This window comes from Pocillopora verrucosa, chromosome 7 (assembly GCF_036669915.1).
Source record: "Pocillopora verrucosa isolate sample1 chromosome 7, ASM3666991v2, whole genome shotgun sequence".
Lineage (NCBI taxonomy): Eukaryota > Metazoa > Cnidaria > Anthozoa > Scleractinia > Pocilloporidae > Pocillopora > Pocillopora verrucosa.
Window position 1 is genome coordinate 13,236,211 of NC_089318.1, and position 60,948 is coordinate 13,297,158.

A 60,948-nucleotide genomic window follows, 5' to 3' on the forward strand; every position below is an offset into this window, starting at 1 on the left:
TCTGGAAAAAATTTGCCTGCCATTGAATCATCAATTTACCTTTGTACTTTGTTTTAGGTTTATTGCACAGAAACACCATTCAAGATTTTCTGTGGAAAATTTCATGAAATTATCTTAAATAGTTTTTGAACTGAACATGTTGAGCTACTCGGAGTTCTATCAAAATGCAGTTTGATGGAAAAATGCATTTAAAAGTTGTATTTGGGTTTGAAAACCCTCTGTTCAATCTCTGAGCAAAGGAAGTGTCTTAAAATGCTCCAGCAGCATAAGTAACACCCTCTGCTTGTTGGTTCTTGTCTTCTTTCTTCTTTCTTTGTCCCCTTAGGACCTTTCTCCTCTTTTTCCTTTCCTCGCTGTGTTTGTACTCAGCACCACAAATTCGATCCATGTCAAGGTGCCTACACCCCTCTTCTGTGTATTTTCCTGGGGAAATTTTGAGTGCTTTTAGAAGCAGTAGAACAGTCCTTGCTCCAATATTGAAGTGGCTTATGGCATCAAACAAGCCAAATTCCAGCAAGTCAGCTCCCACGAAAACTTCCTTGGGAATGCGCTCCCACACCATTCCATTTACAGCTTCATTCTGGTTTTGGGTTTTTCCATGGAGGCATTTTTCTAACAAAGAATCTTCACTTAATCTTTGGTATACAGGTTTGACTTTTGCAATCACAGCATCAGGCAAACCAGGAGAATGTTTAAAACTGTTTCTGTCTCGCTTGAAACCACACCAGCTCGAGGGTCCAGTTGGACAGTGGGTGTGAAGATCACGCCGTTCACTTGAGGCACAATGGAAGAAACTTGCATGTATTGCCTTTCTCATTCCATTCAAGTCTCCAACATTAGAACGAATAGCAATTCCATAGTAGTTCTGAAGTTTATCAATCATGGCATCAGTGAGTTTTCCTTTCCCACCGAGAGCAGGAGTTTCTTTCTTTAGTTTTCTGAGTGCTGTGCCAACTCGTTTTTGCACATGTCCTATACATTCTTTCTTAGCAATTTGTATTCCATCTGCAGAGTAAACATCCTTGACTCTATTGTAACTTTTGCTGTCACCATCTGAATACAAGTCAGTATAACGAAGCTTGTGAGTTGCAACAGACCGTCTAAAAATACGATCTGCACCCTCTGATTCCATGGCTGGGGCAGAGCCCTTATAATTAGCTTTCCAGTTATTGTGTTCTGCCCTCCATCTATGGTACTCCTCACTGTCTTTATCTAAATGGGAGTGAAGCTGACATTTTTTACAAACTTTAGTGAGAGGTTCTGCATCCAAAACTTTACCAGTATCAATTGACATGACAATCACGCAACCATTCTGTGAAGAATATCCTCTCTTCTGCCAGGTACCGTCACATGAAACGCCACAATTCACTAAATCATCTTCACGAGCATGCTGGGCATCCCTGATTTCTTTTGCTGCACTGGACATACCATCCTTAGCAATAACTTTCACATGTTTAGCAATCGTTCTTGCATTTTTTTGATATGCCATTGCTGTTGGAGGCGGTGGCATATTCATTAATGAGCAAAATTTCTTCGCTCCACTGTGCCCTCTTCCTATCGATCTCATGGAATACACTAAACGCCTATTCGCCTCAAAACTTAAAGTCTGCTTTTTAGATGTCCAAAACTCATGTTTCCAGCCACAACTCTCGCAAAAGACTCGAAGACTCGAAGCACATCCCTTCCTTTCTAAGTGGTTTTCCGAAAGCACGATGCTGAATTCTCCACAATCAGCACACCTCATGGCAGAAAATGCCATGCCGAGTAGCTCCATGTCGACAAACCTGAAGCCCGTTAATGTTGCCTCCTCTTCGTAAGGTTCTTCAACTTTGCCAGGTTTTGATTCCATGGCATCGGACTTAAGCAAAAGCTTTTCCGAAGACACAGACTTCTTAGTATGTTGACCGAGGGTGTTCGAACCATGTGCTTCTTCTTTCGCTTCTTTCGTCCTCTTGGCATTTTCTTTCGAAGGTTTCGTGAATTGATTTCCCGAAAACTTCCTTTTAGGACGCCTTATTGCACGATGCTTCGGAGGCATGGTTGTTAACGTGAAAAAAGAACGAGAAACAGGATAAAAAACTCAAAACGTCACGCCACTAGTATTGTTGTGAATTTCGCAACGACAATTTTTCGTGTTTCGCAGGCTCATCAACTACGATGGGCTAATCGTTGTTATGTACGGGGTAACAGAGAGTCCCTTGTCACGCAACGATCGTTTTCCGGGCGAAAACAACTATTGGGGGATTGTTTCTTCACTGTAAACAAGATAAAAACAAACCTGTTGCCCCTGGCAACCAAAGACCTGGTCTCAAAAATGAGTAAATACTGGACAACAAATAACATTTTCATGAAAAATTAAACTGTGGCGTTAATACCAAGTGAAATACGGACCTTTTCCAGCAATAAAAATTTTTAGGTAAAACTTCGAAATTTTTGCCCTTTTTAAGGTATCATACCACCTTAACCCTTTTTCGGATAAACTGTATTGGGTGCTGTCTACAAGAAATCTTGAGAAACAGCCTCAAGGTTTTTGTCCCTTTGTCTTACATTTGCCATGATGAAGCGCGGGTCTAATGAATACAGTTTTTTTCATAAGTCCTTTAAGTGTAAGAGCTCGGAGGATGTCTGCCCTCTGGGACAAGAAATTGGGTTGATCCAAATGTTGACTGACACCGGTCAGTAGAATCGGGGTGATAAAACTTCTCACTTTGGTTCCCGTTCATCGAAATCTCTGGTGCACTAAAGTGAAAAATAAGAAGAAAGACGTTGTTAGAAACTCGTGAAAGGATTCCTTAATGTGCTAAATTATCAAACAAATCATCAATTAAGGACCAGGGGTTTTGGTTCCGCAAATATTTATGTCGTTACATGATGAGGGTAGGGGGACAGGGGGGGGGGGGGAAGGGGCAGGCACGGGGGGGGGGGAAGGGAAAGGCACAGGGGGGAAGGGGCAGGCACAGGGGGGAAGGGACAGGCACAGGGGGGAAGGGACAGGCACAGGGGGGAGGGGGAGAAGAATCGAATTTAGTAGCCTACGTTTAAATAACTGACCTACGTCCATGACAAGGACTGCTTTGATTGCTTTTCATATCCGCTGCCCTCTGATAAACGCCGCGTTAAAAACACTAAAAATCCAGAGGACGACACAGCATTTTATTCCATAGATACGGTTGATATCTTTCCTTACCCCATGTTGTAAACAAAAATGGCGGGAACCATTATCGCTAACGCGCCGATACTGAACCAGGTGCTCACGTGACCTGCAGGGTGCCATTTGAATGGTGATTCGTCGAACAACGTCCAAAAAATGAATCCCAGCGGGGTGACGAGTGACTACAGGATATGTAAATAAAATTACGTCATCACCAGTGTTTACTTATGAAACGTTGTTCCTTACTGGCTACTTTTTAGCTTATCCATTATCTATTCACTATCGACTTAACTAATCCCTCCTATCCGCTATGAGAGTCTGCCTCTTGTACCACTCCCTGGAGTAGTGGTGTTGTATTTTATAAAATCAAGATCATAAGAGCAGACTTTTTAACTGAGTATTGTAAGTTATTTGGAAATGCGCTGGGTATGGCCTCATTTAACTCCGTGATAGCTCCGGATAGTCACGTACATCTTCTCAACCCACCATATGTGAAACTCAAACCGGTGACAACATTTTCACCCGCATTAATATTCCGCGCTTCAAAAATGTGCTCGTTTTGACTTTGGGCTCTCACTTGTTCCTGGTAACTTTTATCATCGTTTTGTTTGGCTGTTTGTTTAATTGTTTTTATCTTACGGCACACAATCAAAGTATACTCGTGAATGCACCTGTTCTACAAATGTTGAGCATTTGATTTAATCTGCATGTCTAGCTAGACGAGAAAAATGCCTAGAGCATGAGTATCAAATAGTTCACTTACCGTGACAATAGCCAGCCAAGTGGCTCCCTCGGCGTGTCTCAGTAGATTGGCTCCACCAACATAGGATAAAACGTACATGAGAATAAATATAGTTCCTCTGGTCCCTGAAGTGGAGTCACAACCTGCGGCGCCAAAGAAGCATTGAACTCCAAACCACCAACTAGAAATAACACATAAATTCGGTTGAGTAAAAGGTTTTGCAATCGGTCTCTGGCTAGGTCAGCATTTTGAAGATGTGACAGGTCAAGACTTAACTCCCAAACTGCCACTCTCCACTCGAGAATATTTATTAATGGACACCGACAAACAATCTGAGCGAGTTATCGAGGGGCAACCCGAAAAGCACGAACTTTCCAACCACAAAGAGAGGCAGTTATTTTAGTCGCTTCAGAAACCGGGGTGAATCAGTAGATTTGCAAATAAGCCTAGCATAAAGTTTTATGATGTCAAATCTTGTTTCAGTTAAACAGCTATTAAGAAAAAAGAGAAAATTCAACGAAAACTCACTTTTCCCCAAACTCTTGGATATTGCTAACATTTCCATACCACGGCAGAATGTCCAACCAAAACAAAAGTCCCACACAGAGTAGCTGATAAGAAGACGTCCAAAATAGAAAATACAACAAGTTGATGCCTTTCTTTGAGGATTGACTTTCCATCTTCACTCCCTTTTCTTCGATCACGTTCATAACGGCTGCTGGAACCTAAAGAGTAAAACCAAATATATCAGCGAGACCCACTGACAACCAAGATCGGCCGAGAAATTCTCTTTTCTAGTTGTTACACATTTTCTTGTGAAACAGCCAAGAGAATTTGATGATAAGTTTGTGTATCTTCTTCACCTGGGCTGAATACCGCTTTTTAAAATTCGAGATGGCGTTACATAATTAATTGTGGTCGACAAAGGAGTGAGGGGTATAGCACATACCATTTAAGTCAAATTATGATCTTGTTAAGCTAGCGAGAATCAAACCATTTCGCATTGCTCGCCTAGATAACAGAAAATTGAAATAGAGCTATTGCAATCCGACTTTTTTTTGACGTTGAGTCCCACTTACGAAGCCAAGCATGAAAATTATGGGCCACATTACTCTGGAAACACCCTGAGCATTGTTTTTTCTTTTTTCGGCTTTGGGATCAACTTCGGGAAAAATTGTTGGGATGAGGCAAATGAAAAGACCAACAACCACGATGACACCACAGGACAACTTCAGCAGGGTGGGCTTCTTTCGAACAATCAGCAACCTTCAGGAGAAAAAAAATCAACAGCAGTGTTGATGAGTAATAGGGCGCGGGGGGGGGGGGTGTAGAGGGAGAGGGGGGTGAGGGGGAGGGGGTGGAGGGAGGGCGGAGGTGACATTTTACGCTAGCTGAGCATAAAGATGGAACTGCCAGCCTTATCTGCTCATGGGGGAGATCAGGTAAATTTTATTGTGACACAAGAAAAACTCCGAAACCTCAACCCAGGCTAATAACTGATGAGTGTTTCCTAAAGGGAGAATGATACTTCAGCAACCACATAATAGTTATCTTCTTTTTTGAAGAGAAAAAGAAGGAAGGGGTCATATTCTGATATTGCCAAACCTATTTTTGAAGTCCAAAATTCCCTGTTCAAATTGATTGCCAGGAGATAGTTCAAATAAAAGCTTCACATTAAATTTCTGTGGAAATAAGTCCTTGCGGTAGTTCCCTTCCAGCAAATTGTGCCTTGTTCGAAACAAATCAAACCAGTACCAGTTTTTTCGTGTCATCGCAAGGAATTAACAAAACGAAAAAAGGTCACATAAGCTAATACTGAAATGCAATACAAAGGAAAACTTGTCACTCCTACAACTCGATAATACTTTGATGATGCAACTGAAGATGGTAAATATTTGAAGCCTTCACATATGGACATTCTTATCCTAGAAAAATGCAGTTTGTGACCACAGACCTATAAAGTCTCCTAAAAGTAAGTGGAAGAGCAACCGAAACCCCAATCGAGAGCTCTCGAAGTTTTTTTGTCCGAGTATGCCTGTGTCATTAGCTGGATTGCATCATCTTTCGCTTCAATTATGCTGTTGCACAATAGTGATTATCAGGTGTGCGTTACAGCCAACTGCATAGCGTTCTGTCTCCCTTTAATTTGGACAGGAAGCCATCAAACTCAATTACAGAACATTTACTCACCTGAATAAAATAGTCAAAGGGATCAGGAAGTTTCCAAGAATCGCTTGAAGGTATGGCGGTGTTCTTGACCCTTTACTCGCGAATACAACCAGAGCTCCGTTTAAAGCGTCACACAGGCCAACCAAAAAGAGCAGAAGGTGTGGAAAACGTTTTTCCGTTTCTCCGAGATGTTGAGGCGAAAAGATTTTAACGAACAACGTTCCCAGTCCAAATATTATGACAAACGACAAACTCGCAAAAGACAGCACAAAGTAACTATCGACTGATTTTCCCGAATGATTTCCATTTACGGAGTCGATCCAGAGTGGAAGCGACACATTCTGACCGACTTGGCCGGCTACGGCGACAAAAGCAAATAACAAGTTTGCCCAGAATAGACGAATTTCGCAAAATCCAACCTTAATCTTTTTCGATTTTCCATAAAGGGAGGCAGGGCGAGATGGCACGAAATCTTTGGATATGCTTGACACATCATCGTCTTCATACCCCTGAGGAGAGCTTCTGGTAAAATCCATTTTTGAACAACTGACAGGTGGTTGAAGGCGCAGTATTTACTAGAAAAGCTTTCCCACAGGTTTTAAGAGACGGTTTTATCTCTTGCCTACGAGGTAAGCTTCCATGTCGTCGGCTTTGGGAGAACGTTTGGATGTGAAACTAATTATTGCAGAACCCCTAACATACCAATATATGACGTCATTTTAACGAGCAATTGTGGTAAATAATTGGGGCTTGGGCACTGGTGTTTCATTTCAAATAACTTTACATAACCCATAGCTTGAGGCAATGAAAGTTATTAGGAGAGGATGTCAGCATCCATCGAACAAATTTGAAATATTGTGGCAAGTCGCCCAAAATTCGTTTTCTCTCCTTCTTTCATATTTTGTAGCCCAATGTGTCCTAATAATTGTGGTGTAGTTTTTTTGTGAAAACATATTTTATTTTTCGAGAAATTTTATTTTTCGTTCAGCCGCTCAAATATGCAAATTTTCACCCTGAATATTACCCAAGTTGTGTGACCTCATGTAACGAATTTACTTGACCTCCGGAATTTCTGTCGGCATAATCCTTTGTTTTATCATCTAAACTTAATCCCCTGTCATTATTGAAGCTGGAAAGAAACATTTATCTTTTGGTGAATATTTTTGTCCGACATACTTTTTCTATATCGAAAAGTAGCATCAAAATAAAGACAGTTTTAACAATGACCGATATTACAGAATCTACTGAGCTTCTAGCTTTTAAAAGACAAAAGGATGGTTATAAAGTTACTGTAAAAATTTCCTTATGTATTTGTGTTGTTATATCGATCGTGAGACGAACTTGAAGTCCGGCAAAATTTACTTTCTAGCGACTATGAAATATACATGGTGTGTCTACTTGTCGCCACCGTTTACTGGCATAAATCACTATAGTTTGTGAAGAAATCTAACATAACCTCTAACCTTATTTATTTATGATTTTATTAGCTGTTTCGGTGATCAAGTTATGTTCTACCATATTTTAGCCAGATTTAATTTACAGTTTGTGAACCTTCTCCACATTATTATATTAGTTGCATGACAAGCGTGACACATAAATTCAAAGATGAATCAACCTCCGAATTACCAAGAGATGGGTTTTTTTCCTCTCTTTTCATATCTATAAAAACCTTCCAAGAATTGCTTTATTCTGAAAACTAATATGTCCAGACCCATCAATGATTCCTTTGCCGACGGAAGTCAAAGAATGTTTACAAAAGTCAATTCGATTGACAAGCTACACACCGTTTAACCGACTGATCTGTTGTATAAGCGTCTCATCTTACATGCTAATAAAGAGATTTGTTGTTCATTTAAATCGTTCGCTTTTAGGACTTTTGGGTATAAATATCGAGAAGACCGACGTTGCATATCTCAGGTCGTTCCCTTGCGTAGTTGTAAAAAAGACATTTTAAGTTACCTGCGGAGATCCAAAAACTGAAGTTGACCTTATTTTTGTTTGACCTTATTTTGTCGCGAGCCGCATCTTCGAGAAGCTAAAAGATATCGATGATTTTACAATTTGCCCTACTCATAGATCAAATCTCGGTACCGGTGTTGGGTGGATTCGTGGTTTCATTAGTAGTTGTAGAGTGCCTAAAGAAGTGTACGACCATGGTAAAGGTAGGGTTAAGTCGATTCCAAATGCCTATTAGGGTATTGGCAAGCATGCACCACAGATAGTACGCAAGAGGTCTGGAAAATTCATGTAACCTGGCTACTTACCACCTTGTGCAAAATTACGCGTCCCGTCAGACTTAGGCCTTGATCGGGTGTTGGTAAATAGGCTACCAAAAATCCAGACAGAGGCGGAGTTTTCTATACTAATGTCCGAGCACTTTGTAGGCTTCCCACCGTCTGGCGGGACGTAATTAAGCACACAGTGGAAAAGGTACCTGGCTCATCCGTGTGGGAGTGGCAACAACTGATATTTAAGCACAAAAAAATTGAAAAATCCCAAAAATAAGAACTCCTTTACCGATGTGCTCCAGAGGCTCACGTTAGATCATTAAAATCATCCTAGTAATGCTTATTTCAGGCATTTTATTGAACGAAAAACACCCTAAAAGGTACCAGCTGGGTATCTGGTAGTCCACTAAAGTTTGAGACACCGTAAAAGGTACCAGATCACTGATTTTGACCAATTTCCGATCGCCTCCTCCCCCCTTCCCCACCAACCCTGTCAGCACCTAAAAACAAAAGATGTGATTTGCCAACTACGAGCTGTCAGTCTCACCTCGTAAAATTCACGTGAACTGATTATTTACTTATAAAAACTTTTAGGTCAGATTTTTATGCTGACAAAATCTGTCCTGCTTCGAGGCAGGACGGCTGTACTTTTTTTTGTTTTGTTCGTCTTGACATAATTTGATAGGGATTTAATAACTGTACGTCTGCATTTGTTAAACTGACTATTCAAGTGCATCCAGAACTCGATGCGTGCACTTCTAGTGCATTGAGTATTCTTTTGTAATATAGCCAAAGATCTTGCGATGTCTACTGTTCAAGCCGTTTTTTCTTTTCAAGGAGGCATCGACCGCATCAGAGACCCCCCCCCCCCCCCCCCCCATCAAAAATGTAATGGTCCGTCCCTAAGGTACTTTTTACATTATTTTAAGATGGGTTTCGTTCCGGAACGAAATGAATTTCATACTGCCTTTACATGCAAGATAATTTAGCATGTAAAAACAAGTATTTACGTCCTTTTTATATGCTTCCCTCGCTCCTAAAGAGGATTCATACAGATATGAGCGTCGTACTGCGTTTACTTTATACAGAAGGTCGTCCAGAATAAGTGTTTCGTTCTGGAATGAAAACCTCAATAAACTCTTTCAGAAATGACTCGTTTCGAATAATTTTACTCTGGTATCATGTGGCAACCGGGATGAACTCGTTCTTGAACAAAACTCATCATGTAGACTTCATGTACAAGGCCCCTAAGAGTTTTATTCCCAGAGCATCACGCTCTGCTCTCCTGCCAGAACACTATAAACGCTACGCTGCTACTGAAACAGCTTATTTTTTGCCCTTAAGTAACCCTGTAATACTGGGGTGTCTATGACAACTTATTAGCATCATCGGAATGTCTCTCGCTCGTAATTATATGTCGAAGGATAAAGACGTAAGAAAAAACAAGGATTTTTTGGGTTGATAAAGCCCTCTAATTCACAAGATTCGATTATGGCAAAGCATAAAAATATTTCGATTTCTGCAAAACAGGCAAGTGGCTTATTCGTTACCCTTGAGTAACCTTGCGTGTCTATAACAACTGAGCAGCAACATCATCTAAAAGTGTCTACTGAGCTGTCATTGTGCCAAAACGTGAGCAAAACAACCGCTGGCCTCTCAGAGCCCCTACACCGTAGACTAAATGTAGAACATTTTACCTCTCACCCACAGTACAAACATTCTGGTAGAATGAAATATTTTTAAATCCTATAAACCCTTTTTTTTTTACCCTCATTCTAATAACTCTACTGAAAATGCAACCCCATTGTGGTCGATACAGTTGTGACGCTGCTACTCCATCCGGCAGCACATCAGCAACACCCCCTCAGGGGGGAAAGCTGAGCACACCACACTTACTGGGAATTTCGCCCTGCACAGTTAATCAAAACTGACGATGAACAAAAGCAATTGAAAATCTGCATACATGGACAAGACAACAATGATATCTTTTCAAGGTTGTAGCTTTGCTTGCGCGTCACATGAAGAATCATGTGACACGTCACGCGACACAATAATATTGCGTGACGCTGTCTTCGCCACATCAACAGAGACACTCACGGGGTCACTTACATAAAAAGACCAACCTACAAGAAACGATCAACAAATTCTATAAAGATTCCATGTCAACTTTTGCTTGCTTTAGTCCAAAGAAATAAATGGCTCGAATTTAGCTGGAATTGAGATCATAGTGGTGACTGACCTTTCTACAACCTGAGCAGGGTCATCATCAGAGTCAAGTGAAGAGTTATTGTCCGTCAGGTGATATAAGTCCGGCTCGAGGGAGGGGGGAGGAGATTTGGATCAATTTTTGCTGCATATATGCCTATCAGAAACTCTTCCCCATTATAGTCTATTCGGGTCAGTCAGACCACATCCTAAAGGCAAATTTGGGACAAAAGTTAATTTTCGGGGTCCGAACTTAGTCATTTCTGATCATGCGTCTACAATAAAGAGCCTTTTAGGTAGGTCATCATTGTACGCGAAAATCCTGGAATTAGGGGAGTTTAAAAAACAGGTTCCTATTTTCAAATCCTTACTCACCAGAATTTTCTGACTTCCGAAATCCCGAAAATTCCAATAACTCTGTTGCAAACGAAACCCAAGTTGTCAAAACGCAACCCCGTCCAGCAGAACATCTCCATCAGTAAAAAATTAGGCAGTACCCTCACCCCCCTTCCTCAGACAATGTTTCGCGTGACACAAAAGTACAGCCTTTGAACTTAAAAAGACTTTCTTTCAATCTTATTCATTCATGCAGTTTTTGGATTACTTTTGTTCATTGTTGTTTTTTAACTGTGCAGTAACCTTGGCTTAAGAGCAGAACTACCCGTCGGCGTGGTGTGCTCAGATTTCCCCTCCCCCCCCCCCATCCCTTAGTAATAGCTGTTCAGTTTGTCATTTGGCCACCCTGTGACAGATTTACAAGCGACATACTATCTTCTCGGCAGTCTTGGTTGGTTTTGTCACGCAACAAATTCACACCCACGATGGAAATGGGGCGTTGCGTGGTTTGGCCAGACAAAGGAAAGAAAAAAAAAATAATGCAGGAAATTTCGCTTAAAAAAATGAATGGAAAAATTATGAGCATGAAAATTAGAGTTAAGGATTTCATCAAGCCAACCGAAATCATTTTGCTTTTCTTACGGCTTTATACTTTGACATAAGATTAGCAAGACTCATTTCGATGATGCTGACAAGTCGTTCTAGGCAACCCAGGGTTACTCAAGGGTAAAAAAACTAGTTTCTGGCAAAACATGCCATTCACATTTTTTGCTGTAGCAGGGCAGGTCGGTTATAACGTACCAATTGTGTGCTGAGTCGATTCCGTGAATGGAAATCATTTGGGAAAATCAGTCGACAGTTACTTTGTCCTGTCTTTAGTCGTTTGCGAGGTAATTGATTGTCAAAATATTTGGGCGGGGAACGTTGATCATTAAAACCTTTTCGCCTGTACACAGAAAAACGTTTTCCACACCTACTACTCTTCTTGGTTGGCTTATGTGAATTCTTGAACGGAGCTCTGGTTGTATTCGCGAGTAAAGGTAAAGAACACCTCCATACCTTCCAGCGATTCTTGGAAGGTCGTTCTGTTCGGTTCGTTTGTAATATTAATGTCGTGGATGAGTCGTTTGTATGGTGCCGGTAGTGGTTGACACCTGTTGAGGGGAGTCTGTTCCAAGTTAGTAAACCAGCTTTCCAGAGTCAGTCGTTGAAAGTAGTTGGTGCTGTGGATTAGGCATTACGCAGAGTCCCACTCAATAGTGTGGTTCGTAAGTCGGTGATGTTCAGCAATGTGATTGTTGACATCGCCTTTCCTCGTCGCTCATTTAGTGTTCAGTCAGTCTAGTTGTGAGGTTTCTGCCAGTCTCACCGATGTAGGAGGCATGGCAGTCGGAGCAATCGATCCTAGAAACTGCGCCCTGTCTGTTCCTCTGTTCGTCTTGGTCTTTGACGTTAGTCAGTAATTGACGTGGTGTGGTAATGGGTGTGTGAGCGACGTGGAGTTGAATGGTTGTAAGATGCACGAGATGTTCTCAGATATGCCCTTTATGTACGGTATAGTTGCTGTAGTCGTAGGAGTCGCGTTGTCGTTGGCTTCGGTAACATTAGTAGGTCGGTGAGTGTTTCGTCGGATGAAGTCTTTGTTGTAGTTGTTCTTTGAAAAAACACGGTCAATGTACTTGTTCTCGTCGGATAAACTGTCTGTCGCGTTGCATGCTAGTTGCGCTCGTCGCTTGAGAGTCCTGATAGTTGTGGCTTTGTGTGATGTCGGGTTGTAGGATGACTCGTCCAGTAATCTGTCGGTATGTGTCGGTTTCCTGTAGACTGTTGTCTGTAGTGAGTTGTCGTCACGGCTTACCAAGCAGTCTAGAAAAGGTAGTTTACCATTTTCTTCGACCTTTCTGGTAAACTGTATGTCAGTGTTTTGTCTGTTAAGGTGGTGGTGGAATGCGTCGATTTCGTCGTGTCTTACGGCGGTGAATGTATCGTCAACGCAGCGTAACCAAAGCGGTATCGGTAGATCGTCGGATTTCAGTTTTAGTACATTGTAATGCCAGTTGAAGTTTGTCACCAAGGACCTAAGAACTACTTGAAGCCCAGTGGCAGAGCATCCGAAGTGCTAATCGAAGGGTCGTAATATTGGCAGCACTCTGACTTCTTATATCCGAGTATGCCTGTATTATTAGCTAAATAACATCTTATACTGTTTTGAATCCACTCACCTGAATAGAATAGTCCAAGGAATCAGGAAATTTCCAAGAATAGCTTGAAGGTATGGCGGTGTTCTTGACCCTTTACTAGCGAATACAACCAGAGCTCCACTCAAAGCGTGACAGAAGCCAATGAAGAAGAGCAGAAGGTGTGGAAAACGTTTTTCCGTTTCGCCGAGAACTTGAGGCGAAAAGATTTTAATGAACAACGTTCCCAGTCCAAATATTATGACAAACGACAAACTCGCAAAAGACAGCACAAAGTAACTGTCGACTGATTTGCCCGAATGATTTCCATTTACGGAGTCGATCCAGAGCGGAAGGGAAACGTTTTCTACGACTTTGCCGGCTATGGCGACAAAAGCGAATAACAAGTTTGCCCAGTACAGACGAATTTCGCAGAATCCAATCTTAACCACATCTCGTTTTCGATAAAGTGAGGTTGGGCGAGATGAATCGAAATGTTTGGAAATGCTTGACATATCACTATCTTCATAAATCGGATAAGAAATACTGGAAGAATTCATTTTTGAAGAACCGGCTGGTGATTATTCAAAGCGCATTATTCTCCAGAGAAACCCTCTCACTGATTTTGAGAGAAGGTTTTTTACTCTTCTCTGCCGGATAAGATCTCGGCCTCGGGAAAATACTTGAATATGACATTATACGGTTGCAAGGTCGCAATATGTTAAGTAAATTGTGTCATGATCTTAAAAATCCTGGGCTCTTCATAGAATGTTCAGCAATAATGTGGAACAAATAAAGTTTATCCCTTTTCGGCTTTATCCACGTCGCAAAGATCAATTTGCACAAAATTGTCGCATCACTGTTGAACTCACAAGAAACAAATTTGGCAAAATATAAAAGTACGTCTTATTCTTAAAACAGAGACAAGGCTAGTTTGAGATTTGAGTAACCCTGGGTGTCTATGACAACTTATCATCAACATCTAAATGTCTTTTGCTGGCTGGATTTGTCTAAGGATAAAGCCGTAAGAAACACGAAAGGATATGTTGGGTTGATAAAATCCTGTAATTCACAAGATGCCATTTCGCCGGGCAAAGCTTAAAAATACGTCTATTTTTGTCACAACAGGCACGTAGCTCAACTCAGCAGCAGCATCCAAAGTGTCTAGTGATCTAAAGGACTTGTTCGTTGATGAAGTCCTTAAATGTATTCATGCATAGTCACATTCTTTCAATGCACTTTTCTCCAACGAAATCTCCTGCATCGTTTTTCTATAGATAATCTTGTTGTTTTTCTTAAGGCTTGATCCCAAGATAGATAACTAGAAAGAGACATTTCGTTGATGCTAATAAGTTGTCAAAGAAACACGGGGTTATTCAAGGGTAACAAATCAGCTTTGTCTTTCTTTTAGGAATAAAAACATGTCTTTATGTTTTGCCATAATGGTGTCTATGTGAATTAGAGTAGGGATGAAGGAAATTTGTGGAATCCAGGCTTCATGACGTTGATAAAGCCGAAAAGGAATAAGCCTTTGTTTATTTGTTTGTTCCATAGTATTATTCAACATGTGAAGAACCTGGGATTTTTATACTTCTTTCATTTGCTTCATTTGGCAAATAAATTAGGAACGACGTCTCTGTATCTGGAATATTTTAACTTTCAAGTATATTCAAGTACATCCTGTCTCCTACGATTAATATTTGGTCAACTGTAGCAGTATCGCAGTGCCACACTGGACATGATTGTGCACACAACGGCGCTGATAGAATAAAAAGGCTAACATGTGTGCAACTGCAAATGTCGCCATGTAAGGATTAAGATGACCAAAAATTACTGTAAGTAGGAATGGAATAAATAAAAAAAGAAAAAAAAAGGAAACCGATGATGTGGCATCAATAAAATTGTTCACGCTGGCCTTAAAAGACAAACTGCTTTAATTTCTTTTAATTTTTCAAGAACCACACAAGCATTTACACCAATACTGTTAAATTACACATACAATTTTTTTCAATCGATCGCAAACTCATCCACACCAGTTTTTTTTGTATTTGCTTATGCACTTTATAATCATATTTTTTTGTCAGCGTTTTTTGAAATATACTTTATCTGTCTGTTAAGCTAGCATGGGTCAGCGTTTTTTGAAATATACTTTATCTGTCTGTTAACCTAGCCATACTGCTTTGATATCATGTAGAAGCTAATCTGAAATTAGTGTGGAGAAATCCACACTTTAAGTAACAAATTGTGCTGTGGATCTCTTTCTAAACATGCGATAAAATCAGATCTTGTCCCCTTTTTTCGGACGAACTGTTAGCACTTTGCAAATGAATGCTGTTTACAAGCATCCTTGAAACACAGTTTCTGGTCTAACTGCAACTGCTTTTAAGTCTTTCAAAGTCTGCTTTCCGTGCTGCAGAGAAGAGGTTGCTCTGGTTCTAGCGCTGAGTTATACTCCCCACTTTGATTTTTATTTGTGTCTAGCGAAATCTCTGGTGCCCTGCGATAAAGAGGAGAAGTAAACGCCATCGTGAGAAACCGGTCGGTTTTCGCTCGTCTCATAATATGTTTTGAAGGAGAGGGGCAAGGGGGGAGGGGGGAGGGGGGAGGGGGGGTTGGTGGGCATTGATAACACAACACTAATAATTGAGTAAACGCCGCGGCATTTCAACAGATGAATACGGTTGACATTTTTCCTTACCCCATGTTGTAAACAAAAATGGCGGGAACCATGATGGCTAACGCACCGATACTGAACTAAGTGCTCACGTGACTTGCGGGGTGCCATTTGAATGGTGTTTCGTTGAACAATGTCCAGAAAATGAAGCCCAGTGGCGTGACCAGTGACTACAGGATATGAAGATAAAATGATTTCATCATCAATGGCTACATATCAACAATAGATTTCTTCTCATCACCTTTCATGTTCTCAGTTCCAAGGTTACCCATTTAACTATTTCCTATACGCCTAACTAACTTCACTCCCCGTAGAAGTGGTACCGTACTTCACAAACCACACGTTGATAGAGGAGACTTTGACTGGGTTTAAACATTAAACCAAGATTACACTGGTATGTGTTTTATATCAACCTGTGGACTGGAAAACAGGCGCCACACTCTCAATCAATCAGATATGAAATTTAAACCAAGAGGAAATGTTGGACAGTGTCCCATTACCGACACTGATGGCGACCTTTTCAATTGCATTTTTCTGCACTTCAAACGGTTAGCTTGTTTTTACTTTGGTTCATTTGCTAGTGGTGCATTTATCTTTTCTCTAATATTCTTTAAAGATCGATCAACGATAAATAGTTTAATTGATCCCCCTATAAAGCTTTGTAATATTCTCCCCTCAGTGCAAGTTAATTGCCAGTCAATGTTCTCCCCCCTCTAAACAATGTTGGCGACGACTGATTCCCTTGCGTTCCCACATGGAAACCACGTGAAATAGTCCTCCTACTTACCACCCGGCTAACAATTAAAATGTGCTTGAATACGCCTATTCCACGATTGAGCGCCAAGGTAAAGATAAAAATGATGCCTAGATTATCGGCGTGTCTCGGTAGATTGGCTCCACCAACATAAGTTTAATTTGTCTAATTGTTTTTATCTAACGGCACGCAATCAAAGTATACTCGTATTCGAATGCCACTGTTCCACAATCGTGGAGAATTAAATTTAATCTGAGTGTCTAGCTGAAAGAAAAAAATTCCTAGAGTATGAGTATCAAATCGTTCACTTACCGTGACAATAGCCAGCCAAGTGGCTCCCTCGGCGTGTCTCAGTAGATTGGCTCCACCAACAAAGGATAAAACGTGCATGAGGATACAAATAGTTCCTCTGGTACCTGAAGTGGAGTCACAACCTGCGGCGCCAAAGAAGCATTGAACTCCAAACCACCAACTAGAAATCAGACATAATTCGGTTGAGCAAAAAGTTTTGCAATCGGTCTCTGGCTAGGTCAGCATTCTAAACTCCCAAACTGCCTCTCTCCACCCAAGAATATTTATAAATGAATACCGACAAACAATCTGGGCAAGTTATCGAGGGGCAACCCGAAAAGTACGAGCTTTCCAACCAGAAAAAGATGCAGTTATTATAGTCGCTTTAGAAACCGTGATGAATCAGTAGATTTGCAAATAAGCCTGGCATAGAGTTTTGCGATGTCAAATCTTGTTTCAGTTAAACAGCTATTTAGAAAAAAAAAGAGAGAATTCAACGAAAACTCACTTTTCCCCAAACTCTTGGATATTGCTAACATTTCCATACCACGGCAGAATGTCCAACCAAAACAAAAGTCCGACACAGAGCAGCTGATATGAAGACATCCAAAATAGAAAATACAACAAGTTGATGCCTTTCTTTGAGGATTGACTTTCCATCTTCACTCCCTTTTCTTCGATCACGTTCATAACGGCTGCTGGAACCTAAAGAGTAAAATAAAAAAAAATCAGCAAGACCCATTAACAACAAAGATCGGCCAAGAAATTCTCTTTTCTAGTTTTTACACATTTTCTTGTGTTACAGCTGAGAGAATTGAATGATAAGTTTATGTGTATTCATCACCTGGTTGGAATACCGCTTTTTAAAATTCAAGATAACTTTTCATAATTGTGGCAGACAAAGGAGTGTCGCACATACCATTTAAGTCAAATTATGATCTTGTTAAGCTAGTGAGAATCAAACCATTTCGCATTGCTCACCTAGATAAGAGAAAATTGAAATAGTACTATGACAATTCTGACTATTTTTGACGTTGAGTCCTACTTACGAAGCCAAGCATGAAAATTATGGGCCACATTACTCTGTAAACACCCTGAGCATTGTTTTTCGTTTTCTCGGCTTTGGGATCAACTTTGGGAAAAATTGTTGGGATGAGGCAAATAAAAAGACCAACAACCACGATGACACCACAGGACAACTTCAGCAGGGTGGGCTTCTTTCGAACGATCAGCAACCTTCGGGAGAAAAAAAAACCAACAGCAGTGTTGATGAGTAATCTCGTACCCAGATCTGATTGGGACTAGGAGGGAATAGAATGGTTTTCACGAGGAACGGAGGAGGAGGGGAGAAGGGGGGATGGAGCAAGGGCAGGGGGGGGGGGGGCGGGAGGAGGGTGGAGAGAGGGCGGGGCTGGAGGGAGGGCGTGTGGGTGGAGGGAGGGTGAGAAGGCAGATTTCTGCGCGCAATTCTGAAATGATCGTGAGATGTCACGGTAAGAACTGAAAATTAACGTAATGTGCTAATAGAAATTATTAAAGGAGAGAAGTGCGTAGTTTCGCTGAGTATTTTTACGAGTTGAGACGTATTTTGACGATCCCGCAAGTCAGCATAAGGGAACATGATGACTTATTTCCATGTTGATCTGCTGGCATACAGAAAGAACTTTTTGAAAGAAAGAACTAATGAAAGTGTCATACGAAGTAGTATCCAAACATTCCTATCCTACTGAGCAATATGCAGTTTGTCACCAAGGACCTAAGGACTACTTGAAGCTCAGTGACAGAGCATCCGAAGTGCTAATCGGAGTGTCGTAGTATGAGCAACTCTCCAACTTCTTATATCCGAGTATGCCTGTGTTATTTGCTGAATAACATCTTATGCTGTTTAGAATCCACTCACCTGAATAGAATAGTCCAAGGGATCATAAAGTTTCCAAGAATCGCTTGAAGGTATGGCGGTGTTCTTGACCCTTTGCTTGCGAATACAACCAGAGCTCCACTCAAAGCGTGACAGAAGCCAACTGAGAAGAGCAGAAGGTGTGGAAAACGTTTTTCCGTTTCGCCGAGAGCTTGAGGCGAAAAAATTTTAATAAACAACGTTCCCAGTCCAAATATTATGACAAAAGACAAACTCGTAAAAGACAGCACAAAGTAACTGTCGACTGACTTTCCCGGACGATTTCCATTTACGGAGTCGATCCAGAGCGGAAGGGAAACCTTCTCTACAACTTTGCCGGCTATGGCGACAAAAGCGAATAACAAATTTGTCCAGTACAGACGAATTTCGCAGAATCCAATCTTAACCACATTTCGTTTTCGATAAAGTGAGTTTGGACAAGATGAATCGAAATATTTGGAAATGCTTGACATATCACTATCTTCCAAAATCGGATAAGAAATACTGGAAGAACTCATTTTTGAAGAACTGGCAGGTGATTATTCAAAGCGCATTATTCTCCAGGAAAACTCTCTCACTGATTTTGAGAGAAATGGTTTTTACTCTTCTCTGCCGGATAAGATATCGGCCTCGGGAAAATATTCTACGGTTGCAAGATTGCAATATGTTAAGTAAGTTGCGTCATGATCTTAAAACTCCTGGGCTCTTCATAGAATGTTCAGTAATAAGGTGGAACAAATGAAGTTTATCCCTTTTCGGCTTTATCTACGTCACAAAGATCAACTTGCACAAATTTGTTGCATCACTGTTGAACTCAGAAGATACAATTTCGGTAAAATATAAAAGTACGTCTTATTCCCAAAACAGAGACAAGGCTCATTTGAGATTTGAGTGAGCCTGGGTGTCTATGACAACTTATCAGCAGCATCTAAATGTCTTTTGCTGACCGGATTTGTCTAAGGATGAAGCCGTAAGAAACACAAGATGCCATTTCACCGGGAAAAGCTTAAAAATACGTCTATTTTTGTCAAAACAGGCACCTGGCTCAACTCACCAGCAGCATCCAAAGCGTCTAGTGATCTAAAGGACTTGTTCGTTGATGAAGTCCTTAAATGTATTGATGGTCATATTCTTTCCATGCACTTTTTTTCAACGAAATCTTCTGCATTATTTTTCTAAAGGAAATCCTTTTGTTTTTCTTACGGCTTGATCCTATGTCAGATATAATAATGATAAGACATTTCGATGATGCTGATAAGTTGTCAAAGACACACAGGGTTATTTAAGGGTAACAAATCAGTTTTGTCTTTCTGTTAGGAATAAATCATGTTTTTCTGTTTTGCCATAATGATATGTATATGAATAAGAGCAAAGATGAAGGAAATTTGCGGAATCCAGGCTTCATGACGTTGATAAAGCCAAAAATGGACAAACATTTGTTAATTTGTTTATACTATTGAAAATACTATTAAATTACACATACAATTTTTTTTTCAATCGATCGCAAACTCATCCGCACCAGCTCTTTCAGTCGTATTTGCTTATGCACTTTATAATCATATTTTTTGTTCAGCTTTTTTTTTAATTTACTTTATCTGCTTGTTAACCTAGCCTTACTGCTTTGATGTCATGTAAAACATGCTATAAAATCAGATCTTGTCCTTTTATTTCGGATGAACTGTAATCACTTTGCAAATGGATGCTGTCCACGCGTATCCTTGAAACACAACATCTTAGTTTTGGCCTCTTCCTCTACAAGTGTAATGATAAAACGCAAGTTTAACTGCTACTGCTTTTAAGTCTCTTAAACGTTATAGTTCGGTGGATGTCTGCTTTCTGTACTCGAGAGAAGAGGTTGCCCTGGTCCTAGTGCTGAGTTATACTCCTCACTTTGATTTTTATTCGTGTCCAGCGAAATCTCTGGTGCCCTGCGATGAAGAGGAGAAGTAAACACCATCGTGAGAAACCGGTCGGTTTTCACTCATCTCATAATATGTTTAGAAGGAGAGGGGGAAGGGGGGAGGGGGGAGGGGGGAGGGGAAGAGGGGGGAGGGGGGAGGGGAAGAGGGGGGAGGGGGGAGGGGAAGAGGGGGGAGGGGGGAGGGGAAGAGGGGGGAGGGGGGAGGGGAAGAGGGGGTTGGTGGGTATTGATAACACAACACTAATAATTAAGTAAACGCCGCGGCATTTCAACAGATGAATACGGTTGACATTTTGCCTTACCCCATGTTGTAAACAAAAATGGCGGGAACCATGATGGCTAACGCACCGATACTGAACCAAGTGCTCACGTGACCTGCGGGGTGCCATTTGAATGGTGTTTCGTTGAACAATGTCCAGAAAATGAAGCCCAGTGGCGTGACCAGTGACTACAGGATATGAAGATAAAATGATTTCATCATCAATGTTTACATATCAAAAATATATTTCTATATATCACCTTTCATGCTCTTTCCAAGGTTACCCATTTAACTATCCCCTATACGCCTAACTAAGCCCTCCATCCACTATGCTATTGATGCCCCTAACTTCACTCCCGTCAGAAGTGGTATGGTACGGTACCCACCACCCGGCTAACAACCAAAATGTGCTCGAATACACCTGTTCCACAACTGAGCGCCAAGGTAAAGATAAAAATGATTCTTCAAATTTTTCGCTTACCGATACAATAGCCAGCCAAGTGGCTCCCTCGGCGTGTCTCAGTAGATTGGCCCCTCCAGCATATGATAAAACGTACATGATAATGAAGATAGTTCCTCTGATGCCTGACGTGGAGTCACAACCTGCTGCGCCAAAGAAGCATTGAACTCCAAACCACCAACTAGAAATAACACATAAATTCGGTTGAGTAAAAGGTTTTGCAATCGGAGACCAGTATCTAGTTAGCATGATAACAAAGTAATTTGCATTTGAAAAGCAGCAAGGTTTGTATCATAACAAGGTTACCCTTAGCCTCATTCCTGTTCAAAGGCTTGGCAACCAAGCACCCAACTGCAAAATGGACTATTATAACATGTCAACATAAATGACTCCCGATGGGTTTCTTGAGGCAAAACATCCTGATCCTTCAATTTCAATCGCGTAAATATCTCTTGATTTCGGTTGCATGTGGAGATCTTTGCTATCCGCCTGCGTTTAAAACTAGAATGTGAATGGAGAAAGATAGAAAGGAGAAGAGTCCATGGGTGAAAATAAAAGGAAGCCTGGCTGTCAGCACAAGAAGTAAAGAAATTAGACCCGCAATGGCGCAAAAATCTCACCGAAATGGATAAAGACTCGTGGTTTAGGCAATCTTCGCTGCTCGCATTCGATCGGCAACCATTCAGTTTTGCCGCGTCTTGCTTAAGCCGCTTTTAAGTTGAAAAAAAAGTTGAGATAAAAAATGAAGTTCGGCAGAATAGAAACAAAGGTCTGAAGTTACCCGCGAAATATGTTTTTACTAAGAGTCTCCTGAGACCCAGGACGCTTCTGTGTTTCTATTGGCGGTCGGCATGTGGAGTTTTTCAGAGTGTTGACATCACTTGACATGTGGTCAACTAAAGGCGTGACTTGTTGGTTAAACTTTGGAAGTGGAAAAAACCTACTTCGTTCTTAGGCGAATGTGCCTTATTTGAAGGAAATGATAGGGTATATATACTAAACGGATTGCCTTGAAATTTGGACCGAAGACTTCCAAGATACCAACTTAAACAAGAAAGTGGCGAAATTCCGTTTTTCCAAAATGGATCTTCCGCAATGGCCTCCGACGTAAAGCATATCGGAAAAATTTTGATTTGAAAACTCGACAGATAAATTGCAAATCAACCAAGATGAACATGGCAAATCCCCTCACGGATTTGAAGACCAACCCTTCAGGATTATTGACAATGTGCAGAAGTTTTATTTGTGCGGTCAGATTTGATTTACAACTAATTTGCTCAAAAAAACATTTTTGGTTTACGATTAGATCACGCTAAAAAAGGAAATAATCTTTGCCCAATAGTGCATTTCATAGCCTCTCCGATGATATATAGTTTATGGTGGTTATGCTTCAAATAGCGCGTTTTTTTAAGTTTTTTTTTTATTTTGCGAAGGGCACCCGCGAAGGTCTACCTTATCCCTAAGTTATAGTCAGGAGGTTGTATGCCTCTATCTACTCAATGTTTGGGAAACAGACTGTTATGTCGTGCAGGAGACTAAACCTGGCAGTAATTGACGGTAGGAAATTGAATTTATACGTCAGTAATGATACTTGATTCCTCAACTGATTGAGGAGACGGAATGAATAAATGGCCAGTGCACTGTACTGTGCTGGATGGTTTTACGGGTTATTGTGTAGTTGTGATAGGTCAAGACATTTTACTCTCAAGTGCCTCTTTCCTCTTAGGAATTTAGATGGATACAGGCTCCGGCAGCAACCTGCGCAACTGTGCGAGGGAGTAACCCGAAATAGGCATTAGTCCCTTCAGACTCGGAATGAATCCCTAAAGCTTTGCAAATAGATCTAGCGTTCAGATTTGTGTTACCAAATCTTGTGTTAGCTATGAACCATTTGGAGAAACAAGACACGAAACTCACTTTTCCCCAAACTCTTGGATATTGCCAACATTTCCATACCACGGCAGAATGTCCAACCAAAACAAAAGTCCCACGCACAGCAGCTGATATGAAGACGTCCAAAATAGAAAATACATCAAGTTGATGCATTTCTTTGATGATTTACTTTCCATCTTCACTCCCTTCTCTTCGATCACGTTCATGACGGCTAAAGGAGCCTAAAGAATCAAAGCAAACTAATCGGCCATGTAACAGGGAGATTGGCTCAGTAAGTGACATTGAATAGTTTCTCGCTAAATTCGGTTAGCTTTATGGTTCATTGCTTTTATGAATTGGTGGAGAGATTGGTAGATGACTTTGTTTACATGAACTCCTGCCGTTTGCGAGAAATTAAAAAAGAAAAAAAAACATCAAGACGTAATCCAGCCAAACTACAGTAAGTCAAGTATTTAAAAATTTCGATAATGAGCGGTTGCAGTTTTTAAAAACTAATTAATAGGGAGTTTTAGATCCACGTTTGTTTCTGAACACGTGTGAACCGAAAGCTTCTAGGAGTCACGTGACCAGACTCCAGCGGTCACGTTCGCCGTCCACGTTTGAACTTCGGGCAAGGCAGTTTCTGGCACTTCAACTCCCACGATGCTTGTTTTCTTTCTGTTGAAGAGTTCTCACGTATTTCCCATAAATACATGTGAACAGAAGTCTTTCTTCATAACCAATCTGTTTGGGACGCTAGGAAACCAATCTTTTATTCTCATTTTGTGTTTGAAATGAAGGACCTCCATCCTTTCTGCAATTCAAGATGGCGGCGCACGCTGTATTAACTTTTCTTTTAGGTGAAAGCCGACGTCGATCTAAAAAGCCGAAAGTCTCGAAACTTCTAATTACTTACCGCGGTTTGGCGTTAGCGGTGAACACAACAAACGTGGATCTAGGGCCGGTTTACATGGATGCAGGGGACCTCAGGTAGGTGAAGTAACCCGCCTAGCCTTGGTCGAAAAATAGCCCGCGTTTACATACAATTTTGCAACCCCGGGATGCTGAGGTGAAGTTTCTAACGGTTATTGTCACGCTTGCAATCAGGGAAGTAAGATGCCACTGCGACGACTTGTGGTAAAACGTTGCAAAAAAAGTTAATTTATTTTCTTCTTAGATTTTCACCGTTTCTGACGGTACAACATTTGAATGTAGTGTGAAGTTCGAAGTAAAAACGTAACTTAATCGCTGTCGAGGTTTCATTGCTAAGAGGAAGTAAAAATTGGTGTTTTAACGTTTTAGCTTTGCATTAGACGGCTAGGAATGTACAAAGTTTTGACGCACTCGTCGTCTTTCGCTACTGTTTTGCTCATTTGATCTTATTGTAACATGAACGCCACCCCAGCCAGGCGGGTTATCCCACCTTGAGGCGTTTACATGGCAAATCGTCACCCTGGCTGACAGAGTTACCCTACCCAGCACCTATCATGTAAACGTGATCACGATAAAATAAGAGATTGTATGGACAGGCGGGTAACCCCGCCCAAGCGGGTTACCTTACCCACGTGGGGTCCCCTACCTCGATGTAAACAAGCCCCTAAAACGTTGCCGAAGAAACGTAATTTTTAAACTTGAATACCGGAAACAGCAGCGACAGATGATATATATGAAATCATTAACCGAGTTATCATGGGAGGCATAAATAAGAACAACTTCCCAGTGTGGCTATTCTTCGCTATTCGCCATCCTTCGTCACTATTCGCCTTTATTCGTCACCATTCGCCACTATTCGCCACTATTCGCCACTATTCGTCACTATTCGACACTACTGCCACTATTCGTCACATTTCGTATTCGGTCGTTATTCGCACGGCACAAAAACCTTCGTTTGGGTTTATCACTAGCCCAGAAATACAGTGAAACTTCTATTAAGCAGACAACAGGTAGGCCAAGCTCTAGTTATCCATTTTTCGGTTTCCTATTCCACAGGGGGACAACCTGCTAAAATGGCCTCGTTGCAGCAAAGTAAGAGGTCACAAAACAAGCGATGCACTGTGGAAGTAAGGTGAGGTATTTTTATTGAGAATTTGACTGCATTTTAACATCCTAAGAACGGTCGTAAATATTCACATACAAACTCTTACATTTTCGTCATGACTCTTTTTTCACAAGATTATCAACTCACAGCTGGAGCTTGGATTACCTGTGAGCCAGGTTCCGAAATTAACGTCTTATGTTTCCCTTTATTACAAACCTCAATTTAACGGACGTCTCTATCAAGTATTTGGCTAGGTAATTTCTAATGTAAAAAACCTTAATTAAGCAGATACCGGACTGACAATTGACAATGTAGTGTATGGGATTACGTCCTTGTAATTTGAACAGACACGCTGAAAGAGTCTATGTACCGCGCGTATGATCTTTGCTCTTTTGCTCTTGTTTTTGCATTATTACTAACAAATTAAAGTTGGTCATGAAAAGTAATGAATTTGAACTCTGGATAGCTTTGTTAATAACACAGAACTTTTTCACAGAACAGAGTTCCCGTTGAATTTTATTCGTTCACAAGTATTGCGCAATTTTCACAAGACACTTGGGAAGGTCCCGAGCGTGTACTTAAAAACATTATTAATGGTCACGTGAATTAGTTCTCTCAGTTTACAATCTCTTGCAAGGTGGTTTTACCCTCCTTTCGCTGCACCTTTATAAAAAAAACACCTTTGAAGACCTCAGAAACAAAGAGAAAACGAGCGGAAGTAAACTCAATTGGAAAGAAAAGTGCTTCAAAGTCATAAATCGGCTAAAAACATATTCCCCTCGATCGATGGATATGGACGCTAAATAGTTTTTAAGGCGGTGCAGCGATTCTATAAAATTCTTGTCTTCAAGTCGAAAATTAATGATCCGTTTGGCTGCCATTTGGCTATATTTTATACATATTTGGCAGCTGATCTACCATGGTTTGTGGTATTACATATTGCACTGGAATCGACCTTTGCTTTTTTTTCACGCAGGCACCTTGTGCTATTTTGCTCCATTGTCGCGCGGTTAAATTTAATCACTTGCTTGGGCACAAGTTGAATTTTCAGCATCAATTGTGTAGTCCTTCTCCGATATTTTAAGAATGTTTGGTCGCTAATTCATCAGTAATTCTCCTTACTATTTGCTATACAATTCTCATGATGTTAGCTTGGAGAATTTGGTATTTGAACAAATGAAAATTCCCAAATCGTTTTTTTTTTCATTCTCGTTACTTGTCTGGTTGACATTGCATTGACACTGTAAGGAAAAATTATCTCGTGGTCGTTCATGCGAGTTAAAGGATTAATTGAATTATTGAGAACACCATAAGGTAGCTCCAAGGTCCTTTGATAAGGCACACAATTTTAGCTAGAGTTCTCAAAAGAAACGCACTCCTAAAAATTGACTTGGACTTGAATGCTAGTTGGGTACCGGATCAGACACTCTATTCTAATAACACACAAACTAAATTCGTGTGGAATTATCGAAAGAAAATCTTTAATATTGCCTTAGTGTGCGTTGGGATTGGTTTAAACCAGTTTTAAAATTTTTGATCCAGATTAACTAACAAGAAATTAAGCCATTTGGCTTTGCCCGCTTGGGTTAATCAAACCTAAAATAGCATTCGGTGAAATTTCGATTTCTTTGACATAACGTTGTACTTACGAAACCAAGCATGAAAATCATCGGCCACATTACTCTGGAAACACCCTGAGCATCGTTTTTTCTTTTCCCGGCTTTGGGATCAACATCGGGAAAAATTGTTGGGATGAGGCAAATAAAAAGACCAACAACCACGATGACACCACAGGACAACTTCAGCAGGGTGGGCTTCTTGCGCAAAATCAGCATCCTTGGAAGAAAAAAATTCACAGCAGTGATGTTGAGTCGTTTCGTGAACAATGAAGAACACGCTAATAAAGTTATATCTCCATTATTAGAATGTAAATAACAGCAAAGAAGCTGCTAGTGTGTTTTTTGTAGGAACCCATCGTTACGAACAGGCACGTTCATTTTTAATCAATTTCGTCATGTAACCTTTAGTCATGCGTTTGCGGTATCATTTGTACAGGACACACTTTGATTTTGTGGCTTGATTTTGATTCATCTGTTTTATGTCAAATTACTTGTAATAGTTTCGGACGCTTCAAGACCATGACATATAATAAACAAGTTTCAATCGAGGATACAAGTTATTCTTTTCTTTACGACTTTATGACACCCATCATGTCAGTGAAGAAAGTTATTTTAGGCTGATTGCAAAGTCACATGAATTGATGTGGAAACAAATGTTTGCGGGAATTCCTTCTAAGAACTTGTCCCTTATGATAAAATTCTTGCCGCCGGAAACAAATCAAGTTGGTTCTAGTTTTTCATGTCATCGTTAGAAAATCAGCAAATAAGTCACACCAGGAGCCCATTAATGGGCTCCCGGCCACATTGACTAACGATACCAACGAATACTTGTCACCGGCACCCAAACTTCAATTATGCCGTTACATTATCACTTAAACGTGACGGCCGAGCGCATCATGTAATGCTTGCTTTGAAGTGGACAGAGAACCTTCTTCTATAAAAACGATCCACTTACCTAATTAAAATAGTCAAAGGGATCATGAAGTTTCCAAGAATCGCTTGAAGGTATGGCGGTGTTCTCGACCCTTTACTCGCGAATACAACCAGAGCTCCGTTCAAAGAGTCACAGAAGCCAACCAAGAAGAGCAGAAGGTGTGGAAAACGTTTTTCTGTTTCGCCGAGATCTTGAGGTGAAAATGTTTTAATGAACAACGTTCCAAGTCCAAATATTACTACAAACGACAAACTCGCGAAAGACAGCACAAAGTAACTGTCGACTGATTTTCCCGAATGATTCCCATTCACGGAATCGATCCAAAGGGGAAGTGAAACGTTCTGACCGACTTGGCCGGCTACAGCAAGAAATGCAAAAAATAAGTTTGCCCAGAATAGACGAATTTCGCAGAATCCAATCTTAACTTTTTTTCGTTTTCCATAAGGTGAAGTCAGGCGAGATGGCTCGAAATCTTCAGTGGAAATGCGTGACACATCACCGTCTTCATAACTCGGGTGAGAGCTACTGGTAGAACCCATTTTTTGGAGAATTGACAGGAGATTCAAGGCGCCGTGCTTGCCGCGAAAACTTCTCAACAGCCTCGAGAGAAGGTGTTTATCTCCTCCCTGCCGGATAAACTTTAGTGCGTCCTCGCTCTTAGAAGATTGGATTGAAATTTTTAAGTTTCAAGGTCGTTATATGTTAGTAATCAAGTTGCGTCACAACATAGAAATCTCGTGCTCTCCATATGCTGGACAGGGCTATATCTACGTCAGAACAGTTAACTTAAACAAGTTTTTTTCATCACATTCACAAGATGCCATTTCGGCAGAAAAATAAAAAAATAAAAATAAAAAAAAATAAAAAAAATAAAAATACGTTTATTCGTATATGTAATCGCATGGGCCCGAGAGTAATGGAGGATTAATTTCACGTGTATTCTGAAAGTTTTCTTTAAATTGCCTGAGTCGCTTGGTGCATTCACGCACGATGTCCGCGCGATGAAGTTCTTTAAATACCACCACAAATTTCAAGACAAACATAACTGACCAATAGATTAAATGAATGTTTCATTCTCAAAATACAGTTAACAACGTTATACGGCCTCATTCAGTAAATTGCAATCAATATATCTTTGCTGCAAACAGCAAAAAGGCTCATTAGGCATTAAGTAATCATGCTGTTTGTCACCCTTGAGGAACCCTCTGCGTCCATAACAACTCAACTGGGTCATCGGGTCTAGACCCCAGTGAAAAACACAAAGAAGATCGAACTTGTGGCAAGCACGAGTACGATTAAGGGCGCCAACTTCTCAAGGTTAACCAAACATAACAATTAACAAAAACAATCGAAAGACTGCATAAATCAACAAGATAAAAATAATTTTATTTCTTAATAAAGAAAGAATAAATTTCCAAAAGAAATACAGTTCTGTCCAAAGGCCGTTCATAACTCTTTTGTTATGAATATTAAAGCCGATTTTTGTGAGAGAGCGCACTTTATTTTGTTTCGGTTTACCACATACAGACCACATGATGTGTTCGTGGTTAATTGTTGTTGATGAGAGACGAACAAAATCTGAGGGTTATGAATACAGTCATGAAAAATTTCATATCTAAATCACATCTCGGTCTGAATATCTTAATTAAATGAAATGAAATGTTAATCAAAGCATTTGTGGTATTTTCTCGCCTTCGTGGGCAGTTTGATGCGTCTTTTTACGAAATTACCTTTAGCCGGAGGCCGTTCAGAGAAGAAAAGGTGTCTCCCTTTCTTTCTAAAAATCATTCGTACAATTACGTTCCCACAAGCTGCATTAATTTAAAAGGTGGCTCCACCTAACAGTGGAAATGAAAAAAATGAATCTATTTGGAAAGTTCCTCTCGAAAAGCTTAGTTATTGATCAGATAATTCATCCGTACTGGGGACTGATTGTTATTTATCTCCTGAGGGGGCTGGAGGATTTGGGTTGCGTTACCTTGATACATTTTATGTCATTCCATCCATCACTAGTGCGCAGGTGTCTACTATGTTACAAAAGTTACGTCCGTACAAAGCTGCTGACATTGATAACATAAGTTCTCAGCTGTTGCGTATAGCGGCACCTGTTATAGCACGACATAGACTAAAAATTGAGATCAATTTCTCGTTTATAATAAATTTAAATATTCACATTATATGGATGTCATATCAGTTCAATAAACATTCAATTAACATTTCATTTCATGATTGCCTGAAATAATTGCCTGCAATCAATAAAGCTTCCTTTTGTACTTGTTGGATACTTCGTTTTTTGAAAAGGTTTGTACTTTGTACTTTGGTAGTTTTTCGAGGTCGACTAAGATATATCACGGTAGACCTGTACGTGATTATAATTTTAGATGCTCATGTACCGAAAAATCTAACACTCGTAGGACAGCTGGGCGCGTCACGTCTATATCTCGCCTCCAAAATTTATCGAGATAAACAAAAGTTATGTTTCTTCACGCACAAACAAAAATATCTTATATACTATGATCGTGACAGGAGGGATACGAGATATGATCGTGACAGGCGGGATACAGGATAGGGCTGGTACAGGTGGGATCATAATTTAGCCTAAGTTGCGCGTAACACGACCTCAGAGACAATTGCTTTAGAAACGGATTTGATTAATGCTCTCGAGTAAATTGAGGCTGACAGGCCTAAGTGACTCTGTAGTACGTCCAGTTTTCTCTGTATTAGTTCAAGTGTTTACACGACCACATAGTATGTCCAGTTTTCTTGCCTTCTTTATAATTTTGGATAAGCTCGTATCGTACATTGAAACGAGTATCACTTCTTTCGGAGGCTTTGTTTTTCTCTAGAAGTTGATGAAGGCTGTTGTATCTTTGAGATATTACTTCTGTTGTTGTGTGATCGGCCGAAGAATTTTATCCATGTATCAGGATAGCTTTTCTGTTGGTCCATCCACAGGTGGAATTTTTTAAATCTCGCTTATAAAATCCGTAAACACACCGAAGACCACCGTTTTTAAGCCAGTTAAATATGCATGAAGCAAGTCTTTGCCTTTCTCCACAATGAGAGTACATTATCTCTATTTAAAGGTTATGATTGGTCCATGAGTTGGCAGGGAACTAGAGCAACTTAGGTTTAGCCGGCGGGGTCGGGATGAAAATATTCATTGCATTGCGGGATGCGGGATGCGGGATTGGAAAAGTCTATTTTTGACCCTCATATATGAACTTCGTAATGGGCCTCGCTCTCCAGAGAGTCTCTGGAGAAGGTCTGAGGTTCGATTTCTTATGGGAACTCAGAATTATCTCCTTCTCCCACGCTCGAGACAAGACGAAAATTAGACATCTTTCTCTATTTCTTTAACGAACTCAAAACTCACCATCTTTCTTGTTCTATTTACAAAACAACTTATTGCACGATTCCAAAATAATTAGTGGAAATAATTGTTCCAGTTTGATCAAAGATCTCTAATTCGAAAAGTCAGAACCAAATCATTAAAAACGGTTGTTTTAGTCCTTGCCAAATGACAATTCCAAAATTTATAAGACTTTGTCACGGAATGATTGTAAATGAGAAAAGGCGAAATGTAGAAGTTGCCAAATACCAAAAGAAACATTTTAGTAGCTTTGGGTACTTTTACTATCTAGTTATTGTTGAAATTTCACCCTCCTTAAACGCTATAATTTCCCAAATTGTTGGTTTCAGACAACAGAGGACGGGCTGCATCAGATAGAGGTTCAGAACGGTAAAAGCGACATCGATGCGACACCTCAAAGTCTCTTCGCTCATTTCCATCAGTAGAAATCTCTGGAGCTCTGAGACAAAAAACAAGGAAGGTGGTAAAACAAGTTGAAAAATTTTGGGCTAACTAGTTAACGTTGGGGGTGATCTTGTTTACTTCAGGGGAGGAGGAGGGGGGGGAGGGGGGGAGCAGCTCGGAGAGGTGGAACGAGCTTGCAAGAAACCTCATAAACCAAACCCAAGACAGAAATGAAGTTTAGTGCTTGGGTGCAAGAAGGTCATCAAATGTACCTGTTTCACTCTAGTTGCCATACAATTAACCTTAACATGCCATAAGGTAGTTTACTTGATGAAAATGGCAATTGGAAAGTTCGAGTGAACAAAGGAGAGATATTTCCCCGTTCAATTCATCAAGTCGTGGTACAATTCGTGGGAACCAACTTTTACTCCCCGCCCCGCGTGTGTGTTCCGTGAGAAAGGGGTGTTAAATATTATAACAGAGTCCTTAGAAACTAATGCAATGAATAATGAAGAGTTTGTTGTGTACAAACCAAAAATTTCATTTGGCGCGAAATCATGTTCGTATACTTGTCCGAGAACATTATTTATTCCCATATAGAACAACTGTCATCCCTTCCCTTCCCTTTCTGCTATCACCTCTGCTTCAAGCGTTAAGGTAACGAGATTAAAGGAAACAATCACCCACCAAAATAGGTCTTGATTGTTAAAAAAATTCTCCTTGTCAGTATCAGAAGAAATGTTATAAGGATGGTGTGGAGAATATTCACACTGATCACAGAGTGTAAGGGGTTGAGAGAGAGTCGATTGTTTACTTTCTTACCCACTATGGTATACAAAAATGGCGGGAACAATGATCGCCAGCGCGACAATACTAAACCAGGTGCTGTTGTTACATCGAGGCTGCCATTTGAACGGGACCTCCTTGAACAATGTCCAGAAGAGAAAGCCAAGGGGAGTTACCAGAGACTAAGAAATAATAATCATGACAATAATAATTAAGATAACAATAGACGGTTAAGAATATATGAAATTCATATATTTGAACTGCGGATAAAGACGTGAATGAAAGTGATCCTCGCAGTAATGTGCACTACTTAGGCAGTAGTGAAAATAAGGCCTGAAAAAAAAAAAAAAAAAAAAAAAAATTCAGGCCTGTACGGGATTTGAACCCATGACCTCTGCGATACCAGCGCAGCGGTCAAGGTCAAATAAAACGGTCAAATAAAACGGTCAAGGTAAATCATTTCAATTTGAAGGAAAGACTTCTGCATTATATGTAAGTCGCCTTAGGCAAGATGAAATGGCTCCTTCTTGGTGTAGAAGACACAGAATACGGCACAATAGAACACCACCTCATTAACCTTCTGTTTTCGTCATATTCCTCGTTCTTTTGTCTTTTTGTTTTCTTCTTTTGTCTTCTACACCAAGTAAGAGCCGAGAAGGTTTCAGTCTTAGTTGAACCGCACTCCCCAAAATTTTGTAAATAACTCGTCTCTATTTCGTTATTCATAAACTTTCCTCGTGTTCTCTCAACCTTCAGCGTAGGATATTATACCAGTAAAGTGATAAAAAGTTCGATCTGTTGCTTTAATCATTGATCAATTGATAAATGCCTTAGACAGTACTTTGTTGGCCGACGCAACCTTGACCCTAGTTTTTTTCAAAGTTCCATGTCTTATTACTCAGACACATTTATTACTTTCCCTTCAAGGTTTCTTTCGTCTGAACGGGTTCAGGCTGGAACGAAACGGGAAGAGTTTTGGGCGGGATGGCCTTGGGACAGGAAGAGATTAATACGCGAGAACCTTCTTTTTTTTACTTTTAGCCTGCTTCTGTGCCCAGTTTGCGAACTGAACGTATTGAACAAGTAATGGCGAGTTTATTCGCTCACCGACACAATCGCCAGCCACGTGGCTCCTTCAGCATATCTTAATAAGCAAGCTGCTGCAATGTGATTTAGCAGATGCATCACGATGTACATTGTTCCTCTGATACCTGATGAATAATCACAGCCGGCTGCACCGAAGAAACATCGCAATCCAAACCAAAGGCTGAAAAAAAAATGTCAATTTACAAGTGTTACTGCGGTGATTTCGTCCATTTCAAGTCCTAAACTACGAGGCCAGTTTTCATCTCACTCTGTTCCGGTCCGCGTAACTTAAACCGATCGTCCAAAGCTATATATAGACCATGTTTAACTACCAACTGAGGAACAATAATCGTCTATCTTGTATGCCCTTGTATGCCGTAAACAATGTGTAACTTACACTTCGTTTGAATAACCGACCCTTAGGCTTGTAGAAAAAGCGAGGGAATAATACTAAAAAAAATGATGAAATAGAAAGTATGACAGAATTAGGAATGAAGAAAGAATGAAACATACGAGAGAAATGAAGAATGAAAGAACGAAAGAACAAAAACACAAAGGACGAAAAAGCGGAAGAACGAGAGAACGAGAGAACGAGATAACGAAACAACGAAGGTATACTTACTTTCCGGTACACTCTGCCAAATATGTAACATTTCCATACCATGGCAAAATGTTTAACCAGATTAGGAAAACAGAGATACAAAATACTTGATACGTGGTCGTCCAAAATAAAAAATAAATGACGCCAATCCTCTCTTCCGATGTTTCATTTTCCTTCTGCAATCCTTTTTCTTCGAGAATAAACATTAGCGCTGCCGGAATCTATAACAACGGAAATTCTTGTAGGGCTTATTAAAATTGAGAAAAATTATTAGAGCGCCATGCATAACGTGGCCCACAACAACAGCTGCTAAGGAGACAAAAAAACACGAAGCAACCCCAAACAGATAAATTCACTATGAAGGTTGATACTGGATCATTAGGAGAGTAGAGCAGAGATAAACTTTGCAACTGTTTAATAAACCATTCTGGAGAGCGTCGATGAAATCTCTCGCCCCACTCCCCTAATGCCGTCTCTAGATCAACCACAGGCAGCCCAAGATCCAGCTGTGAGATAATCATCTTGCGAAACAAGAGTCATGGCGAAAATAGAAGAGTTTGTATGGAAATGTTTACGACTGCTCTTAGGAAGTAAAAATACAATCAAATTCTCAGTAAATACCTCGCCTTACTTTCACAGTGCATTGCTTGTTATGTGGACGGTTACTGTTCTTTGCTGCAACGAGGCCATTTTAGCGAGTTATCCATTTCTAGGTTTACTACTCCTAAGAGAAGGACAAGGCTGCATTCTCCATTTCCGAACGCCCGATCCGAAGAGCGAAAAATCCAAGCTCAAATTGACCGGGCGGCCGCAAATCCAACGAAGAATCCAAGCACATACAGTTTCATTTCAATTCACTTCTAACTCAATCCTCCCCATGAAACCGACGCTAAGCCGCAGTTTGCTTCCAAATTTCCAGTTTAGACGTTTCTAACGACCCGCGTACGCATTCACCTCTAAGGCCTGAGTAGTGAACGTTGGAAAGGATAACTCGCTAAAATGACTTCTTTTCAACATAGTAAGCGATCAGACAACAAGCAATGCACTGTGGAAGTAAGGTGAAGTATATATTGAGAATTTGACCGTATTTTTTTTTATTCATAAGAGCGGTCGTAAATGTTCCCATGTTCGCAAGACCCTTATTTCGTAAGATGATAATCTCACAGCTGGAGCTTAGGCTGCCTGTGTATCAACTAGCTAGGGTCATATCCAACGCGTATGTCATGTGACTGCTTTGTTCTTCACACCCATCCGCAACTTCTAAAATTACCGTTGCCATCGCATCCGGTGAAACGGCAATACTATGGGCCACTTTATGCTATTCGAGTCAGACTTGCCCACCACAAACTTGATAATGGTCACATATAAATTAAAGATTTACTTACAAATCCAAACATGAACATAATAGGCCACATCACTCTTGAAATGCCATCAACTTCGTCTTGATCTCTGTTGCTGAAATCCAACAAAACTGTTGGGATGAGGCTAATGAAAAGACCAATCATTACCACAAGACCAGACAAAAGTTTTTGTCTAGACGGTTTCTTGCGCACAATGAGGATCCTAGAAGAAAACAAAACAAAACAAAAAAACAGATGAGACTTGTCAGCACTTTTCCTAACCTCTGTAGGGCTGCCCCTACCCTCCGCGGGGGCATCTGTGCACAAGCTACTCTTTCCCTTCAGGCTCCTCTTCGCCTAATCAAATTTGCAGTGAAATGTAGAGCCTGGAGGGGGAGGGGTGGGGATGGGGCCGAAATAGAACAAGTAACTTCTTATAAATTGCTTGGTGTAACACTCGATCAAGATCTTACATTTAGCGACCACATTTCTAGTCTAAAGGCCAAGCTTTCTCAGCGTATTGGTTTATTGAAGAAGATAAAGAGGTACCTTCCAATAAAAGAAAGACTCTTATACTATAACGCCTTGATTAAACCCGTCCTTATGTATGGGAGCATGGTTTGGAATATCTGCGACGCTAAAGAACTCCACTGTCTCCTAAGGTTACAGAAAAGGGCTGCCCGAGTAATTCTTGGAGTTGACTCTTATTCTAGAAGTGTTATAAACTTTAGTAAACTAGGCTGGTTGCCTTTTTTGATGAAATCAAACTAAATAAGTGTACAATGATTTTTAAGAGCCTTAAAGGCGATGTTCCGATTTACATCAGAGACTTGCTCAAGACGAACAGTTCTGTACACAATAGGTCTACTAGACATGGCAATTTAAATTTAGTGTGTCCCAAATACCTAAGAAATAACGATGGTGGCAAGGCATTCAGTGTTGACGCAGTTAAGTTATGGAACAGCCTTCCCCATAATATCAAAAATAAGCCTAGTATAAAACTATTCAAAACAGCTGTGAAAAAGTATTTTATAAGCTCATATAGAAACCTGGACAACTTTGAAACAATATTAAGCAATAGCACATTATCTAATTTTAATTTTTTATAAATTAATTCTATCTTTCTGAATATTTTTAATATATCCTGCTATTTCTATCATAGAATTTTGTAATTATTTGTATATTTATCTATTTATTAGTATTATTTTGTAATGCTGTATAATCTAGTTAGAGGGCCACAGGTTTGTCAGCTTTTCCGTGTCCCAGAACGTGTCCCCCTCTATAAATAAAGTCCTTATTATTATTATTATTATATTGCAGAAAAGTTACTTCTACTGTTCTTATCGAGATACTATCCTCAGGGGCATCACAGCTACGGTAATGACACCGATATGTTGTGTCAAATACTGCTCACAGAAATTTCATCTTCAAATCACTCAAAATCATGTATGTACTGAGCATTTACTATTCTCCCTCTCATCCGTACGGATCCATTCCTAGCATGTCACGCAACGTTGGGACTGTTGTGTGACAAGAAGGAGATTGTCACGGCTGGTTGAGGCTTTTTTATGTCTCAAAGCAGCTTTCTCGTGCTTAAATTGTAGCAAAACTATCGAGCGAGAGATCTACAAGTGATTAGGTTGGCTCTGTAATAGAAAATAATATGGTGTCGCAGTTCATATAGCGATTCTTGAGAAGCAGATTCTATCTGAATGGCGCACGGGCCCATAATTTTTTCTTTTATATAAAATATACAAGGACCCAAGCATAAAAAGGGGGGCATTTCTATTGTACCTCGATCTTTTCTAGCTACATTTATCGCAAATAATTTGATTTACCTTGTCGTTCCTTGTATTAAGGAATTAATTATTCAGCAAGAATAAGGTTAAGACAAATCAGCATGGACTCCCCGTGTGAATTAATATGGATGGGGAACTCAAGAATAAATGTTTGTTCGAGTAAAGAAGATAACTTTAATTCAGCGTGACTGTATGGTATTGAGTCACAGGGATCACCATATCTAACCCATGCTCATGAAGTTCTCAAACTGAGCAGCTAACTTGAATAATAACATCAACTCACCTGAAAAAGATAGTCAAGGGAATGATGAAGTTTCCAAGGATGTTTTGTTGGTATGGTGGAGTGCGGGAACCTTTACTCGCAAATGAAATCATTCCATCGCTCAAAGAGTCAAATAAACCCACCAAAAACAACAGCATGCGGGGAATTTTTATTTTCCTGAGAGCGTTTGGTGTACATATTCGAATGTAAAGAACTGCAAGTCCAAAAATCACGAGAAATACCACATTTGTAAATAGTAATACAAAGTAGCTGTCCACCGTGTGCCCCGGGCTGTTACCTTTTGTAGAATCGATCCATAGGGGAAGTGAAACGTTCTGGCCAACCATAGAAAGGACTGTGATAAGTGCGAAAACTACGTTCGCCCAGAACAGCGGAAGTTCAAAGAAGCCTATCTTTACCGTGGCACAATTTCCATCTTTTGAGCGCGGAAGGGAAGGTGTTGACTCGGACGTCGAGCTCGGCTTTCTGTTGGAATTCGAGTTTATCGCGAAGGCAGATGAGACTCTCGGTGTGGATGAATCCATTTGTGGAATGAATTATCGACGCTTTGTTTGTTTGTTTGTTTGTTTCTTTTAAAGCTTTTGGAACGGGTACCCCTGGATGAAGGCTCTCTCGCTTCGCACCCAAGCTGATACAAGCCGACAGTGTCATGACACTCTGGTGAGAAGCACGTTTGTTAAAAACGGGTAATTTCGAAGCCCGATCATTTTGTTGATCACGCGCCATACAGAGCGTTGACCCGACGAACTCAATCTAATCACCAATCACTTAACTGTGATTTTGTGCCTCTAGGGGAAAGCATAACAACATGTGGTTTATTTTCGAACTTATCTTGGCTTAACATATCTCATGTTTGTTTCTTGTACCCTACGTTGGATTTTAAAAATCGCTACCTTTGTTGATATAGTTTGTAACAGCCGTCGCAGTAAAGAAATGAAGATGAATTTATTAACCAATTTTTTTTCAGAGAAATACAAATTTTTCCCTTTTAAGAAGTCATACGTTGAAAAAAACTATCTGCACCTGGCAAAGGTCACGATTTTCACGCTTACACTTTCCACAGTCACCGTGTGAGGAGGGAGGGTCTCAGTGGGGTTGGCCAAATTAATTATTCTGGTCGTTAGTCGTAAAAACGTTTAACGTAATTGTTTTCTTACAAAATCATCAGAAATAATTTAACCGTTGTTCATAAAAAGGCCTAACTCTTAACCGCTTAACGTAAAAGCTATCACCCTATGGGAGATCCTCGTGAGAATCAGACGCGATATGCAGGTGTGTATTACATCATCTGAGGTTACACGAGGAGCTTTGGGCTTATACTATTTTGCGAAACGAAACGAAACGAAACGAAACGAAATCGGGTCAGATGAAATAAAACAAAAGAAATAATGCAGATATATTTTCTAATAAGGTAAAGATAACTTTCACAAGGATTTTGGAGTAATCGTTCATTAACAAGAAGGATTTTTATTCATTTCGCAAAATAGTAATTTTAGGAGAGTTACTATTTTGCGAAATGGACCATTTCCACCCCTGCGGTGACAACGTGACCTCTTTCATGTCACGAGAATACATCTAAACATTACAAATTAGTATATCAACGAACATTTTGGCCTCCTCTTATTTCTTAAACCGTATTAAAATATATTTCGCAAAATAGTAATTTTAGGAGAGTTACTATTTTGCGAAATGGACTATTTTCACCCTGAGGTGACAACGTGACCTTTTTCATGTCACAAAAATACATTTAAACATTACAAATTAGTATATCACCGAACATTTTTGGCCTCCTGTTATTTCTTAAACCGTATTAAATTGTATTTCGCAAAATAGTAATTTTAGGAGAGTTACTTTTTTGCGAAATGGACTATTTTCACACCTGCGGTGACAACGTGACCTCTTTCACGTCACGAAAATACATTTAAACATAACAAATTAGTATATCACCGAACATTTTGGCCTCCTTTTATTTCTTAAACCGTATTAAAATATATTTCGCAAAATAGTAATTTTAGGAGAGTTACTATTTTGCGAAATGGACTATTTTCACCCCTGCGGTGACAACGTGACCTCTTTCATGTCACAAAAATACATTTAAACATTACAAATTAGTATATCACCGAACATCTTGGCCTCCTCTTATTCCTTAAACCGTTTCAAAATTTATTTCGCAAAATAGTAATTTTAGGAGAGTTACTATTTTGCGAAATGGACTATTTTTACCCCTCAATAACTTTCTTATCGGGTCACAAAAATACGCTTAAACATTTCATTATAGTATATTCTCGAAGGGTTCGGTCACCTCCTCTTTCTCTATCCAGATATAATTAATTTCTCAAAGTAGTAATGTCAGAAAAATTACTGTTTTGCGTAATAGCTAGGCTATTTTCACTCAGCGGTAACGATGTCGTTATTCTCGTGTCATACAATAGGTTTTCGGTAAGTTTCGATTTAAAGCACTATCAAATCTCAAAAGGTCTAAGCTATCTTCACCTATATAAACGTCTTCTAAGTTTATTTCGCGAGGCAGTAATTTTGGAAGAATTACTGTTTTGCAAAATGGACCATAAATGATTTAAATGCCGCCTGAGAAAACTGACTCGTGACAGAATGGGTTTACAGGTCTCACCTTCCCTTGTAAGTAAGTGTTTTAATTAGCTGTGGTCTGTACTTCTTCACTACCAAGCAACAAGGCGGTGTTTTCCTTTCCTCAGCTTCAAATGATTAAGTAAGAGCCAACTAATAACTCCATCTCAATAAACATGCAACAAGAGGTTTGGGCTAACAGTTTCATTTAATCAAAATCGACAACTGTGTAGTACCGTATTGCGTGACGCCGAAACCAAGTCAAGAGAACCCTGCTGAAGGCCCAAACCGAGGTTGTGTCCAATTAATGACAAGGGAGGGAGCGGAAAGTAAGAGGTAAAAGCTGTTTTTACTAGCGACGGAGCTATTCTAGGGGGAAGTTGGCATGTTCTCCTGAGAGATTTGAAAGACTCGTTTCGTGCGTTTTGAAGGGTGTGCATTGTTTCGGTGCAAAACCAACATGACAGTTTTCCAGTGGCGGCTAAACATGTTTAGACTCTCCGTCTCGTATAGAGAACAGAAGCATACCCATGCCTAAATAGTCGTCCAGCAGTTTTATAATCGCAAGTAATACAGTTACTTTGCTTCAAAATTTTTAATAAAAATAATATACATGGAAAAGTTACGCGCTTCTGATTACACTCCCGTCGCACACCTCTTCCTTACGAGCAAGAGATCGTGTTTCGCATTTGCGCAAGTTCCACGTGCTGCAAGAAGTTCGCTTTGTGCTCGCTTTGTGTGCTGCTAAATCAGGCAAGATTATGGCTTTTAAATTTCCTGTTCTTAAGCCCAAGACCATCGACTGTTCAGGTCTTCCAGTTCATGATTTCAAGTGTTTGACAAACAAGGAAATCATTGGTAAGGGCGCTTATGGTGCTGTGTTCACTGCTAACTGGCAGACTGTTCCTGATGCGGGTGGGAAATCGGCCGCTGCGGAGAAAGTCGTCGTTAAGAAATTGCTCGGCGAGGACATATTGGATAAGAAAACGTTTGTAAAGGAAGCAAGAATCATTCAAGAGTTGAAACATCCAAACATTGTGAAGTTCAAGGGAATCTGCAACAATCCCTTCGCCCTTATTCTCGAGTTCCCGCCCGCCGAGTGCAAATAATCCATTTCGCAAAATAAACATTTTTCGGAATTACTACATAAAATTAGTTTAGAAATTACTACATTAAAGAGGAGGTGACCAAGATCTTTGAGAATATACTATAATGTAATGTTTAAATGTATTTTCGTGACATGAAAGAGGTCAAGCAAAATAGCAACTCTCCTAAAATTACTATTTTGCGAAATATATTTTAATACGGTTTAAGAAATGAGAGGAGGCCAAAATGTTCGGTGATATACTAATTTGTAATGTTTAAATGTATTTTCGTGACGTGAAAGAGGTCACGTTGTCACCGCAGGGTGAAAATAGTCCATTTCGCAAAATAGTAACGCTCCTAAAATTACTATTTTGCGAAATACATTTTAATACGGTTTAAGAAATAAGAAGAGGCCAAAATCTTCGTTGATATACTAATTTTTAATGTTTAAATGTATTTTTATGACATAAAAGAGGTTACGTTAGTCACCGCTGAGTAAAAATTGCCAATTCGGAAAATAGTAACTCTCCTAAAATTACTATTTTGCGAAATACATTTTAATACGGTTTAAGAAATAAGAGGAGGCCAAAATGTTCGGTGATATACTAATTTGTAATGTTCAAATGTATTTTTGTGACATGGAAGAGGTCACGTTGTCACCGCAGGGTGAAAAATTCCAATTCACAAAATAGTAACGCTCCTAAAATTACTATTTTGCGAAATGAATAAAAATCCTTCTTGTTAATGAACGATTACTCCAAATTCCTTGTGAAAATTTTCTTTACCTTGTTAGAAAATATATCTGCATTATTCCTTTAGTTTTGTTCTATCTCACCTGATTTCGTTTCGTTTCGTTTCGTTTCGTTTCGCAAAATAGTATAAGCCGGAGCTTTGGCCCCTTAAAAAAATTCGCATCATGCATTCTACGGAGGCGGTCTATTTCTGTCAGCAGTGTAGAGAATAACTTTAACGCTTGCGGTCGGTAAAATTCAACTAATAAGTAATACTTCATCTCTACTCGAATTTCAATTACGAAAACACGACAAATCTTGTATTGGAATCTCTTGGCGCGATCTCATCATGGAGACCGAAGTCTTCGATCGATCGGCTGAGCTTTCTAGAGTTACGGGATCCCATCTCGACCCCAAAAGGTACTGGTATGCCCTAACGAAAAGTTAGGCTGAATCAGGCTGAATGCTTGGTAAAATTTCCGCACAGCCCCATAGTATTGTAAAACAATATATTGTTTTTGTCATTGTTTTCTCTATCCAAGAATTGAATGCATAATGTAGTATGGGGCTGTGCGGAAATTTTACCGAATGCTTTTGCAAAGAACGAATTGTTTCGTCGATTGCGATGACTACAATACGTTCTGTCCCGCCAGCAGGTCGCAAGCGCGCCAACAAAGGCTGTTCGTTCAACGCCATGTAACTAAACAACACGTATGTTGTACCTTCAATTGGTCTCTGTGCCGGACTAATTAGACAAGGAGAATTCCAGCAGATGGATTTGCGAGGTCTCAAAATATTATCCTGTTGTTGATGCGGTAAATCAAATCGCTTTCGATCATACACTGAAAATGCCTCTCGCCGAATTATCATTGGATATTGCAAAGATGTCAGTCAGGAATAGCCAAGCTTGACAATGACATTCGGGAACTAGTAAAGGATAATAATTACATAAGTTAACGGCGGATGCCTCAACTTTCAGTCATAAGAAAGAGACCAGACAAAGAGAGGTCTCCTGAGATAAACTAGCGTGAATTCAATTTTTCGTGCCCTCTTGGATAATGTACCCCTGAGGGTTAATTTTAATCTCTTCTATACCCTCTTGGGTAATGTATACCTGAGAGTTATTTTTAATCTCTTCTATACCCTCCCGGGTAGTGTATACCTGAGGATTATTTTTAATCTCTCCTATACCCCCTTGGGTAGTGTATACCTGAGGGTTATTTTTAATCTCTTCTTTAGACTCTTGGGTAGTGTATAACTGAGGGTTATTTTTAATCTCTCCTATACCCTCTTGGGTAGTGTATACCTGAGGGTTATTTTTAATCTCTTCTCTACCCTCTTGGGTAGTGTATACCTGAGGGTTATTTTTAATCTCTTCTCTACCCTCTTGGGTAGTGTATACCTGAGGGTTATTTTTAATCTCTCCTATACCCTCTTGGGTAGTGTATACCTGAGGGTTATTTTTAATCTCTTCTCTACCCTCTTGGGTAGTGTATACCTGAGGGTTATTTTTAATCTCTCCTATACCCACTTGGGTAGTGTATACCTGAGGGTTATTTTTTAATCTCTCCTATACCCTCTTGGGTAGTGTTTTCTTCGGAAAAGCTCAAAATGCCGTTCCAAAACCTTCGCACATAAAAGGCCTTTATAAGAATAGTTGCATTGCGTCGAAGCTTGTAGACCGAACGGGGAGACCATCAATTGAAAGCGATGTGTATTCTCTGGATTATCTCATCAACACAGTTTCTGGACTCTAAAAGTTCAAAACCATGACCTGTATAAAGAGGGGTTTGTCGGAGTTAGCCTTATGTAGGCCTAGGTCTTCTATCATGGAGGTGAAATCAGCTTTGCCGGTGCCGTTTTTTTGGGCTATTTTGGGTTTCTCCTTTTTGTATGTTTTAAATTGTTCCTGTTATATGTTTCTGTAACATTTGGTCAGGAATATTTGTGGACCTTGTGTTAACGATTTACCGTTGTCTTCTTTAAGACATGTATTGTTTCTATAGAGAAAATGGGGGTGGGGTCCAAATCCGCTGTGACACCGGCCTCCCGGTTTACCAAAGTTTGCACGCGTTGGTGGGCCTGAATATGTTTATAGTATTAAGTAGTGTTATGACGTGCATTAAATGTCGATTGTCGAGCTCTCTTTTCTTTCTCTGACTCACGCTTACTTTTCAATGAGAGTTCAACTTCAACGGCTCTTTGAACATTGCAGGAGTACGAATTTTGTGTGTGCCCTGGACGCCATGGTTAGAAAACTGATATCCTTGATTTGTTTTGACATTTTTCAATCAAAGTGATATCGGAATGCTTTAATTGGTGTGCCGGACGATAAAACCAACTCGGAAAAATGGTTGCTTTGGCAAACTACATGTTTGATTGAAAAATGTGGTAGGATCCAGTCTCGTGGCTATTTTAATTAACGCTTCCATGAACGACAGCGAATAAATGCAATATCGGCGGGGAAAAAAAAGGAGAAACTCACTGAATTGGCTCTGCTTTACGGCAAGGCGAAGTGAAGTCTCTTCAACAAATCGACTACACCATGTGATAGTTTCGCGGCAGTCTTCACATTCGATGACGTCATACCCCCCAGCAGATCGCTGTTCCATTTGCGGTTTTTTTTGGTGGTTTCGGCGAGATAGCCTTCATGTCACGCCACAAGCAAGCTCAACGATTCGCCCAAACATCGAAATATTTCGTGTAATGCTAAGCAATTTAATGTTCAGATAGAGCGTCTGATGTTCTGCAAAGTTATTCGACATCACGCTGAGCCATTTCACGCAACGCTACACTGTTTGTATGTACGCTGTACCATTCTACATTACGCTGAGCTATTTCACGCAACGCTACACCATTTGTGCGTACGCTGTGCTACTCGACATTACACTGTGCCATTTGACGCAACGCTAAACCGTTTGTGTACTGTATTTCAAATGAGTGCTAAGCTATTCGTAATTGAGCAAGTCCATTTCACAATTTCATGTTCCAACTCGACATGGGCAACTAGACCGTTTATCATTTGGCTAAACTATCCATGTTTAGGGTGTTCTGTTTCACGAAGGAAAACTAAACCGTCTAGAATTTGGCCATGCCATTCCTTTATTAGCTATTCTATCCTGCAGCTAATCCTTAAACCAGCTTTGTATATGCTGATCTATTTGAGATCCTTGTAATTTTGGTGGTGACGGCCGCCCATAGGAAAATGATTAGAGATAAAATCATCGGAAGTTGCGGTTTTTTCTATTTCATTCGAGGGGAGCTTTCTTAACTTCTTTGTAGCGATTATCGGATGTCCTGGAATGTTTAGCGAACACCTCATGCAACCAAGAGGCGTCAAACCTTGGCTTGAGTTACTTACGCAAATTTGCTGTCGGCACATTGAATGTGCAGCCAGCTCATTTGCATAAAAGTTTTTTCCGACGCAAAGCTCGTCACGTAAAAAAGAGAAAAAAAAAAGTCGAGTCTTATTAATTCTTCGATCGTACGTCTTGCACTCTCATCCGCACAAAAATTCTGCTAGTCTGAGTGTAGCATAAATTTGCAAACACTTACCCTTCAAAATTTATCCTCAAGGCATTGGGAAGTAGAATACGGGCATGATTACAACTGAGGTATGGATGAAAAAGAAGATCTGAAGAAAGTTTAGTTTGATTAGGTTTTGTTTTACTGTGTGGGGATTGTAATCACCTTTAATAAAACGAGCTTATCGTTAGGGAGTTGTCCCCGATTTTTTAAAAATTCTTTTTTGATCCCAATTTTTAAAAAATGTTATGGATGATGCCTCCGATGCGTAAAAATTGCAAACAGAATGAAATAAGCACGCTATATGCTACCTTAAAAAATTAAGAATCTCTCAAAATTTTGTATCCGATCTCGAAATATTCGATCGTCAATGTTTTGTGATAAGTATGGAAGTCTCACTGAAACTTGTCAAAAATTCCCCGAGTCTGCGATTTGTTAAGAAGGCCGGGGGTTTGGTGCCATTGTAGCTTAGAGTTATTATTGCACAATTCTCCAAAAAAGATATGAATTGATCGAGAAGATATGTTAAATAACACAAGTAAAATACAATGAAAAGGAAATGAAGAGTAGAATTTAGAAAGAGCCTTATAAAAACCTTTATTGCTTTACATCTCAGTACCCAATTCCCTATTTGTAAAACGTCCTAATAACACAACGGTGATACGAGCATTGATCAAATTGAACTGTACACTAAATTTTATTCTATAGGAATTATTCGCTACCTATTCACATTGCAAAATGGATAGATAAATAGTCATGCACGCTCGTTTGTTTAAATTAGCTGATGTTTGTGTTTATGAAAAAGCTCAAGTTTCATATTCCCAAAGTTTTTGCTAGGAAAGGGAGGGCAAGGTTTTTACTCTATCCTTCCTGTCAAGTTCAAACGATATTCATCTCTGCAGTATATGAATTAGAACGAAGTTTGTCTCTGCAGTATATGAATTAGAACAAAGTTTGTCTCTGCAGTGTGGCTGTTCTATCTTTCCAGCTCTCAGGGCCAGCTTGAAAACAAAAACTGGATGTACTGAAGATGTCTGACTAGCCTGCCAGTCAGCAGGCTAATTTCAAATCGCGCTCGGCCGATTTGAAATTATTCGCCTAAATACTCCCTGGTTTGTACTCAACTCAATCTTGTTACCATCAATTTTAGCCGTTAATTGTTATTCTATCTCTTGTTCAATACATTTTTCTAATAATGGATAAAAAACTTCGAGGAGATTGATGCAAATGCTTTCGGAAGCTGACGTAACCTAAGCAACACTGTTGAAAACTTGATTGATTAATTGAAGTTCACCGAATGGTTAAGATTGAGCTGTATATACAAATCAGTGACGTAAAAAAAAAATCATATAAAGCTAAGAATGAAAACCCAACCCCTAGCAGGTATGATTTTATCGGTCAATCTCTGTGGCAACCCACGGACAATGTCAAGATATTTAACCAAATCACGTTAAGCGCACGGGGTTCCTACGATTACCGTCTCAAAACTTGCCAGAACGTCATCGCACGTGTTCTAGAAGTTTAAGAAAAGTACCTTATGCCATTGCAATTGTTAGTATATACTAAAACAGAGGATAGCGATAAAGGCACGCTCTGATTGGCTACTCAAAATCCAAATATCCCTTCCTCTTCACCTCCGAGCAATAGCGCAGGATTTGCGCCCCAAAATATTGTAATCGTCGCACAAATAAATGAGTTCAAATCTTCTTTTTGTGCCATTTTATCTCACTGTTTTAGTATATTATGTCAGTGGCTTGCGGTGGATTTTAACTTCACCGCTTCGCAACTAAGTAATATCCATTTCGACTTCGGTGAATAGTTGTTAATAATCAAAAGTGTCTGGAATCAATGTAAAATTGGCAGACTTTTTTTTTTTTTTACTCTTGTACAAAATTTTCAGAAGCCAGATACTATAAAATATTTACTGCTGTCTACTATTTTGTTTTTTAGTCGTAAAAAAATTACTTCATAGAAAGAAATTAGAGTTAATTGTTCATGTTAAGAGAGAATTGCCATATTTGGGAATACTTGTCGATGTCACAGTTATCTACGGTCACGTGTTGACCACTCTTGACGTCTTTGCTGTCCAGGCACAAGCCAGACTGTCTGTGGCGCAGAGTGCGTTTAGGGGTGTGTTCCCACATCTAATTGACAAAATAATCACGTCATTTTGCAATAAAGTTGATAACTTTTCTTTTGAAGTTCAATGGCGCGAGCATGCCTTTCATTCTCAGTGTGCGCACTGATTGCGAGCGTTTACACATTTAAGTGTAGCAGATGGAATTCTCTTTGAACAACATTTAAACTAACACGTCAACGACGTCATAAACCAGTGGTTCCAAGAAGCGATAGCTGCTCTCTACGCCCCGAGAAACTCCTAGTTAAGCATCTTCGGCGATCTTCAATCTTTCCGCGTGGTGTATATCTCGATGAACGCGCGCTGACGAATGCATCAATAGTTCATTTTAGGTCTCGTGTAGTTCACAGCGCATCCTAGCGGCACATAATTAAACGCGTACCTAGCATAAGAATATCAACAAATTGACGGTGTTTCTTTGGGGCTGAGGCTCGCCAGTGAAATAATTCCTTTTTATCTTGTGAAGAAAACACTGTGCCGACGGTTATTACCCTTATCCAACTTGAGTAGAACGCGTAACTATATGCAGGTGGCAAATGCAGCGGAAACTTTGGCTCAGTTATTTCAATTCCCAGAGCTTATGTGGTCTGGGACTCGCATTCTTCACCTCCAACTCAGTGGTTGGGCTGACTGATCTCAGTTTGTCTTCACGGGAAGATCTACATGAAATCATTGTGGGGATTACTAACCTGTTCGTTGTCAGTATCTCGACAGCCTTCTATTACAACTGGCCTTCCAGGCGAAGAGTCTTTGAGCGTCAAACACATGTCGTGGTGACGTACTAAACTTGTTTTTGTGAGAGCCCACTCCTAGAGCACGAAAAAAAAAAAAAACAACAACAACAACAAAAAACAAAAAATAAATAAATAAAAGAATCGAATGGACAAGAAGCTCTTGGCTATTTCATTATCCTCGAGTGAATCGTTGCAGGCAAGCGACGTTCCGCATCATTTTATCAAATGTGTTTGTGTTCGTCCTGCCATTTAATAACGCAATACCTGATTTCCTGCCTGTCCGTGACAATCGAATAGGCCGATAGAGCCACCGGCCTGGCTACCAAGTGTATCCAGACATTTCTTGCCTTGCTTCAACTCCCCAAAGGACACATCCTTTGAATCAGGGACTCTACGATCAAGAACAGAAATGGAGAGTTTGATAGTTGAGAGTCGAAATTTATTCGGGATTTATTAGTGGTGCTCTGGCTTAGAGAACTCTCCGAAAAGTGGATGTAGATGACGTCGCCCCATTGCACGGTCGCACCAAGTTCCGTGGCTCCCAAGTAAAGTTCCGTTAGCCTGAGGTATGGTTGCGTCACTCCCAACTAAAAGCTGCGTCGCCCTCATTACATGACTGTAAAAGACTTTGGGAAATTTCTGAGCCACGATTTTCTATTTTCAAGGTGCCTTTTTTCGCTAGATGTTTTTGCTTACATAAGTTGTATTATGCAGGGTATCCTAAATAGTGGGTGTTTAATAGTGTCATGGAAACTATAGTCAGTTAGCTATTGCACAAAGGCGTGAGCATTGTTAATTCGTAATCACATAATCAGAGACACCAAAAAGCTAGCAAGGTTGTTAGTAAAGAAAGCGAACGTACTGAAGATCTGGATAAACAGTCTCCAAATACCACTTAAATGGCTTGCATTTTAGACGTTCCCGCAGCTCTTTTCTTGATTTCACACTACAACCAAAGAAAAGAATCAATCATACCAAAACATCACACCAAGCAATAAAAAAAAGAAAAACAGAAAACAAACAAACAAAACAAAAGAAAACAAACATACAAAAAAATAAATAAATACAAATTCGACTTTGGGGATGACTTACGCTCAGGTATTTGAAATGTCAGTCACCACTACCGACAGCATTATTTTCAGGACTACCCTCATCCGGACGATCAGACCACACGATCATTTACGGTAACACATAAACCAACAAAAATAGCTTCTACATGGAAAATATAGGCTTTCCTCTTTTAAATCAAGGATAATATTTTTCTCTAACTGCCACGTGGAGCACCTTCACCGGTTTGTTCAAATCGAATGCGTTTCAGTCTCTCGTCCCAATACGCACGTTTTTTCTATCTCATCCATTCAGAGACGAGCATTTAATTTCTATAAAATAACTGAGACACTACGAGGATCCTGATTGGTCAAAAACCTCTCGTTTATCGTACCAGTAAAACCCTTCGTTGTTTTACAAAGCAATAGACCGCGCTCGAAAAGTTTGTTAATCACTCGTGATTTACAAACATTACTCGTGTTCTCCCATCAACCCGCGTGGGTTGTTACACCTCTGAACTGATCAACTGATGTCCTGCTCTTCTGTTCAAAATTTCATTACCTTCCATAATTGGCACTCCGCGCCATGGGACGTGCAGCATAATAGAATCTCTTGTACTCGTCCATCCAAACCTCAGCCGTTCGGCGGGTATTCCTACATAGACATGAATAGCCTACGTGAAAAACTTTCACTGAAAGATCCCGATTGTCAATGAAATTCTCCTTGTCAATACCATAGCAAATGTAAAGAGGAAAGTGTGGAGAATATGAATATTAATCTTAGGGGGTAAAGGGTTAAAAATCCCTTTTGGATTACACAGAAACTTTCAAGATAGAAACTTTAAAAGGCAAGAGTGTGACGTATCGTGCCACCATAACCTACTTCATGTAAGTGTTGGCATTTCCATCAGGAAATGAATAGGGATGTCTTTTTCTAAACACGTGACCAACTCTTGAACAAGGAATGATTTCCATGCTTCCTCCACATTGCCATGTCCTGAAGGAGATTTCTGTCAGAAACGAAAAAAAAAAACTATCTCATTATTGCTATCACAGACCTGAAAGATTCTAAAGCCGATGGACAGGAAGATACATTTACTTTTATTTTCCCCACTTTTCCCCTTTTATTTAAAATACATCTACCCTTTTAGTTAACAGTTGACCCACTTACCAAAGTTTTCTCCGCCCCAGATGTCCATCATGACGTCATACTGCCCTAATTTCTCGAACCAGGCTTTCTCCACCACAAATAAGCCACCAGCTATCATCGGTGTTCTGAAGACAACACAATAATTGACAATCATCCACCGAAGTGGAGGTGAATAGGGGTAGATATCTGCCGACACTGAGGTGAATAATTGTTTCAGTATACACCGCGGAGAGACATAAAGAAAAGAAAAAAAATAGTTTACTTATTTAACTAAACCGAAAAATAGTCGGAAATTTTGGTCGTGATTTTGTCTCATCGGTTGCTTCTTCCGAACCAGCCAATCAGCGCGCACGAAAAGCACTATTCATCTGTGTGGAATATACTAATTAACGAAAATATAATTTATACCGGCGAAATGTCACGCTAGCTAGCATCCCATCCAGGGGGAGTAAAAATAATCCATATCATTTGATGTCACAGAAAACGAGGTAACTGTGGCAGTTACACAAGAAAGTTTTATATGAAGTCTCCAGAAGAGAAGGCCTTTAAAATGTCACGCACCACTACTCCGCTCTCTCTGCTTATTTCGAAGTGAGCGTTACGTGACGCTCTGTAAAGGAAAGTGTCTTATATGCAGATACGTTTATCATCACATGTAACGCAACAAAATTGCACAACCAAAGGTCACGCAGACTGCATACAGCAAACAGCAAACAAACGCCATGTACATTATGGCTTGGATTACATGTGCTGTTATGTACCTAATTGGTGCCACTGGATTTTTTTTTCTCGCTTGTTTCTCTTTCGTTGTTAAGCTGTCCCACTTAAAATGTAGACTCCAATCAAATCCTGAAAAAAAAGTCATAAATGAACTACTGAGTTAATAAATTTAGAAGGAATGGCACCAAATTGTAAGTATACGACAAGTATGTAAAATGCATCAATTGTTTCAAAAATCAGATTGAATACACACTCTAAACAACTTGCGATCGATCGCTGTCACGTAATGACATACTACACCATTTATCTTCATGTTATGTCAAATCTCGTTTCTCAGTTCACGTTATATCACCTCTAATCCCTTTCCATCCAACCATAACACCTCACATCGCACCAAAATACGTCACGTCACGTAACGTCCAGTTAATTCACGTCACGTCACATCACACACTCTATATCTGAAGTCACATCACGTTATAGTATATAATTATATGTATTTTAAGCCGATGAAACCTCACCTCCCTTAATGTCTGCTGAAGCTCCAAGGTAATTAAAATCATCCATGTTGATAACGTCAATAATTGGACTAACTACAACTGTTCTATCCTGAAAAAGGGAAAGGATAGAAAAAAAAAGTGAAGCTAACGAGTAGTGATAAAGACACTCACACCAAATCCACGTGACTGAAAAAAAAGTAATCAATATTGCAATAATATAATAATAATCACAAACACTCTTTAATGATTTATACTGTATCATTATTCTACCCCAAGCTCAAATCAGTGAAAAAAAGAGAAAAAAACGCGCCCAAAAAAATTGGCGGTAGCCGTTTCCGTTAAAACCAGCATTTTATTTCACACTTCTTTTTCCTTTTCATCGCTGACTGAGTGTTTAGACGACGCTATGAATAAAAGAGGCTTACATATCAAAGGAGTGAAAATGTCTTTCAGCTTTGACCAAGATTATAGCAGCAACACTAATTATCCTTTTTGTCTTCCCAGCGTTTCCTGACTGCTCATTCAGGTTGTATTAGAGTCAAGAGGATTTAACCCTTTCACTGAGAATTTCACCCAAGGCGTACGTGGAAGAGCATCTCCAAAGCCAGTGGAACGTATCAAGTATAAGGGTCAAGGAGCAGGGCGGGATCAGGAGGCACCGATATATTCTCAGCAAAAGATATATTCTTACCTCTACAATTCTCTGTAATAGAGGCTCTAACCAGCCAACATTACACTCACAGTGGCTGTCAAGAAATGTTAATATAGTGCTGGTGGCAGCATTTGCTCCTTTAACACGAGATCGTATTAACCCTGGAAAAAAATGTCAGAGCCTCATTCAAGTAAGTTAACAAAGACGCCCTGGGGTTTTCTTTTAGTGAATAAAGAAACAGCATTTTATAATCCCTGAAGAGAATTGACCACAACACTCAAGTTGACTTGCTCTTTATTGTGATCCGCATGTTAAGTTAAATACTCCCCACTTTCCAAATCACCCATCTTTTATAACAAGGAATAGCTAATTTAGTTTCAAATTCACAACTTTTAGAGTAAGATTTAATTGAGTTGAATTTTTGATTTTATACTTTTTCTTTTTTGTGTGAAACATCAAATCCAATTGATCAAACATGACTTGGCCTTGCCAATTTTCTCTCTGAAAACAGTAGACTTGACTCAGTCCAAAAGGTGTACATGTGTTAAATAAAACTGGATGGGCTTTGCACTTTATGTATAGGTTAAAATCTAAAATTCAGTGTACCTTCTCTTTTGTCATTTCTAAGAACTTTGACCTTTGGAAGCCCTAACAAGAGCTGACCATCATCAACTGTAAGCCAAAAAAGCAAATAAAATTTATTAGTGATGAAAATAAAATATATGACAACCAATTTAGTGTAATACTACTGGCATATGATCATGCATGATAACAATTTCAGACACTATTTAAAGTTCTAACCAAAACAAATTTATTTACATTGCTTCTACAGTGCATGTCAGCTTTTGTAGTCAGGGAACTTTTATAATAATTATAGTCCACTTACCATTGTCACTGAAGTCATCTACTAATATTATTTCTGTGATGAGGCTTGGTGGACTTTTATTTAATATACTGAAACGAAATGGAAAAATAAATAAAATAACTAAATTCTAATAAATCCTATCAAGTAATTCCCCCATTCTTGATCTATGTTTAGCTCAGTTAAGACCTCAATGCTAAATGGACTGTCTGCTCATTCTGGTTTCCAGTCCTGCTTTCCAAACATTGGCTATTTTTTTTTTCCAGCTGGACTGCCAGTTTCAGCTCCTCATCCACCCTTGCAAACAGCCACCTGGTTTACCTCTACCAGTTGGGGTTTGTTATTACTTTTTATTATTAATCTAAATTGTGCTTTTTACAAGGATTTCCAGCCCTGAGAATAGCCATAATTGCACAGGTGTAAAATTAAGGTATTTTTTTTAAGTTTGTTTGATATCACCTATAAGCTGCTGCCTTTTGCGCCACTCAGTCAGGTTGACAAATGAATGACAAATCATTAATAATTCTCAATCTAAGGTAGATCGTTGAATATTTTAAGTCAGTTAAGGCTAATGGTGTGTTTATATGTTAAACAAAATAATAGTTGCTTGTACAGTATAGATATAGAATTTCTTTTTGTGAGTTCCACTTGTGACACCAATGTATCTCACTTGCTTGCTGTGCTGACACTCATGCAATATCTACTCGAACACTCAAAGAGAAATTCCATATCTCTGTGTGGCCATGCAACTGTATTTTTCTCTATTTTTTGTATGAAGCAGCATCATTTGTGCTTTATCAGAAACCCTGTTAGGGTTCTACACTGAAAATGGGGCAAGTATGTGTAGGGTGGCAAAAAACTGAGGGGTCATACAAGACAGGAAAGAGAAAGATTGGTCGTCATTCCTTAAATGCTTATTGACTGAGTTAGGTCAGGGCTGAAAGAAAAATACTTGGCTTGCAGTTGTGATCTATATGTACAAACTTCACTGCACTTGGTCTGCACATGACCTCTAGCCAAATAATTTCCCATGAGACACACTCACCCAGTCATAATACAAAACATGTGTTGTGTTTTTACATGTGCACTGTAGTTCTCTTGGTGGTGTTCTCAGCTGGAATAGCTTGGTGTACCTCCCTTATAGACACACCTTGTAATACATGAGTGTATGTGTTACTGTAATTTGTTTTATTTATGATTAAAAAACCTCACCTTTTAACAGTTCTAAGAAGGGTTGATCTTCCCTCATTGTGAAATGTTATTATAACAGTTGTTGCCGGTAGTTCTTTAGAATATTCTTTATATCTACATCTGAAATGAAAACAAAATTAAAAGCAAATTAGAAATGAATTGTACATGTAAATTATAATATGGAATAGTGATAATTAGTAAAAATGATTTGGCTCCACTACTTTTAACACCATATGCACAGAGTCAAAAATGTCAGTAGCTTTCACATTTTATACAGTCACGTACAGTGTATGTACATTGTACCTGTAATTCACTGCTTTAACCATTTAACCCCCAGATCAAATTTTTATTTCTCCTTTCTGTCAACCATACAATTCTCATCATGTTATTTTAGAGAATTTAAGTATTGAATCAACTAATTATCCCCAAATTGAAATTTTTCTCAATTCTCACCATTTATCTGTTTGATATTATAATATTGTAAGTGAAATTCTGTCTTCATCACTCATGGGAGTTCAAGGGACAATGATCAGATAAGAAAATTTTGGTGAGTGGAAAAGAACTGTATAGAGAAAATCAATCCACTGACTAACAAGACCTAGAACTACAAATCATAATAAACTGTATATACATGTTTGTGCAGTCACTTCCACTGCTTGGTGTAAACTTAAGGTCTAAATAAATTAAGCCTCAAATGATTCACCAATCATTATTCATATAGTTCAGTCACATTAAGTCAACTGCCAAGTTTGCATGTGCAGAGTAAAAATATCAGTTATATTACAAAGTTAGATATAATGCTGAAAATCCAAAACTAATGAAATGATAAGGGAGGCCAGCCCGATTCTCAAAATTATACCAGAGATCGAGTCTATTTTTAACAGAGGGATTTGACACCAAAAATATCACTCCCTGCATTATCACAGATTCAACCGAAACAACTATCATTACAACATTTACATGTAACCAAGTTTTTGACCAATCAAAATGCTACTTCAGAGTGGAATAGGAAGAGTTGTTTCACAAGAGTCCGTGGAATTTTTTAGGATAAATTTTCATAGGAGAGAAAATCATAGTTTTGTTACAACCAGGTTCAAAATGTTCCATCTGAAAGCTGCCAAAATTGAAAAGGACTTGTTCAACCTTTCTGGCTAAATGACATGAAAACTGATTCTGAGAAAAAATTTTCCTGGTAAAAGGCAATAAGTCCTTACTTAGGTCATTAGTCACTTACTGTGAATGTCTAGTATCTGGAACTGTTCTATCTCCCCCAATAGCATCACTTGCGGCTTGATTAAATTGATTCCTATCATATTTATCTTCTCCATCCTTCAGTGCTCCACCGTTAAGATAAGCCTCTTCATCAAAGGCTGGTCTTTCCACTCCTACTTCTTTGTGAATATACTGTGGATTACATATTTAATATGAAAAAGGAAAAAAAAACATTTATTACAGTTGATTTCATAGGAAAAGAGTCAGAAGTCTTAATCAAAAATTAGGAATTTTAAGTTTATCTTTCACCCCATTTACTCCCACAAGTTAACTACTAGTAAGGAAATTTGTGATTGTGACTTTGGAATACTAAACTTCTATTGCCCCAGAGGCATGTTGAAGTGCCCATTCTCCTACAAAAAATGGCAAATTCTGCATCCTCGACTCAATGTATATAATTGATAGTTCTGTTAGTAGTAAATTTGATTGTAATATCATTCTGTAAGACTATATATTTTGTAACTTTAGCTTGTTTTTTTTTTTTTCAGTAGTTCTTATTTATCCAGATAGTTTATTTAGTTACTTTACAATTATTATATTATCTGTTATGACTGCTGTAACCTTTCCTCTCCGCCTGCCTCGTCTAGCTTTTGCTATTTGCGGGTGGAGATGGCAAAATGATTTGCATGAAATAAAGTATAGTGTGTGTGAGCTAAAAGAAGAGGCATTCCTGAAATTGTTACTGACAATGATTATATAATAAATCACTCCTTTTGCTGCAAAAGTTAGATGGTTTGGTTTTACATTGGACAGGTGTTTATATAATAAATACAACATTACATGGTCACTTGGAGATACAAAATTTCTCTTCTAATGTTGAAAAAACACTTCACTCTTTCCCTGCTCTCACTTGTGAAATATTTGTCAGCACTCAAAGAGAAATTTTGTGTTTCTGCATGGCCATGAAATATCCTCTATTTAATTTTGAGGAAGTCTTGACACCTCCCAGAATATTATTGAACTGATGCATTGAGAGGAAGTTTCTTTAAGTTAAGCCAGGTTAATCCAGAAAAGGTCATCAACATCATATTGACAGATGAAGATAAAGAAAAACAATTATGCATTAAATGGTTTCCTGTTTCATTTGTTTTATAATTCCTAATTTACTGTATGTACATGTATATCATATGCTTTTTAAGTATAAATTGGACACCCTTTGCCATTTCTGGAAATTTTAGAACTTTTTGAGAAAATCCAAGTAAAATGAAGCGAAATGAAGTGAAAAAATCTCAATAAATAGCACTGTTCACATTTACAGTAAAATATCAGAAAGTATATCATTGTGAATCAGTTAAACTCTGTACATAAGCTGTCTTATACATGCAGGTGCAAAATTACTCTTGAACTACAGTATGTCTGACAATTACAAAAAAATTTAATGAGAATCTTGAAAATAGTAACAACAATAATGTTAATGACAAGGATAATAAAACCAATGGTGATGAAGATGACAATAGTGATGATTACGTTAGTAATGACCTACCAAGAATCTAGGATGCAATTTTCATTGGAACTGTCATAATAAGCAAATTAGGCCACTTTCTATTGCTCTACTGGCATAATAACCCGTGCAGGATGTTGTGACTCAGAACACAAGAAAAGTTGGTAAATGACAAGATGGAAACAAGTGTTTTAAAAACTTTTCTTGTGTTCTCCTAACATCCTGTATAGGTAATTATGCTGTAAAGCAACAGAGTGTGCAGTCTATCACTTTCATAAAATAACCAGAGGTTTACTGATGCAGTAAATGATAGGTTTTTGATCTATTACAATCTGGATATACATACAGTATTTTCATTGCTTAGGATATGTGTTGTTACAGGGATATTTCTATTTAATTGTGGGTAGATCTGAAACAAAAGTTGTTTTTAGTAGGAAATGAGTGGTAATTTTCTTCTTGGCATTAAATTGAATAGTTAGAATGATTCACCTCAAATTTCATCGGGGATTTCAGTGGCAGTTTTATTCTACAGTCTGAATCTATTACAATAAATTGTTGCATTTTATCTTAATCTTTCCAAATTGGAGTAATATGCAAACATTATTTTATCAGTTGGTGGGAGAGGACTTTGCCTGAAGGCACCAGTCAGAGTGTTATTTATTTACACTGTGAGCATCTGATGGTGCGAATTCGTTTCGTGAGGTTTCTCAGAAATTTTCCAAAATTTTGTTCGCCATCATTATACTTTGCAAATATAATTTATCCCATTTCAAGTTCAATCGACGATTCGTACAAATAAAATCTGTCCTCAGAAATAGAAAAAAATTGTAGGTTTCTAGAGAGGAATGAAGTATCTTAAATAAAAACAGTCAATAATTTATAGAATCCTAACAGCTTTCCCACTGCGATGGGAAAATGGAAATGATAAAATTCAATGGGAATCTTTGTCATTTAAGAAGATCTCCTCGGTTACTCATTGTTCAATTGATAATAATTCTCATTGGCTTATTACCTCCAAAGAGAGCTATCACCTCTTCCTGTTATCAAAACCATTTCAAGGGGCAATGCATTTCCATGGATTGGTTAAATAACTTTATCTTATAGTAGCACAAACATTTTAAAATACACAACCTCGCACAAACCGAGGAACAATACGAATTCTTACAGTACCTTTGGCGGCTCGCTCCGTAATAACCCCGAATCCGATGTGAAATACAGTATTCCTAAAAGCCATATCACTATCAAAGCAACGGCAAAAACTCTCCTTTTTCTGATAATCATGATAAAATCGGAGCAAAATTGTGTTCTGTATGCTATTTACATTGTATTAAGCCATGCATGTTGGCAGAATTAGCTTAGTAACCACGTAGGGCAAAGTCACGCAACTTGAGCGGTTACTTTGACTGCTGTTTGGATAGAGACGGCGCTGAGACTGGATCGCAACGCGTGCAAAGTGCATGGCCTAAACCTTGAGAAAGTCGATTTTTGTGTAAATGCTGTGATTCAGAGTCATTCATTAAGCTTGTAACGTGTAAGAATAAGAGCACAAAAAGCTTACTCGTCTGGTTTTCTCGTTTGGTCTCACCATGGATCAAAATACGAACCATGGCTCGCATGCTGCCGAATCTTTATTTAATTTTGAGGCACTTGATTAGTGCATACTCGTTGAAGGCCCGAAGAAATAAGTGATTCACAGCATTATTGTGCTGAATTTCGAAGGAACATATAAATAAAACGGGACTCAAAAGTGATCCACGAGAAACTTATCATGATTCAGTATTCTTGTAAATTTAAGTAGTGAAAAGAGTGTTCTTAGAATTTCTACATTGAGTTTGAAACAGAAGAGTTTGTGGTAAACGTAATTTACAACAATTTTTTTGTTTGTTGATAAACAGTCAATGTATAATTAAGTGTTGGGAGCCCAATTATTTTACCACGCTTTGGGATTGGTCCAGAAAACGCACGCTCAGCGCACTCAGAACTGCCACCCGTGGCTGCTTTGTCGCGCCTCAGATAACTTGTGTGTTATTGATGTGTTCAGAAGTGGCGGTAACACAGGTTATTGAATGAGAACAGCAGCCTGCCTGCTTCCTTTTTGCTTCGGTATATCTAAGTCTTAAACGTTTGAAAACCTAAAACGTTTAAAAATTCTCCTAGCGCCACTTCTTCTCGTAATCGAAATTAATAGACAGCTAAATAGTGAGACATTTTTATGTCATAAGGGTCTCCCTATCAGAATTAACAAAGTGAAAACTGTTATCTGCTAAGACCCTACATCTAATGATACAAGTATCTACGAATAACTAAAAAAACATAACACAAAAAGCCACCGGAGAAAAACAGAAAACTTTTGAAATACTGATGGCGAGAAGACGCACAGTTTTCTTAAGGTGTATGGTTTTCATTTTTGCTTGCTAGTTATTTTCAGAAAAACGAAGCAGAATTCCCACCATTTTCCCTGAGAAATCAATGACCTCAACTGTTTGCAAAAGTTGCTGGGAACTTCCAACACCTTTAAAAATGATCCTGAAAGAGTAACTGTGACTAGAACATTTTTTAACATTCGGCTTGGTAATAACGATTCATTTCTTACGGTATTGGAAATTTTACTAATCATATTTTCCAAAGAAATAAACGATTCCATTAAGAATTGCACCCTGCTGCAGTAAAGCTTTGCCAGAGCTCATACTTCTTAAATATTTCGAAGACTATTAATGTTTATTAACGGTCCTTACTGCTCAATAAGGAGATCAATCTTCATTTCATTTGAGTGCCTCGGTTTTCTTCTTCTTTTTGTTATAATTGTACGGAATCTATTGAACTAACCTGAACGTATTAAAATTCAACCGGAATTAGTATTTTGTTTTCGAACCTGTTTAGGTTTACTTGCATCTCGTACACCCTTTTAAAAGGCTGCTGTTGCATTAGATAGTTTGGTTTTATCAGCTGAGTTGATAAGGTAATTTACCACCGTAAAGAGTTTCTAGGCTGACGATTCGAGCGTAAGCCCTTCGTCATTCACCCTTACGAATAGTTAACGCTTGAAAAATCACTGAGAAATTCTTCACGGCCGATCAATTGACTTCAAGTCAAATTACTGAAATATGATTAGTGAAATTTCCAAGTCAAAATGTGTTTTTATCAACTGAGTTGATAAAGTTTATCAACTCAGTTGATAAAAACACATTTTCTTCTGATATTCTCCACAGACGCAGCACCGCAGTTTCTGTAGGAAGTTACCCCCTTTAGTCAGGTGTTGCATTGGAGGACTGTTGGTCAAACAAATAATTGAATGATGGCTCATGTTTATTTTAGAATCAAAATGTGCAAGCTAAAAATCAGCGTGGATGATTTGGAATCGGGAATCGCTTTAAATTATATACGCGTGGGAGAACTTATTTAATTGCGATCATTTATATCTTAGCTTCTGGTATAGTTTTTGTGCGAAAGGAAATGACAAAGTTAATGTCTAAACTTTTCCGCAGATACTTTAATTGAAAAGCTAGGGAATTAGTTTTCAGTTTTTGGCTCTTCTGATCCAATACTAGTCTTACGCTACCTCTTTCTGGAATTTGTAGAATTACCAGCTGTTTTAATACCATGATCAGGTATCTTTTGCAACTCATACGGAAACCACGACAAGGCAATGGTTTTAAAAAAACGGAGTTACTGTTACCGACGAAATGGGATTAAGGTAAGGGGTAGGGGTGGGGCTTAAACTCTCCGATAGTGAGCCGATCTCGAAGTGAAGGAAAAAAAAAGCGTCATTTACAGTATAGCACCTAAATTCGAATTAAGTGAGATACAATTTCAGGACTCCCATGTCTAAAGATCTCTTGGTCTTAAGGCCTTCTATAGCAATATGGAGCTTTTTCTGGTATGATCTCAGCAATAACATTTTCCCTTTTGTCTTGATCTTCCGTTGATCAGTCAACTTGA

At 39.2% G+C, this 60,948-nt stretch overlaps 6 protein-coding genes across 7 annotated transcripts in view; all 6 read right to left on the minus strand.

The window, feature by feature from the left end:
* The window catches only part of LOC136282377 (uncharacterized), a 3,016-nt gene extending 715 nt beyond the window's left edge, over positions 1-2,301 (minus strand). Inside the window, exon 1 of the mRNA XM_066169947.1 lies at positions 1-2,301. This exon is cut by the window's left edge and continues 715 nt beyond it. Coding sequence (XP_066026044.1) covers positions 248-2,038 — 1,791 coding nt within the window. The 5' untranslated portion in view covers positions 2,039-2,301 and the 3' untranslated portion in view covers positions 1-247.
* Positions 2,302-2,464: 163 nt separating this feature from the next.
* Positions 2,465-6,752, minus strand: LOC131778597 (crt homolog 1). The gene is made up of 6 exons (XM_059095019.2): positions 6,084-6,752; positions 4,973-5,159; positions 4,422-4,618; positions 3,915-4,074; positions 3,188-3,333; positions 2,465-2,739 (listed from the first exon to the last, which is right to left on the minus strand). Exons 1-6 carry the CDS (start codon positions 6,596-6,598, stop codon positions 2,601-2,603), a joined length of 1,344 nt encoding a protein of 447 aa, XP_058951002.2. The 5' UTR covers positions 6,599-6,752; the 3' UTR covers positions 2,465-2,600.
* Positions 6,753-14,973: 8,221 nt separating this feature from the next.
* On the minus strand, positions 14,974-19,932 carry LOC131778605 (crt homolog 2-like). Its single transcript, XM_059095026.2, has 6 exons — positions 18,628-19,932; positions 17,777-17,963; positions 17,236-17,432; positions 16,749-16,908; positions 15,707-15,852; positions 14,974-15,505 (listed from the first exon to the last, which is right to left on the minus strand). The coding sequence occupies exons 1-5, from the start codon at positions 19,140-19,142 to the stop codon at positions 15,763-15,765; spliced, it is 1,149 nt and encodes a 382-aa protein (XP_058951009.2). The 5' UTR covers positions 19,143-19,932; the 3' UTR covers positions 14,974-15,505; positions 15,707-15,762.
* A 198-nt stretch (positions 19,933-20,130) lies between these two features.
* LOC131778596 (crt homolog 3-like) lies at positions 20,131-28,419 on the minus strand. Its single transcript, XM_059095018.2, has 6 exons — positions 27,749-28,419; positions 26,824-27,010; positions 23,182-23,378; positions 21,286-21,445; positions 20,848-20,993; positions 20,131-20,552 (listed from the first exon to the last, which is right to left on the minus strand). The coding sequence occupies exons 1-6, from the start codon at positions 28,264-28,266 to the stop codon at positions 20,429-20,431; spliced, it is 1,332 nt and encodes a 443-aa protein (XP_058951001.2). The 5' UTR covers positions 28,267-28,419; the 3' UTR covers positions 20,131-20,428.
* Positions 28,420-31,068: 2,649 nt separating this feature from the next.
* LOC131778608 (crt homolog 3-like) lies at positions 31,069-38,059 on the minus strand. 2 transcript variants are annotated; one of them, XM_059095031.2, is made up of 7 exons: positions 37,657-38,059; positions 37,380-37,572; positions 35,343-35,520; positions 33,979-34,178; positions 33,378-33,537; positions 32,307-32,452; positions 31,069-31,539 (listed from the first exon to the last, which is right to left on the minus strand). In XM_059095031.2, exons 1-7 carry the CDS (start codon positions 37,901-37,903, stop codon positions 31,395-31,397), a joined length of 1,269 nt encoding a protein of 422 aa, XP_058951014.2. In that variant the 5' UTR covers positions 37,904-38,059; the 3' UTR covers positions 31,069-31,394. The 2 variants fall into 2 exon arrangements, with proteins under 2 accessions (XP_058951014.2, XP_058951013.2); XM_059095030.2 differs by having other exon boundaries at positions 37,380-38,059.
* Positions 38,060-45,890: 7,831 nt separating this feature from the next.
* LOC131778598 (polypeptide N-acetylgalactosaminyltransferase 2) lies at positions 45,891-58,348 on the minus strand. The gene is made up of 15 exons (XM_059095020.2): positions 58,180-58,348; positions 55,531-55,700; positions 54,318-54,416; positions 53,130-53,197; positions 52,850-52,915; positions 52,283-52,404; positions 51,613-51,700; positions 51,136-51,223; positions 50,396-50,499; positions 50,108-50,234; positions 49,787-49,879; positions 49,041-49,124; positions 48,443-48,569; positions 48,134-48,253; positions 45,891-47,451 (listed from the first exon to the last, which is right to left on the minus strand). Exons 1-15 carry the CDS (start codon positions 58,288-58,290, stop codon positions 47,293-47,295), a joined length of 1,626 nt encoding a protein of 541 aa, XP_058951003.2. The 5' UTR covers positions 58,291-58,348; the 3' UTR covers positions 45,891-47,292.
* Between the last annotated feature and the right edge of the window lie 2,600 nt (positions 58,349-60,948).

What these genes read in the sequence shown, in the direction of transcription:
- LOC131778605 (XM_059095026.2), bottom strand. Translation starts at nt 19,142, where the DNA reads ATGAGTTCTTCCAGTATTTCTTATCCGATTTTGGAAGATAGTGATATG. An exon ending in ATCCAAGAGTTTGGGGAAAA is followed by an intron (nt 16,909 to 17,235) that starts GTGAGTTTTCGT and finishes TCTGATTTCTAG; the next exon opens with TTGGTGGTTTGGAGTTCAAT. An exon ending in CTTGGCTGGCTATTGTCACG is followed by an intron (nt 15,853 to 16,748) that starts GTAAGTGAACGA and finishes CATATCCTGTAG; the next exon opens with TCACTGGTCACGCCACTGGG.
- LOC131778597 (XM_059095019.2), bottom strand. Translation starts at nt 6,598, where the DNA reads ATGGATTTTACCAGAAGCTCTCCTCAGGGGTATGAAGACGATGATGTG. An exon ending in CCTTTGACTATTTTATTCAG is followed by an intron (nt 5,160 to 6,083) that starts GTGAGTAAATGT and finishes TTTCTCCTGAAG; the next exon opens with GTTGCTGATTGTTCGAAAGA. An exon ending in ATCCAAGAGTTTGGGGAAAA is followed by an intron (nt 4,075 to 4,421) that starts GTGAGTTTTCGT and finishes TGTTATTTCTAG; the next exon opens with TTGGTGGTTTGGAGTTCAAT.
- LOC131778598 (XM_059095020.2), bottom strand. Translation starts at nt 58,290, where the DNA reads ATGATTATCAGAAAAAGGAGAGTTTTTGCCGTTGCTTTGATAGTGATA. An exon ending in CCAGATACTAGACATTCACA is followed by an intron (nt 54,417 to 55,530) that starts GTAAGTGACTAA and finishes TTTTCATTTCAG; the next exon opens with ATGTAGATATAAAGAATATT. An exon ending in ACTGTTTATCCAGATCTTCA is followed by an intron (nt 48,570 to 49,040) that starts GTACGTTCGCTT and finishes TCTTGATCGTAG; the next exon opens with AGTCCCTGATTCAAAGGATG.
- LOC131778608 (XM_059095030.2), bottom strand. Translation starts at nt 37,903, where the DNA reads ATGGATTCATCCACACCGAGAGTCTCATCTGCCTTCGCGATAAACTCG. An exon ending in TTGGCAGAGTGTACCGGAAA is followed by an intron (nt 33,538 to 33,978) that starts GTAAGTATACCT and finishes TTTTTTTTTCAG; the next exon opens with CCTTTGGTTTGGATTGCGAT. An exon ending in CGTGGCTGGCGATTGTGTCG is followed by an intron (nt 32,453 to 33,377) that starts GTGAGCGAATAA and finishes ATTATTTCTTAG; the next exon opens with TCTCTGGTAACTCCCCTTGG.
- LOC131778596 (XM_059095018.2), bottom strand. Translation starts at nt 28,266, where the DNA reads ATGGGTTCTACCAGTAGCTCTCACCCGAGTTATGAAGACGGTGATGTG. An exon ending in CCTTTGACTATTTTAATTAG is followed by an intron (nt 27,011 to 27,748) that starts GTAAGTGGATCG and finishes TTTTCTTCCAAG; the next exon opens with GATGCTGATTTTGCGCAAGA. An exon ending in ATTTTTGTTTACAACATGGG is followed by an intron (nt 20,553 to 20,847) that starts GTAAGGCAAAAT and finishes TCTTCATCGCAG; the next exon opens with GGCACCAGAGATTTCGCTGG.